The sequence below is a fragment of the Ornithodoros turicata genome, chromosome 3 (assembly GCF_037126465.1).
Source record: "Ornithodoros turicata isolate Travis chromosome 3, ASM3712646v1, whole genome shotgun sequence".
In the NCBI taxonomy this organism is placed as follows: domain Eukaryota; kingdom Metazoa; phylum Arthropoda; class Arachnida; order Ixodida; family Argasidae; genus Ornithodoros; species Ornithodoros turicata.
In genome coordinates this window covers 78,418,049-78,490,137 of record NC_088203.1, presented here as the reverse complement: position 1 = coordinate 78,490,137, position 72,089 = coordinate 78,418,049, and the positions used below count along the sequence as shown (strand labels likewise).

General features: G+C 46.5%; 1 protein-coding gene across 2 annotated transcripts; it reads right to left on the bottom strand.

The window, feature by feature from the left end:
• Positions 1-27,067: 27,067 nt before the first annotated feature.
• On the bottom strand, positions 27,068-44,796 carry LOC135387377 (endothelin-converting enzyme 2-like). Of its 2 annotated transcripts, none has more exons than XM_064616599.1 (4): positions 44,720-44,796; positions 37,331-37,405; positions 32,437-33,812; positions 27,068-27,907 (listed from the first exon to the last, which is right to left on the bottom strand). In XM_064616599.1, exons 1-4 carry the CDS (start codon positions 44,744-44,746, stop codon positions 27,247-27,249), a joined length of 2,139 nt encoding a protein of 712 aa, XP_064472669.1. In that variant the 5' UTR covers positions 44,747-44,796; the 3' UTR covers positions 27,068-27,246. The 2 variants fall into 2 exon arrangements, with proteins under 2 accessions (XP_064472669.1, XP_064472670.1); XM_064616600.1 differs by lacking the exon at positions 44,720-44,796 and adding an exon at positions 42,900-43,008.
• Between the last annotated feature and the right edge of the window lie 27,293 nt (positions 44,797-72,089).

Genomic DNA, 72,089 nt, shown 5'->3' with positions numbered 1-72,089 from the left:
GCTGCCTGAACTGAGAGGGTGCAGCTGAGAAAAAGTGGACTGGCACTTGTTGCATCTGTAGTAACAGAGCGGCCAATTTTACAATTTTGTGCAGACGCCCTCACCTTTTGAACCGCGAGCATGAAACTCGCAGGCGTTGCTGAAACGTTCCCTTACCTTGTTGAACATCGACGGACGAGCGGGACATCCAGCGAGGAACTTGAATGGAATATTTGGCAAAGTTGCTTCACCGCCACCGCTACCACAAACCACAAATCTCATCCTCAAGCAAACAAACCAAAACAAACCCCTGTGTGCTAGCGCATGCGCAGGCGAAGCGAGCAGACGGCACGGCGGCGGCAAAGAGAGACACGTGACATCACTTCTAGCGCATGCGCAGCGCAACTAATTTTCCTCTCCCGAAGGCCAAGTAGGGAGAAGGAATGCAGGCTTGAAAGCAGACGACAATGCTGGGTGACGTCACGGAATCCTCCTACGGACGAACCGCCGTAGTATGGAGCCGTTTTCTGCTCTTCGCATTTCGGTTTCCTATTATCATTTACGAATTAATTACTCGCTCCAAATTAATGCGAATGTTGGATTCGGTATCGAGGGGGTGGCTCGCGTTCAGTATGATGCTCACCTAATTTTTCTCAAATCCTTGCGAAGTCTTCCTTTGAAGAACCCTCAGGTTCGCAAAATTAATCCGCATATACCCGACCACTCTGGCGTCGCTCATGATCGCAGTTGTTAACCAGTCGGGCTAAGGTGACCTGGGGTTACTGCCACTGCTGCTGATGTAATTTTCGTTGTTCCTATATTTCTCTTTGGGTTTCCTACACAAGCCTTTCAGTTTCATTTTTTTCTGCTAGCTCCGCAGTAGAGAAATGGCTTTCGTGAAGTTGCGATTGTGCAATTCTTCCTAGTCTGGAGCTTTTGTCTAAGCGTTCCCTAGCACTACATAACGTGTGCACGAGTAATCTCGCTTTGGTGAGACCGTTTATCTCCCGAGATCCAGAAGGAAATGTCGAAAAACCTCCCGACGCCTTGCGTGATTCCTTGCTGATATCCTCAGTGTGCTCAAGTGCTTTTCCTTCTTTGTCCTCTTTGCTATACCATATTGCTGTAAAAAATATGTTCTCGCCATCACTGCCATGTGATATTGCGGACCACATGTGTTCTCAAGCTACAGAAATGTAGCTTTTTTCCTGGGGCCAGCGCCATCTTGTAGGTGGGAAACGGACAATAAAGAAAAAAAAAATCACTCAAGGCGTTGCATTGCAGTAGAAGTCACCTACCCTACCGGGTCAAAACCACTGGACCATTTTCGTTCGCGGTGCTGCTCACGGCAATGCAGGAAGCTCGTATGCGTTTCGGTTCCCGGTATCACCTCTGGCTTTGTTTCCAAATAGTTCCCCGTCTGTAAGACGAAAACTGTTCGACAGTGTTCTGGTTCAGCTGTAACTTTGACGCGGAGAGATCGGGCGAATGTAAAAGAACAACACGTGTTCGAAGTTATCCGCAGCCCTACCCGACAGCACGCGCAGCATGCCCCTCTTACACACAGACGTACACATACACACACACACACACACACACACATATATATATATATACTCATGGAACTGTGGCATTGAGGAGTGCTCAGTCACCCTCCCAGGTGTATATGGCTCGCTGAGCGACCCCTGGTTTGCCAATTCCGAACGATGCGCGGCTACCCAGAGCTGCTGAGCCGCAAACACGGCGAAACACATGTCCTCTGGTGCTGTCGCATCGTTCCATGAGTATCTGTTTCTCTGCGTGCAGGCATAGAAGCCATCTTAATCTGTAATTTTGAATTTCAAACACGTCTAGTGTCATTTACTTGTTTCTTTAATGGCTTTTTCCCCTCATTATGTATCTCCCAGGTGTATATCGCTCGCTGAGTGACCCCTGGTTTGCCAATCCCGAACGATGCGCAGCTACCCAGGGCCGACGAGCCGCAAACACGGCGAAACACGTGTCCTCTGGTGCTGTCGCATCGTTCAATGAGTATCTGTTTCTCTACGTGCAGCCATAGAAGCCATCTTAACTGTAAGTTTGAATTTCAAACACGTCTAGCATCATTTACCTATTTTTTTAATGGCTTTTCCCCCCTCTTTATAATTCACTGGCTTGCACTGTGGCATTGAGGAGTGCTCGGTCACCCTCCCAGGTGTATATCGCTCGCTGAGTGACCCCTGGTTTGCCAATCCCGAACGATGCGCAGCTACCCAGGGCCGACGAGCCGCAAACACGGCGAAACACGTGTCCTCTGGTGCTGTCGCATCGTTCAATGAGTATCTGTTTCTCTACGTGCAGCCATAGAAGCCATCTTAACTGTAAGTTTGAATTTCAAACACGTCTAGCATCATTTACCTATTTTTTTAATGGCTTTTCCCCCCTCTTTATATATATATATATATATATATATACAATTAAAAGGCTTAGGAGGGCGGTTGACCAAGTGAATGAAATAAGCAAAAAAAATCAGAAGACGACAAAGAGCTTACAGGAGAACACAAAGGGGAGTTTATTAACACATATAGGGATAGGGGTCGACGTTTCGGCAGTCAGCGCTGCCTTCGACAGGACTGGGGTTTCGTGACAAGAACGTGCTTTATATATGGCCGAGCTAGACAGTCATCTTCAACGACTGGAACAAACTTTCATGGATCGTAGATACCCGGACAAACTTGTAAAAGACGCCATAGCCAGAGCACGATCCACAGATCGTCAGCAAGTGCTCCAAAGATCTCCTCGAGACAACAGAAATCCTACAGTAAATCTGACTATCACGTTCAATAGCAGCATTCCTAACGTTAACAGTATACTTACCCGCCACTACCCAATTCTCTCACAATCTGATAGGATGAAGGAAATATTTTCCGAGCCATCGCGATTAACTTATCGCCGAGCAAGGAACATACAAGACAGGCTAGTAAATGCCAAAGTTAATGAACGCCCAGAAGATAACATTGGTTGTCACCCTTGTAATGCAAGTAGATGCCAAATCTGCAAATCAATACAAGACGCTAAATCTGCAGAGAGTACCAATTCTAATTATCGGGTCAGAATCAATGGCGATTTTAACTGCAATTCTTGAAATGCTGTGTACCTTCTTCAATGCAATGCATGTAGCGCCCAATATATCGGCCAGAACGCGGTTCAATAACCATAAATCTGACGTCGCCAAAAAACGTAATCTGCCAGTATCACGTAACTTCAGTAAACCAGGTCGCTCTATCACCAACAGTAGTAATCATTCAACCCAAGATTTACACAGAAAATCCACGGCAAGTATTGCACTTTTTACTTTAAATTATTTTAAAATTACTTTGAATTTTTTTAAATTACATTTTTAAAATTGTGCAAAATCTAACTCAATGAATTTGAATTGAATTTATTTTTTCTTTTCTGCTCCTGTACATAGGTTCTTAGCTGGATTGCAGGGACTAGCCTGTGGGTGCAATCCTTAGCAAATGCATCCTTAGCAATGCAATACATGTCGTGGATTCTCTATGTAAAACTCCGGTTGTAGAAAAAAAAACTACATAGAAAGGAAGCAGACAGTGGGAAATAATTTATTTGAAAATCAACGACGCAATCTTGAAGAAATCACGCGTGCAGGCGACTGGGGCACGACAGTTCCAGAGGCAGGTGGCCACCTAGTTGCAAGGCATCACACCAGAGGGCGCCAGCACCGTAGCTCTATGCGAGAAAGAGAGAGAACAACAAAGTACTAGCGACACGTAAAAATGGCAGCACTGCTCAACAAGTCTAGGTATGCGAGAGAAAACGCCTGACCACAGCGTCACAACACTACGCGGCCAACACAAGGTGGGAACCACTGGCCACACGACGGTAAACGTGCGTCAACAGGCTTGGTACGGGACACCGCTAAACAAGTCTAAACATGCGCGTACGGCGAGAAAAGGCTTAACACGAGCACGGTAAAACAACGTGCAAACATCCGTGAATCACTCACCTTTCTCCCCTGCGATTGTTCCATCCGAGAGCCAGGCAGAAACTGAGCGGGCGCGGGGACTGCGGAGCAACCGAGCGCACGTCTGCTCTCCGCGAAGCCAGCGAGCAACTGACTATGACGCCGCGCCAGGCGCCCACAGCTCCCCATAGAGCCCATAGTTTGAGATAATTCAGGCAACACTGGACATACGACCAATGAAAATGCGTCGTGATGCCTAGTAGCCAACCAATCAGCAACCTCTCCGTTTGGCTCGGCTTTCGGCCGGCCCTGGCTGCCATTGACTTCTACTGGTTTTCATACCTGGCGCCCGTTATTCCGAAATAACTAAGACATTTTTGATAGGCTAAATACATATTTATTGATGCAACGTATAAACTCAAATGTTTGACTCATATATTCACCATGCGTACATGACGTTTCGTTCCTTGAATAGACAGCAACCAAACCAAGTTCGAACTTGCAAAGCACACACACAGTCTACTTCTGGAGGCGAGCAAGTCCACGAGCGCGTGCGTTTCACAGATGAGCATCTTCTTCTCATTCTGGCGATGCACCGTAGGTCACACAGCCACGGGAAATACTTTTGTCGTTACGAACACTCTCTTCTTAGTCACTGTATTTGAAAATGCGACAGCTCTCGAAAGTGTTCCTCAGGCGTCAGCTCACCAAGCATTCCAGTTCCGACCCGGCAAGGATGTTCGTAGGTTGACACTTTATCGGAGATCAGTACATGGCCAGAGTCACTATAACAAACCCGCGCATACACTTCTTCTTTGGTCGTTGTGGTCAATCGACATCGGCGAGCCGAGGAGACGCAGCGACCTTGCTTGGAGCTGCCCGCCTGGCCGACTGCCCGCGAAAAGTGAGCTGTCAGATATTTCGAAACTTCATCAACCAATCCCGGAGCGCGCATCCTCCTTCAGCCAATGGGCATCCGTCATGATGCCTGACGAAATGCCACGTGACTGTGATATGATTTTATTTTTCTTGATTTGCGGCAGTAGGAAAATAAATTCACGTCACAGTCACGTGGCATTTCGTCAGGCATCATGACGGATGCCCATTGGCCAAAGGAGGATGCGCGCTTCGGGATTGGTTGATAAAATTTCGAAATATCTGACAGCTCACTTTTCGCGGGCAGTCGTCCAGGCAGGCAGCTCCAAGCAAGGTCGCTGCGTCTCCGCGGCTCGCCGATGTCGGTAGACCACAACGACCAAAGAGGAAGTGTACGCGCGGGTTTGTTCGTGAGCTATAGTGACTCTGGCCATGTACTGATCTCCGATAAAGTGTCAACCTACGGACATTCTTGCCGGGTCAGAACTGGAATGCTTGGTGAGCTGACGCCTGAGGAACACTTTCGAGCGCTGTCGCATTTTCAAGTACAGTGACTACGAAGAGAGTGTTCGTACGACAAAAGTATTTCCCGCGACTGTGTGACCTACGGTGCATCGCCAGAATGAGAAGATGATGCTCATCTGTGAAACGCACGCACTCGTGGACTTCGCTCGCCTCCAGAAGTAGACTGTATGTGTGCTTTGCAAGTTCGAACTTGGTTTGGTTGCTGTCTATTCAAGGAACGAAACGTTCTGTACGCACGGTGAATATACGAGTCAAACATTTGAGTTTATACGTTGCATCAATAAATATGTATTTCGCCTATCAAAAATGTCTTAGTTATTTTGGAATAACGGGCGCCAGGTATGAAAACCAGTAGAAGTCAATGGCAGCCAAGGCCGGCCGAAAGCCGGGCCAAACTGAGACGTTGCTGATTGGTTGGCTGCTCGGCATCACGACGCATTTTCATTGGTCGTATGTCCAGTGTTGCCTGAATTATCTCAAACTATGGGGAGCTGTGGGCGCCTGGCCTGGCCGCGGCAGCTACGCATACGCGCGCTCCTAGCGCCCTCTGCGGCGACCACCTGCGAGAGGCTAAGAGGGAAGAGCATTCCTGCTCCCTCTTCTTGCGTTGCTCATTGGTCGTGACGTCATCCCATTGTCCCAAGGCTACACGGCTTTTTTTTTCACACGGTCGACACAACTGGACAAGGTCAATCTGCAATGAAGCCATGGCATGACGTCATCATGCACCTGCGTGGCCCAAGGACGTGTACGCTCTAGACAGGGGACCTGTTATTTATTGAATCACTATCCCAAGATTATTTCCTTTATTTTTCTATACCGAATGCATAGGAAACTATTGCAGAAGAGCACCATGCATGAAAACTGATCGTAGGAATTCCAAAGTCTTACTAAATGAGACTTGCAAAAGAACAAAATATCCTAACTCCATCAATGGCTAATAAGAGGACTAGGCACTCAACAAATCTACACAGAGTATGGGTAACAAGGGGCGCAGAACGATGCGTCTACTCCATCCGACAGCCAGCCACGGAACTGAATCGTAATGCTTATTCTCCTTGATAAAGTCATGCATCTGTCCCTCTTGCGGTTGATTTCTGAACTAATTTAATCGCAAAATTATTAAGAATTGTTCTAGCACTATTCCCATTCAGGGCAGCACTATCAACATCGTCAAGAAAAGAATGTTCCTTGTCAAAAAAGAAAAAATACAAAGCATCAACAAAGGAAAGCATGCATGTCGGGGCATGTCAGGACACGTCAGGACAAATCGCACGACTGCTGGGCAACAGAGGAAAACAAACACAGAGACACTTGAACAGAGTGAAAAAGACACTGACCATCATTTTTCACGTTCGCTACATTCCCTCATTGGAAATCCGTTCGTCACACACCATTCACCAATGACGAACCACACATCCGCACCCCATCAGAGGCAGACGGAACCCCACCGAAGCTACGCTCTTCCACTAACGGCCAACGCAATTGCTAGGAACAGAATTACTGCGTCCACACCCGTCAGTGTCCAAGAGAGAAGTGAATCCTTGCGCCCCCTGCAGGCCGTGCTCATTGATCGTGATGTCATCCTATTGTCACAGGGCTACACTGTTTTTTTCCACTAATGCTCCTCTGGACAAGGTCCATCTGAAACAATAATGTCGCGGTATTACGTCACCATGCAGCTGCGTGGCTCAAGGACGCGTGCGCTCTAGACAGGGGACCTGTTATTTATTGAATCGCTATCCCAAGATTATTTCCTTTATTCTACTATAATGATTGCATAGGGAACTATTGCAGAAAAACACCATACATCAGAGGTGATTGTAGGAATTCCAAAGTCTTACTAAATTAGACTTGCAAAAGAACAAAATATCCTAACACCTTCAATGCCTACATACAACAGGCTAATCGAGACATGTCCATCCCTTCCGAGAGCCAGGCAGGTAACTGAATAATGTCGCTTTGTTCCTCGACTGGATAAAGCCATGCACCTGTCCCCCTCGCGGTTACTCTCTGAACTAAATGAATCGCAAAATAATTAAGAATACCACTACACCCATTCAAGGCAGCACTATCGACATCGTCAAGAATGTTCCTTGTCAAAAGAAAAAAATTACATGTAGAAGGAAAACATGACAGAACCGGTCAGGGCATGTCAGCGCATGTTTGTTAGACAACAAGGGGGGGAAAGCAGAGAAACACTTGAACAAAGCAGAAAACCAACATCAAACTATTTCTAAGCACACGCACTCCTCTTATTCAAGAACAGTGCTCATCATAAATCCGTCCAGGGCAATACACACCAGTTTTCTATTGCTCACTTTTTTCCAGTAACGGTCAATGCATTGCTACAGACTGCGTGACGTCATCACATCCTATTTGAAGAAGACGGCGGCAAAGGCAAAGACTCCTATTATTTATTAAATCGCAAGATTATTTCCTTTGTCCGACTCTTAATGACGTTCACTTTTACAATAAAATTCAACAAAAAAAGCACCGTGCATATTAGCGATTTTCACTCCAAAGGCTCATCATGGTCATTAGAATCACAACACCAGTAAACTACCACTGCTCTTTTAAAGTAATAAATGAGACCACTCAACATCATCACCAGGCCTTTGTAATACATGACCCTTTCTATGCTCGTATACTTGTTGTCTGAGGCTACACCTGCGAACAAAAAGGCGCGGAAGTCGGGGGGCAAAGTTCCATTCGCGCTAACAAAAAACAAACAAATTCCATTCTCATGAACTCTTCTCTGCCGAGCGGCTTTATCCTGCTCTACCTGGATGCCGACGTTTTCCCCTCACCTAGATTCTGAGTAAAAGCAGTGAAAGAAGAAAGGAACCGCGAAAAATTACACGCTTTTGTGTCCCAATAGCTGTAACTGCAATAAACCGCAGCGCACGCTAATAAACTGGGAAAAAGACACGCATTTCTGTCACCAGATAATTTTTGCATAATACCAAATACACAGTCCCATTGCCCTTGCGTAAAGAAAGCACAGGACAGAGATACACAGATTTCCTTAAGTGAGCAGGGAAAAGGCTTAAGTCGAACCGCTCAGGAATAATAAGCGACCGTAAGGACACATGCAAGAAAGGGAGTCTCTTTGGGATAACAAACCCTCATCACCTCATCAGGATACAATGGTTGATGAATGGTTCATGTTCTCAAGCACATGGAAACATAATTCATGAAAAAGCCAGTCAGTGCTAGCACCAGGAATGGAACGTGGACCGTCCTGCTACCGGTCAGGGATGTTGTATTTCAAGCACTCATTGACTTTTAGTGAATTACTTGTTGACTTTGTCGCCACAGCTCATTTGCCTATCTGTTAATGTTGCGGCGTGTGTTGTGTTTTTCTCTTTGTGTGTTCCAGACTCAGAACGGTTACTTTGGATCAGGTCAGGTACGTTTCATTTAGACATTGCAAACAGAAAGCGGTGTTTCTCAACACAACTTAGCAGTGGCCTTCATGCATTACTGCTGCGGCCATAAAGCGTGAATGGAAAGCTGCACATTATGTTCACTCTACTTTTATCTTGTGCTATGTAATCTTGTTCAAGTTCTGTCAAGCGAGCTTGTAATGCTATCATATAGTTCAGTACTTCCTTTAAGTAGGATGAATGGCAGCGCATGAATGCAGGAAGGAAACTGTCATGTCATGGCAAGTGTTTATGTATTGTACATTTAACTATTAATTTTATTTCTTAGCTTTCGCCGGCCTATTCTGTCAAGCCATGTTATATTAATTTGGAACATGTTCATCTTAGTAGCCAGAGCAGCTGTTACACAGTAAGAATATAGCTCGTGTATGTTTGTCTTTTCCAGCGCTGCCCTTGGTTTTCCTCCCTGATGCTGCACATGTCAGGGATAGGTTTCAGAACTGTTAGTTCCAGCCAAGTGAGAATTGCTTTCCAGAGGAGCATCGCGCTGGCAGATGAAAGGTATGGTTTAAATTATTTGCAGGACACGAATTGCGTAGCTTCACACAAATACTACTACTACGACGTAAGAGTGGTTTCAAATCTAGCTTTCTTGTGTTCCTGACATTATTGCACAAGATGTAGTATCCACTATGATCCTTTATATGGGGGGTTATGTACAGTGCAATCAACAGATGCTATTTACAAATCTGTGTTTCCTACTGTGTTGAAATGGGGTAGTTTGTCTCTGAGAGCCATAGTGAAACACAGGCAGCGAAGGACAGACTTTTGATGCCCTCGAGAAACTTGGCAACACATTTCAGGGACCCTGGATGCTGCCTAAATTTCCAGAACACAGAGATCAAGGCTGCGTTTAAACAAGTGGTTAGAGAATTCCAAGAGAGTTGCATGTGTAAGGAGTCCTCTATTGGATTTGCTTCTGTCCGAGATACGTTATCTCAACGGGGACGCATGGGCGCACTCAACGATACTAGGGCTGCCTGTGAAATAAAATGAGGAGAAGGGGAAGATATATAACCAATTTTTCTTGTCTGTTATTCTGTTGGTTAAATTGTAATTCGTTTAGCAGCATATATGTGTATATTCCAGAGTCTGCTAATAAACATATCAGTTGAGAGCTAGCAGTCGCATTGTAGCTGTATCATCCTGTCATTGGCTGCTTGTGTTTCACTATGGCTATGTTTCCTATTGCAAAAAAAAAAACACGAAAAGAGCATAGAAAAATACAAAATAAGCAACCTGGAAAGCTGCCTGTTCTATTACTCATATGGAGGCAATGCAATGAGGTAACATGTTCCATTCATGAACTGCACGTAGTAGTACACATCACAATGGCAACCGATTATTCAGATTTTTGTTTAACTACTTTGTCTTTTGGAAATTTGATCGCAGAGCCTAATATTGGAGCTTTATGTGATTCCCCTCTTGAGACACATATTGCTGATGCTGTGCAGTGTGTTGATTTTGAAACTCTACCGTGCTGAGGTAGAGAATTGTCATATCTGCATTTGAATACATAGGAGTAACTTCTAAGTACTTTCCTTTTTGACATTTATATTTACACCAGGTCCCAATATTGTTGATTGATGGAAAATGTAAATAAAGATATTTATTTACATTTTCCATCAATCGTAAAGATATTTATTTACTTGCCAAACAATACAGAAATGTTGTCCTTTCTAGTGGGATATTCCCTGTTCACCAGACATAAATGTGGAGAAGAGGGGCACAATGATGGTAGAGTCTAGCATTGTTTTTTGCCACTTCACATACATTCGCTGTTATTCGTGTGCACTAGGAAGGTACAGCATGCACATAAAAATAATTTTGTCTGCATCCACACATATGGTTCAGAAGATTAGATAGATTATAGATGTCCAAGCATATATAATTGTGCTTCATGTGCAATGGGTATGCTAACGCATAACTTCCACGAAGACAAGTTACATGGGCCCTGTAAGACTGCCCTTTGCGAATGGGTCGGTAACGTGTCTCTAACTACACAGGTAAGAGGCAGTCGAGAATGCTGCTGACAGGGTTGCAACTTACATATTGCTTATCATGTCCTACATGATTAATATTAAATACAAAGTGATTTGTGCAATAATTCCCGAGTACGGAATTAATTCTGGGGCTGGCCAGTGATGTACCCAGGATGACAAGTCACATAAATTGCTTCTAACACTTTTACACCCCATAGGCTGAGTTGTGAGTTGAAACAGCACTCTACAGAGGGATAAGGTGCACCCACTTATTTGATTTCTAGGATCTATGGTATGCCCTAACTCTTCCGACCCCACGTCTCTAAAAACACGATTTCTAAGGGGCAATATGTGCTCTGGTATTTCTTTTGGGTCTCCATAGGGTGCAACCACATGGCTTCTGGAGCTTTCGTGTGCATGTTTTTGTGCTACGGTGCTCATTACAAACAATATCTAGATGCTAGACATGGAATTCAGTAGTTTGTAGCGTGCGACACGACGCAGCATGACATGGGAGTGTGTGATTCAAAGAAAGCTTCTGGAAAATGCACAGAATCCCACAAAAAGTTTAAAATGTGATTTGTATTTCTTTTTACGTCGCTCGTCGTTCCATAACATCGTGGACGGTGTTGCACATTCGTAAATCGTACGTAAAACTTGGCTCATTGCAGTACGCGGTTTCTCAAATACATTGCACGATTTTTTCCTGCTAAAATAACACACTGTCGGCATTTTCTTGCTAAAACGGCTGTCGAAACGTCAGTTTATTTCCTAAGATAATTGACCCTACAATATGCAAGTGCTGTAAAGGGGCTAACGCAGACGCGACTTGATACAAATTCTACGTGCTCACAAAACACAAACGACGAATTCCAGTCACAACATCGCACAGAGCTTGGTTCACGAATGAGTTCGCAGCTGCTCAGCTGCTGCATTGTTTACTTATCGCGGAACTAGCGGAACCCGGCTGTTCGCCATCTTCAAACACAGATACGTGAAACCACGAAAAGCCGTAGCTGGGTTCCACTGACAAGTACAAAGGCGCGCATACGTCACAACGCCCGTTCGGGTGCATCTACGTCATAAAAATGGCTGCGCCCATGTGTGTTTCAGAATGAATTATCTGTGTTTTTGACATGGTACTGTACCGAACTGGGAGAATGAAGGTGCATTTTGGGGAGAGCTGGATGTGGGCTCTCAGAATATCACAACCGTTTCGACTATTTGGGATATCGGCAGAGCTGACCTTTAAGCCTTTTCCCTGCTCACTTAAGGAAATTTGTGTATCCCTGTCCTGTGCTTTCTTTACGCAAGGGCAATGCGACTGTGCATGTGGCATTATGCAAGAATTATCTGGTGACAGAATTGGGTGTCTTTTTCTCAGTTTATTAGCGTGCGCTTAGCTTATTAGGTTTCTTGCAGTTGCAGCTATTGGGACACAAGAGCGTGTAATTTTCGCGGTTCCTTTCTTCTTTCACTGCTTTTCCTCAGAATGTAGGTGAGGGGAAAAAGTCGGCATCCAGGTAGAGCAGGAGAAAGCCGCTCGGCAAAGGAGAGTTCATGAGAATGAAATTTGTTTTTTTGTTAGCACGCATGGAACTTTGCCCCCCGGCTTTCGCGCCTTTTTGCTCGCAGGTGTAGCCTCACACAACGAGTATACGAGCATAGAAAGGGTCATGTGTTACATAAGCCTGGTGATGATGTTGAGTGGTCTCATTTATTATTTTAAAAGAGCAGTGGTACTTTACTGGTGTTGTGATTCTAATGACCATGACGAGCCTTTGGCGTGAAAATCGCTAATATGCACGGTGCTTTTTTTGTTGAATTTTATTGTAAAAGTGAACGTCATTAAGAGTCGGACAAAGGAAATAATCTTGCGATTCAATAAATAATATGAGTCTTTGTCTTTGCCGCTGTCTTCTTCAGACAGGATGTGATGACGTCACGCAGTCTGTAGCAATGCATTGACCGTTACGGGAAAAAAGTGTAGCAATAGAAAACTGGTGTGTATTGTCCTGGACGGATTTATGATGAGCACTGTTTTTGAATAGTTTGATGTTGGTTTTCTGCTTTGTTCAAGTGTTTCTCTTTGCTTTCCCCCCCTTGTTGTCTGACAAACATGCGCTGACATGCCCTGACCTGTTCTGTCATGTTTTCCTTCTACATGTAGCTTTTTCTTTTGACAAGGAACATTCTTGACGATGTCGATAGTGCTGCCTTGAATAGGTGTAGTGCTATTCTTAATTATTTTGCGATTCATTTAGTTCAGAGAGTAACCGCGAGGGGGACAGGTGCATGGCTTTATCCAGTCGCGGAACAAAGCGACATTATTGAGTTACCTGCCTGGCTCTCGGAAGGGATGGACATGTCTCGATTAGCCTGTTGTATGTAGGCATTGAAGGTGTTAGGATATTTTGTTCTTTTGCAAGTCTAATTTAGTAAGACTTCGGAATTGCTACAATCACCTCTCATGTATGGTGTTTTTCTGCAATAGTTCCCTATGCAATCATTATAGTAGAATAAAGGAAATAATCTTGGGATAGTGATTCAATAAATAACATGTCCCCTGTCTAGAGCGTACGCGTCCTTGAGCCACGCAGCTGTATGATGACGTAATACCGCGACACTATTGTTTCAGGTGGACCTTGTCCAGAGGAGCATTAGTGGAAAAAACAGTGTAGCCCTGAGACAATAGGATGACGTCACGACCAATGAGCACGGCCGGCAGGGGGCGCAAGGATTCACTTCTCTCTTGGACACTGACGGGTGTGGACGCATTAATTCTGTTCCTAGCAATTGCGTTGGCCGTTAGTGGAAGAGCGTAGCTTCGGTGGGGTTCCGTCTGCCTCTGATGGGGTGCGGATGTGTGGTTGATTTTCCAATAAATTATTTCCCACTGTCTGCTTCCTTTCTCTCTAGTTTTTTTTTCTACAACCCGAGTTTTACATAGAAAATCCACGTCAAGTATTGCATTGAGTTAGATTTTGCACAATTTAATTTTTTTTTAATTTGAATTTTTAAAGAATTTAAAAGTAATTTTAAAATAATTTAAAGTAAAAAGTGCAATACCTGCCGTGGATTTTCTGTGTAAATCTTGGGTTGAATGATTACTGCTACCAACATATCTATTTTCGTCCTACAATCAGGCTTTCCATCCCAGCGGTGCACGGAACAGCGCGAATCTTATCTCATTCATAAATTCCAGTGTCAGATTAACGAAGACCCAGGAATCCTTTCAACGATTCGTTACCGACATTCTTAGTCCTTCCACAATGCATACGCTCTTTTGCCTCTTTCTAGGCTCACAGGTTAAGACCCTGCTGCACAGTTCCTGTCATTCACCTTTCACATGTCATTTCCCAGCCTATGTTGCTCATGACAAAAACGCATGCGCTGCACTCTTTCGCTTGTACATATCCCTCTCCCATATATAAAGCATGCTCTTGTCACCAAGCCCCAGTCCCGTCGACGACAGCGCTGACTGCCGAAACGTCGACCCCTATCCCTACATGTGTTAATAAACTCGGCTTTGTGTTTTCCTGTAAGCTCTTTGTCGTCTTCTGATTTTTCCGTCTTCAAAAAAAGACGCGGAAACAGATTTTAGGGAAGTTACAAGCACTAGTTTATTACATAGGGAGACGTTAAAAAGTAAAATGGGCAAGGGGTCGACGTTTCGACAGTGGCACTGTCTTCGTCAGGACAAAAGATGCTTAGCTGCTTACATATTACTTAAATAGGTTTGGTACATGACGTCATAATCGGTACGGGCACGCCACAGGCGTTTCTCAATGAGTCAGATTCGGGAATATTCCAGAAGGTCAAGTCCGTGTGGTGATGTCATTCGCCGTAGGTCACTGTCCGCTTTGGGGAAAATTCCGGGCAGGATGAGCGCGGCTTCAAACTTTGCTGAAAAAAAATAAAGAAAGAAAGGAAAGAGAAACAGAAAGGAAACGAAAAGGAAGAAAGTGTAGCTCATCTAGGCGGCCAGATTTCTTACCGTTGAAAGTGTTCCCAGATCTTCGCTAATGGTTGATTGGAATTTGTAAATGAGATAAGATTCGCGTTGTTCCCTGCACCGATCTGAGCTAAAATTTGACTGGAGAATGAAAAGTGACACATTATTTAGTGAATGACCTGGTTGTTTGAAATGGCGAGAGACCGTGAGGTTTGGCTTTTTTGTAACGTCAGACGTCGGTTGTTGAACCTGATCTGAAATGATGTTTTAGTCTGACCAACGTATTGTGCTTGGCACATGTCGCACTGAATGGCATAAATGACGTTAGATGAATTACAGTCGAAGTCACCATTAATTTTGACGGAAAAATTGGAATTAGTACTTTTAAGTACTTGGGTTCTTTGCATTAATTTGCATATTTGACACCTGCGACCATCGCATGCGTGATAGCCGTTTCCTGGATGTGCTGCTTTCCTAACCCTAGAGCTAACTATATTATCGTGCAGGTTGCGCGCGCGCCTGTAGGTTACCCGCGGTGGCTGAGGGAAAATTTGTCCCATGCGCTCGGATTGGAGAAGGATACTATGGTGACGGTTTAGTATATTGTTAACGCTTGGAATATTGCTGCTAAATGTTAAGATGAGGTTTACGGAACCATTATCTAACACGCCTTTGTGGTCTTGGAACAGGGCTTTGCGATCTGCTTTGTTTAGAGCGTCGTCAACTAGGCTAGGTGGAAATTGACGACCGATGAATGTTTCCCTAAGTTCAGCTAGATTTCTGTCCAAGTCATCGTCAGTGGAACAGATGCGCCTGTATCGAAGTGCTTGGCTGTATATATATATACATATATATAGATACTCATGGAACGATGCGACAGCACCAGAGGACACGTGTTTCGCCGAGTTTGCGGCTCGTCAGCCCTGGGTAGCTGCGCATCGTTCGGGATTGGCAAACCAGGGGTCACTCAGCGAGCGGTGTAGTGACCCCTGGTTTGCCAATCCCGAACGATGCGCAGCTACCCAGGGCTGACGAGCCGCAAACACGGCGAAACACGTGTCCTCTGGTGCTGTCGCATCGTTCCATGAGTATCTGTTTCTCTACGTGCAGCTATAGAAGCCATCTTAATCTGTAAGTTTGAATTTCAAACACGTCTAGCGTCATTTACTTATTTTTTTAATGGCTTTTTTCCACTCTTTATATATATATATCTTGAAAAGTTGGAGTTGGATGGACGGCTACGTAATTATAGTTGAAATAAATGGGAGACAGAAGACGAAAGTAGGAGAAGTAACAAAAAAGGGGTTTATTAAAACTTAAAAATCATAAAAGTTAGGGAGGATGTCTACGTTACGGCGGAAGCTCCGCCTTCTTCGGGACAAAAGAGCTAAATGTGGCCACGAGGCTGATAAGGGGCTTGAGAATGGCGTGGTCGGTTGGGGGAAATTCCCGCCACCTGGCGGTTGTCAATTGGGGAAATTCCAGAGCGTTTCTGTGTCAGGTCCAGGAGTGGGGTCATCGTCTTTGTGGGTCAGTGGGGACCTTGATCTGTCTGAAACGAGAAAAGGCAACAGGGTCTTATCTAGGTTGTTAGACTTCTTATTGTTGACAGCATGCCAGGGTCCTCGTTAATGGCCGATCGGACGAATTCCAAGTAAGAGTACAAATTCCAAGTACAAATTCCAGAAGTACGAATTCCAACTTTACCGTCAAGGTCAACGCAGACGTAGACTGTAACTCATGCAACGTTATCTATCTAATCCAATGCAACACATGCCGGGCCCAATACGTGGGTCAGACAAAAACTTCTTTCCGAATTAGATTCAACAATCACCGATCGGATGTTACCAAGAAACCTAATCTCCCAGTCTCACGCCATTTCAAACAACCAGAACATTCAATCAACGAAGCCTCGGTTTTTATTCTCCAGTCGAACTTTACCTCCGACCGCTCCCGGGAACAACGGGAATCTTACCTAATTTACAAATTCCGATCGGCCATTAACGAGGACCCTGGCATGCTGTCAACAATAAGAATGAAGAAATGGCTAAGAAAAAATGGCTAGGAAGCAAGCGAGCTGGTGAAAAACCCCGAGACTAGGGAACACGAAGGGACAGACACAAACACGAAGTCTCAAACACAGCTGAAAATTTTACTTCACAAAACAGAAATATATACAAACAGAAGGGAAAGGAACACCAGTTGAGAACAAAATAGAAGGTCATTTCGGGGAACGAGCAGTCTGGTCAAGGCCGGACCGAGGATTACGGAAGGTTTGCTGACACAGTTCCCACAAGAAGTTATAAAAAGTGTCTCTCTCAACAGTCTTCTGTGTGGGTCCACTTCGGATGCCTTTACAATTGTTTCATCCCATAGAGGGAAGCAATCTGAGCATTCTTCCAAATGTTTTGCAATATCAGAGTTTGAGGCTTTATTTTTTACTTTTAAAGAATGCTCTCTCAAACGATCATTTAAGCAACGTTTTGTCTGGCCAATATAACAGAAACCACAAGCTAAGGGGATCTGGTAAACAACGTTTGAAGAACAGGGGACAAATTTATTCCGGTGATTCTTGCAAAAAACTTCAGGTTTGGCGAAAGGCGTGAGGCGGTCAAGACGGAAGTTGTTCTTGAAAACGATGTTGATTTGAAACTTCTTCGCAACGGCTAACAAGTTGTGAGACACTTTGTGAAAGAAGGGTAAAACCACCCGTTTGGGGACACAGGGCTTAGTTTCGGGTGAACCAGGAAGCAAGGTGCTTAACAAAACATTTAAAGCACCAAGTAACATGTGATGAGGGTAACGGGCGTCATTCAAACGGAGAAGCTGACTTCCCACAGAGGGAATGATATGATGACAACAAGATTTTTTTACGGCATTTGATAGGATACCTGTGATCAAACCCCGTTTTACAGTTTTAGAATGACAACTTGAAGCGGGCAAAATGGGTTTAGCTTGAGATTTGCCGTAAGACCAACAAAGAGCGGGTTGTAACAAGAGTCTGATATCAAGAAACTGAAGCACACCAACAGTGGGGAACTCACTGGTAAATACAAGCTCTGGGGCTGCGGACACAACTACATTTTTACACTGATCAATAACACTCTCATTGGTGGAAATGAAAATCAGATCATCTACGAACCTTTTTACAATGACATCAATTGAAGACAGAGAGGATATAAAGGATAAAACAGCGTTGTCAATTACACTCAGGTAAATCTCGGAAAGAACAGGCGCGATGCTCGAGCCAATACAGATACCAGTTTTTTGGGTGTACAGATGCCCGTCAATACTTATGGCAGTTGATCTCAGATAAAGTTCTAGTAAGCGCAAAAATTCAGTTACAGATATACCAACTTTCGATTGAAAGCGCACCAAGTTATCTTCAAGAAATCTGCGTACTCTAATCAACAACACATTCTCCTGCAGTGAATAGTATAGACCCTTGATGTCTAAGGAAAAAGCAAAGCATTTCTTTCCATGAAACAACTGTAAATCCGAAATAAGTTGTTCAGAGTTTTTCAAAGTTAAACCGCTAGGGACAAAAATAGAGGAAAATCCATTTTGCAAAAAGATCGAAACAATTTTTTGCCATGTTTGATTCTCATTGATTACGATTCTAAGCGGCATGTCCACCTTGTGATCCTTGAGCAAATACTTTACAGCGAAAGTTCCACGAGAAGCAGAGCGTATAGAGTTACATAGGGCAGTCAGATCATTGTCAAGAAGAATAGAACAAATCGACTTCTTGATCTTGTCCAAAGCATGGTTATACGGTTTCAAAACGTTTCCAATAGCTGCCGACCTCTTAGATGCAAAAACACTTTCAGGTAGAACAGCGAATTTTGCAGACTTATCAGTTTGCAACAGACATAAGTTGTTTTCAGACATTTCATTACGAACTAACTTAACAGGAGAAAGATTACGATTTACGGGACGGTTGTTCGAACCCAGAGTGTGCGAAATGTGGTGTACTGCATGAGAAATGAAAGACGAGGATAAGGAGGGATCAGTTATGACAGACGAAACCTTATAAATGCAAGCGGCTACATCTAAACGGGAGGGAGTCAAGTTTAAACAAAACTTAGGGCCCTTTGATAAAATCGCAGTTGTGCGGGCAGACACGGGAGCACAAGTAGGGTTTACAAGGCACGAAGGCGGCGCTTTTTTCGGACTTGGCTGATGAGCAGGCGCACGAAGAATCTTCTCTTCGTGCGCCTGCTCATCAGCCAAGCTTGAGATTTGCCGTAAGACCAAACTCTTCTTGGTCTTACGGCAAATCTCAAGCTAAACCCATTTTGCCCGCTTCAAGTTGTCATTCTAAAACTGTAAAACGGGGTTTGATCACAGGTATCCTATCAAATGCCGTAAAAAAATCTTGTTGTCATCATATCATTCCCTCTGTGGGAAGTCAGCTTCTCCGTTTGAATGACGCCCGTTACCCTCATCACATGTTACTTGGTGCTTTAAATGTTTTGTTAAGCACCTTGCTTCCTGGTTCACCCGAAACTAAGCCCTGTGTCCCCAAACGGGTGGTTTTACCCTTCTTTCACAAAGTGTCTCACAACTTGTTAGCCGTTGCGAAGAAGTTTCAAATCAACATCGTTTTCAAGAACAACTTCCGTCTTGACCGCCTCACGCCTTTCGCCAAACCTGAAGTTTTTTGCAAGAATCACCGGAATAAATTTGTCCCCTGTTCTTCAAACGTTGTTTACCAGATCCCCTTAGCTTGTGGTTTCTGTTATATTGGCCAGACAAAACGTTGCTTAAATGATCGTTTGAGAGAGCATTCTTTAAAAGTAAAAAATAAAGCCTCAAACTCTGAAATTGCAAAACATTTGGAAGAATGCTCAGATTGCTTCCCTCTATGGGATGAAACAATTGTAAAGGCATCCGAAGTGGACCCACACAGAAGACTGTTGAGAGAGACACTTTTCATAACTTCTTGTGGGAACTGTGTCAGCAAACCTTCCGTAATCCTCGGTCCGGCCTTGAACAGACTGCTCGTTCCCCCGAAATGACCTTCTATTTTGTTTTCAACTGGTGTTCCTTTCCCTTCTGTTTGTATATATTTCTGTTTTGTGAAGTAAAATTTTCAGCTGTGTTTGAGACTTCGTGTTTGTGTCTGTCCCTTCGTGTTCCCTAGTCTCGGGGTTTTTTACATTATGCATCATCTTCACCAGCTCGCTTGCTTCCTAGCCATTTTTTCTTAGCCATTTTTTCATTCTTATTGTTGACAGCATGCCAGGGTCCTCGTTAATGGCCGATCGGAATTTGTAAATTAGGTAAGATTCCCGTTGTTCCCGGGAGCGGTCGGAGGTAAAGTTCGACTGGAGAATAAAAACCGAGGCTTCGTTGATTGAATGTTCTGGTTGTTTGAAATGGCGTGAGACTGGGAGATTAGGTTTCTTGGTAACATCCGATCGGTGATTGTTGAATCTAATTCGGAAAGAAGTTTTTGTCTGACCCACGTATTGGGCCCGGCATGTGTTGCATTGGATTAGATAGATAACGTTGCATGAGTTACAGTCTACGTCTGCGTTGACCTTGACGGTAAAGTTGGAATTCGTACTTCTGACCGTTTGTGCGGTCTGCATTAACTTGCAAATCTGGCATCTCCTGCCAATACATGGATGACAGCCCGCCGGAGGGCTAGTGGGTTCGCCTACTTTAGAGCGGACCAAGCTATCTTGTAAGTTACGTGTACGTCTGTAAGCGACACGTGGTGGATTAGGAAATATGCTTTTCGTGCGTTCTGACTGGAGAAGGATACTGTGGTGGCGGCTAAATATGTTGTTAATGTTTGGGATATTTCCGGCGAATGTTACAGTTAAGTTCACGGCATTACTTTCTGATTTGTTTTGTCTTTTCACCAGTAAGCTTAGACGATTTGCCTTGCGAGCTCTGTTGAGAGCATCTTGAACTAGATCGGGTGGATACTGACGACCGACAAAGGTTTGTTGCAGCTGTTCTAAATTTCTGTCCAGATCGTCGTCATTCGAGCAGATTCTCCTATACCGAAGGGCTTGACTATAGGGAAATGACAACTATGGAATGACAAGTACTGCTGAGAGTCTGTGGGTTTACGGAACAGATCAGACGTTAAAACTCCATTGGTTAGCTTAATTTGAACATCAAGAAAGTTAACAGTGACAGCAGAATAGGTGTGAGTGAAGTTAATAGAAGTATGGAACTCATTGAAATCGCGTATAAATTCCAATAGGCTGTCTTCCGAATGTGGCCAGATCATAAATATGTCATCAAGGTAGCGCTTGTATAAGGTGGGTTTGTCCTCACGCGTGCTCAAGAATGCTTCTTCTAGTGAACCCATGAATAGATTTGCATAGTTTGGTGCCATTTTAGTGCCCATAGCGGTGCCGTTGACTTGTAAATAGTGGCCATCGTTAAATTCAAAGTTGTTGTTCTTTAGGATCAGTTCTAGTAGAGTAGATACGACAGATGGATCACAAGAAGAATCAGAGTACTTTGAAAAAGCCGCCTCGGCTGCAGCTATGCCATCATCGTGGGGAATATTGGTATACAGGGAAGAAACATCTAACGTAACGTAGAAACGTGTCCTTGATGTACGATGGTAGTCGCGGGGGTATGTCCTTAAGGACATACCCCCGCGACTACCATCGTACATCAAGGACACCAATCACTTCCTGCAAATACTAAATCAATGTCAGCCACCCCATCTAGTCTCCTAGTTACGTTAGATGTTTCTTCCCTGTATACCAATATTCCCCACGATGATGGCATAGCTGCAGCCGAGGCGGCTTTTTCAAAGTACTCTGATTCTTCTTGTGATCCATCTGTCGTATCTACTCTACTAGAACTGATCCTAAAGAAGAACAACTTTGAATTTAACGATGGCCACTATTTACAAGTCAACGGCACCGCTATGGGCACTAAAATGGCACAAAACTATGCAAATCTATTCATGGGTTCACTAGAAGAAGCATTCTTGAGCACGCGTGAGGACAAACCCACTTTATACAAGCGCTACCTTGATGACATATTTATGATCTGGCCACATTCGGAAGACAGCCTATTGGAATTTATACGCGATTTCAATGAGTTCCATACTTCTATTAACTTCACTCACACCTATTCTGCCATCACTGTTAGCTTTCTTGATGTTCAAATTAAGCTAACCAATGGAGTTTTAACGTCTGATCTGTTCCGTAAACCCACAGACTCTCAGCAGTACTTGTCATTCCATAGTTGTCATCCTCGCCACACGAAAGTGCCCATTCCCTATAGTCAAGCCCTTCGGTATAGGAGAATCTGCTCGAATGACGACGATCTGGACAGAAATTTAGAACAGCTGCAACAAACCTTTGTCGGTCGTCAGTATCCACCCGATCTAGTTCAAGATGCTCTCAACAGAGCTCGCAAGGCAAATCGTCTAAGCTTACTGGAGAAAAGACAAAACAAATCAGAAAGTAATGCCGTGAACTTAACTGTAACATTCGCCGGAAATATCCCAAACATTAACAACATACTTAGCCGCCACCACAGTATCCTTCTCCAGTCAGAACGCACGAAAAACATATTTCCTAATCCACCACGTGTCGCTTACAGACGTACACGTAACTTACAAGATAGCTTGGTCCGCTCTAAAGTAGGCGAACCCACTAGCCCTCCGGCGGGCTGTCATCCATGTAATGGCAGGAGATGCCAGATTTGCAAGTTAATGCAGACCGCACAAACGGTCAGAAGTACGAATTCCAACTTTACCGTCAAGATCAACGCAGACGTAGACTGTAACTCATGCAACGTTATCTATCTAATCCAATGCAACACATGCCGGGCCCAATACGTGGGTCAGACAAAAACTTCTTTCCGAATTAGATTCAACAATCACCGATCGGATGTTACCAAGAAACCTAATCTCCCAGTCTCACGCCATTTCAAACAACCAGAACATTCAATCAACGAAGCCTCAGTTTTTATTCTCCAGTCGAACTTTACCTCCGACCGCTCCCGGGAACAACGGGAATCTTACCTAATTTACAAATTCCGATCGGCCATTAACGAGGACCCTGGCATGCTGTCAACAATAAGAAGTCTAACAACCTAGATAAGACCCTGTTGCCTTTTCTCGTTTCAGACAGATCAAGATCCCCACTGACCCACAAGGACGATGACCCCACTCCTGGACCTGACACAGAAACGCTCTGGAATTTCCCCAATTGACAACCGCCAGGTGGCGGGAATTTCCCCCAACCGACCACGCCATTCTCAAGCCCCTTATCAGCCTCGTGGCCACATTTAGCTCTTTTGTCCTGAAGAAGGCGGAGCTTCCGCCGTAACGTAGACATCCTCCCTAACTTTTATGATTTTTAAGTTTTAATAAACCCCTTTTTTGTTACTTCCCCTACTTTCGTCTTCGGTCTCCCATTTATTTCAACTATATATATATATATGTATATACAGGGTGTATGCTGTAACGTGTCCAGAAATGTTATTTAAAGCGAGCGATAAAAGTGAAACGAGCACTACTTTTCAGCTACTTGACGAAGAAACAGGTGCTACTAGTGAAGCAGTACCTGTTTCTTACTCAAGTAACAGAAAAGTACCACTTGCTTTACTTTTATCGCTCGCTTTAAATATAACTTTTGGACAATGTTAGAGCAAACACCCTGTATATAGGCTAACTCACTTAAAGTGTAAATATACACCACATTGGCACTGCTGTTGCTTCCATGCAGTTCCTTGATGGAGGTTCCAGTGCCAATTGGCGCACGGCCTCCGGTCAGAACGTTCGTAACATTCGCACCGCGAGGGCCCGCACGTCGAAGTTAACATGGTGTAGCGGGCCGTGGACAACGACGAAGATGGCCACGCGCCTAGAGCACCGGCCTCAGTTCCACCGGCGCGGCCATGGAGATAGGTCACCGTCATCGCCTCTCCGTGGCATACCATCACCGTAGGTCGGGACTCATGTAGAGGAACTCCACCTCTACATTTGGTGACCCGAACTATGAACACCACGTTCGGCGCAATTAGGCCCTTGATCATCTGCGCATGACTATAGTGCGCGTCATCCACGGTCGCGCTTGCTCTCTGTGTCGACGTGATTCTTCGATCTTTCTTATCGCCGCTCCGCGTCTGAGGGGGGAGCACTGGGGCATGCCATGGACAATGACGAAGATGGCCACGCGCCTGGAGCACCTGCTTCAGTTCTACCGGCGCGGCCATGGAGACAGGCCACCGTCATCGCCTCTCCGTGGCATACCTCATCGCCGGTCGGGACTCATGTAGAGGAATACCATCGTCCTCTACAATGGATCAGCAGCAGACGACTGACGTGGAACACGAGCTGACGCGATGCCCCTATAGTCTGGTCGACAACTGTCGCGTGATCGTGCGCGTGCGATGGACTAGCAGTTTCCAAGCGCTATAGGCCACAGGGGCGTCGAAGGTTTTTCCTCGCCTGAACTTTCGCTCTTAGCGTCCCGCCACCCCATTAGTAGTATTATTCCATTACGCACACGAACGAATAGAAATCAATTCTAATCCAATTCTAATCCAACACCAGCCAATTTTAAGCACGCTTGCTCGTTTTCAGGTGTATCCTTACAGCCAAAGCATCGGCAGCTTCATTTCCGGGAACGCCTACGTGGGCTGGGACTGTTAGGTAGAAAGTTCCAATGACCACTGCTAAACTGATCTTAACCCTGGCTAAAGTTATCTTATCTTACCTAGAGATGAGTGTGAGAGACCAACGAGTTGCTCACAGTTCAATGGACCAATAGCAGTTGTGTCTAAAGAACAACAACTTTATTTTTGGCTTTGGAGAGTGGGGAGGTTCATCGCCATAGGCGATACTCTACCCCATTGCTGGAGGGAATGTGGGGAATAAGAGGCTCTTCACAATAACCATCGAAGTCCGATGGTGTCCAGAAATGCTTTAAGTGCAGAGCGTTGCTGGGCTGGATTAGGCCAGGGAACAAGCAATTTCGATAGGGAATAGGGAATAGGTGTAAAGATGAGTAGAAGTGACCAATGAAAGGCTTGCAGTCAGATGAACCAATAGCAGTTGGGGTCTATCAACCTGTAAAGGAGCTGAGTGACCAGGGAGCTGTTGTACCAAATAAAGGTTGAAATCAGATTCTCGTGTCTGGTCTGAAGCCGCTGCACAGCCGTTGTGGAGCATGCATAGATCGCATGCAACTTATGCAACTATTGCATGCAAGGCTATGCAACTTGCATAGCCAATTCAGGCTAGCCAATCACTGTTCAGTATGGTTAGGATGGACCAATCAGCTTGAAGAGGAAGAGCCAAGTAGCATAAAAGGGGCTGGAGCCAACGATCGTTAGGCTTTGAAGGGAGCTATCAGCGTCACGGGCCCATCAGTAGTCTTAGCATGCATGGACCAATCGGAGGGCTTAGAAGTCTAGAAAATGTGGAGTGCCACTCAGTGATCAGTATGCTTGGAATGGACCAATCAGCACAAAGTGAGCTGAGCTAGTAAAAAGGGGCGGAGCTACAACCAGCCAATCAGCGGTCAGTAGGCTTGGCGTAGACCAATCAGCAAGAAGGGGTGGAGACAACCACCTCATTAGCATGAAGGAGCAGAGCTACGGTCAACCAAGCAGCGATCAGTAGGCTTGGCATGGACCAATCAGCATGAGGGGACAGAGCTAAGGGAGACCTATCTGATGGCTTAGAATTGGCTTTTGTTGGATTAGAACTGGATTTTAGCATAGAACTGGATTGTGTTGGATTAGAATTGGCTTCTATTGGATTAGAAAAAGGAATGACATAATACAAATCCCATTTTTCAACTGTAAGTGTCATCCGAGACAGACTCGCTCTCAGCTCTGTTACCGCGCAGAGTGAAAACAAACACACACTTAAAAAGTAAAAGACGAAATTCAGCCGAGTGGGTACTATCCACCCGATTACGCTAAACGGTACGCTGCGTACTGTGTATGCGGAGCTGCTGCACAAAGAGAAGCGACACGCAATTCAGTAGGCTTGGCAACGCAGATTTTGCTCCACCAAAGGACGTCGACTTGTTTTTGATATTTGATTTCGAGCTTGATTTTTGATGAGGAAAATATTCGATGCCAGAACGGAGCCCTCTTACCATGCGGCAGGGAGCTTTTAAGCAGTTCGCAGGTGTGTTTGATGACACGTGTATCATATCTGCCTTTTTTGCCTTATCCATGGCCAGACCATTCGGCAGAACACTTAGTGCAACAATAATCACACCCATTGACACCACTGCGCTTCTGATGACAACAAACATCACAAATAAAGGAGCACGGCACCACCCGCTTACTTCTCCTTGTCTTATCACACTTAGTGAAACAATCAACCAGTTTGTGCTGCTCAAACGGCAATTTCCTTTTTGCCTCAACGTAATAACGAACGCGAGGTGGCCGTCCCATATGCGTTACGCCCTCCACAGTCATCGAATTGCACTGGACGAGTCATTTCTATGTAGTAAGCACATCAATGGCTCCTCTAGGCCGTGTTGCCATATTTTGACCACGTGAATTGGCCATTTCAACAAATCCGCTAAGAACCAAACTTTGCATTAATGCGTTTCATACGCTATTGGGCATAGTTGAGCTGTAAACCACGTTGGAATGTCAAGCAGTCCAACCCCCCAAAACACACGTGCACTGGTAATTCAGGACTCGTTCAGACGCCCCCTTTGCGTTCTTGCGTGCAACTCTCGTACCACAACGCAAGGAGGTGGACGACAGCTCATGGTACAATGCTACCTGAAATATCCAGCTGTTGCAAGATTATTCCTCCTGACCAGGGGCGTAGCCAGAATTTTTTTACGAGGGGAGGGGAGCTGGGACATCTATGGGGAGGAGGGCGACATTTCTTAAGCACATAAGTGCATCAACCTGAGACACCGTGAAGAAATGACGCCATGATACGGGTTAGCTTATATTTCGAGGGGGGGGCGAAGGCGACAAAACCTATTTCGGCTTGTTGAACCACTGATTTGAGATTTCGGACATGTATGTCCCAAGCAGTTCTTGTGAGGGAAGTGTCGCGATAGGTGACGCTTCGTAACACCTGAAAAGAAACGCCAATTCCACTCAACGTTGAAATATTGCAGTCGCCAAAAAAGTCAGACAGCGCTCGATGACTGCCGTATTTCATGTTATAAGGCATCGCGGCTTGTGTTTTGCTTGTCTGTTTGTGTGCTACGTACTTTCCACCGTGGTCAACTCATACAAAGAACAGAGTCATAAAACGCCTCACAGCGTCCTCATTAGATTGTGACTGTTTCACAGGGAGGTGTAATTTTCAGGTTTACATCAGATATTCGAAGCACCGAACACACAGACAAAGTTGGAAATGCGTACATTAATATTTCACCAAATCTTCGCTTATAAATTACAGGATATCAACAACGTACAACATCCATACGGAGTACCTGTTGTGCACGACGTAGTATTCAGCTGCCACGCCATCGTTCTGTACAGTAGATAAGGACTATCAGCCATACAATACCATCCACTGCAGTTTCGCTGCCGCTAAAAAAACGCGCACTTTTCTTTGGCATTCATGGGCGAATTCGCTGGACACGAAAACGCCTTCGAGAACGCCGAGTGGTGCCTCAGCGGTTCGTTACACCTGCGCACGAAACGTTTTTCATCACGTGGTTCGCCGCACATTAGGAGACAATAAGCAACGAAGAACAGCTGCGCATCCGACAGCTCCGGTAGCAGATCATCTGAATCTGGTACGGCCACTCCTTTGAAAGCTTCCCAGGCGAAGTACAATGCAAACGCGGAATGGACGATCTGCGTGTCGTCTTCACCACCGTCCCGAGAGTCATTCAAGCATGGCCAGTTCCTCCTTTTAGCAGATGGATAATACATGTGCAGGAGTTTTGTGGCAACGTCCGATATCAAGAATCCCAAAGCTCCGTACTTGACGGCATTGCTAACGTTCAGGTACAGTGGCACGATGGGCACGTACGGAGGCATCAAAAATGTCTGTTGTTGCGTGTTCCAGAAGGTGTAATGTGGCTCTGGCACCATCTGTTGCTGAAAGGCACTTATTATCGATTGCAACCGTGGTGCATCGATCCTGACAAGTCCTTTCGATGCGTTTTGCCAGTTGTGAAACACGTGATCCCCCATGTCGCCGATGCTGGAGAGTATAGGATCCATGTGTTTCGGGTTCTCGAACCTGGGTCATAAAGTGATATTATTAAAGGTCACGTCGTCTCGGCATTAAACCTTTCGGCCCTTATGTTCTAAAAAAATTACACAACAGAGTTGTGTTGTCACACTTCAATGAAATGGCCGAAATAGACAAAGAAGCAAAAATATTCCTAAGACATTCTAATCCGCATACGCATCGCAATTTGGGCTCCCGCGTGCTCTGGAACAGAGGAACACGACGACGAGAAGGTAAAGACGCCTGCGAGCGAGGGAAGCAGCGGGTTCTTTTCTTATTTTTATTATTTTTTTTTTGTGGACCAAGAATTGCGACCAGTGTTGTACGTATCGGCGTTACTGTAATCGATAAGTTTTCGGTATCGGAGTGCGTATCGCGATACTTTTTTAAATCTCTTTCGGAAAAGTATTTCCGTTACAAATTTATGGTAACACGATCTTCGTATCGTTACCGATACTTTTTAGTGCCCCACCATTTCTTCACCGACGATAATTCTCTTTAATTCATTGTGAATGGTCCGCCTAGCCCGACTAGAAGCTTGTGGACATGTCTACGTGCTTCGTAACCGGAATTATGGAATTATACCAAACACATGTTTACTGTTTTTCTTAGAAACTGGAGGAAATAACCACGCTGTGCTCAACAAAAGAAGTTGAGGTCAACGAACACAGGTCCAGTCATTGGCAGTGCGCTCTGGATTCCACTGCTAAGCTGCCGTGTCGTACGGAGTCCCGCTCAGATATACTGTGGTATTGTTAACTTCGGATAGGATTCCTTGGTCATGGGACTCCAGGGTATGTGTGGGCCTGACACTAACGTAATTGTCATACTGGCCTCTGACAGCTGCCGGAGAGACCACGACCTGAAAGGATGGTAGAAGACGACTTCCAGAACCAGCTATTGATAAAAGTCAAGCATAACGTGTCCGCGCTACATATGAAATATGCTGTATTTTTACTACAAAACTGTTCACGTAAACGATATTTCAATGTTGCATCATCTTCGTATTTCAAACAAAAGTATCGGGCAAAGTATCGCGTTACTTTTTTGAGTAACAGTAGTGGTACTCCGATACTTTAAAAAAGAAGTATCGATATCGGCATTTCGACACTCTTCACTCAAGTAACGAGTATCGGTATCGCGATACCATATTCCGGTAACGGGTACAACACTGAATTTGTAACGGGCGTGATGAGAATTTTGCATGGTACTTATGAAACATTGAAGACCTTATGGTCACCGAATAATTATTGCCTCAGTGCATGCATCGGATATGGCACGTCCAGGTACATATGTACCATACATATGCCCGTCACTCCTTGGAAGTTAAGCTCAGGAAATACTCCTTCGCTATTGTGTTCCCTCTGCTTCCTTTATTGGTAGGGTGCGCCTAGTAGGTTTTATTTTGAGAAGAGGGATTCTCCCTTCATATTCCCCCATTTTCTTACTTGGTAATTGAAAAGCATCTGACCAAGATGAGGACCGAGGTACGGAGGAAGACGGAGAACTTGTTTCACGAGGTGTAGCAGACGACGGACATCATGTATTACATGAGCTAACTGACGAGTTTGATGAAGAACAAATCACAACGAATATATAATGGCGAAATAAGCTAAAGAAGAAGCCGTACGGCAAATATTTCGAGCTAGAAAAAATCTTCCAGAAGGATTTCCACATGCGCTGGACTATTGCGCTGGAACACTGTTAGCTCAAGATGATCATCGTGTACATTTTGCCGTTGCTGTAGAGGGTCAAAAATAAATTATAGCGTCAAATATTTTTACCTTTTCACAACCACTGAGCCTAATGTACAATCTTTAGTACATGACGCCATCTTCAATAACCAAGAAATATTAACCTGGTGTTTTGTATTTTTTTTAGTTCCTTGGACGGTATAGAAACCAAACAAGGTCGGAAAAAATATTTGAAAAATACAGGCCCGAAAGGGCTAAGGCTGTCAAATACTAAAAGGGTTGTGACACAACAACTATAATGCACGGGAGCTATTGTCGGGCACTAAGGAACTTATAATTCAGCTGGTCGACGTAGTGCAGAAAAGAAAATGCACTGGCTCAAGTGTGCATGTCAGACGGCCGCTGTAGACCCAACCTCAGTTGCCGAGAAAGGAAAACATATATCGTGAACTTGCGAAGTCCAAAGCTCCTTCACGCGCGACGTAATCTATTGAACTTAGTTTAGCGTTGACGAGTCCAGCCAACACCTTCTAGATAACGAAGAAGGCCTCCTCTCTTTCAATTTACATCGCGCATCTGGCTCTGCTGTGGCTGTTGGCGGTGGATAGATGTGACTCATTGAAAATGTATGGCGGCCGGACCAGATGCAAGGTACAAGGTATATCTAAACTGGTAGCGAAAACTAGCGAAAATACCAAATCAGACCCACCGGCAAGGCTACCATCGTGAGGCGCGCGCGATCCTGGATGTTGGTAGTAGAGATACGATCGTAAACAGAAAAACTTTACAACATCGGCAATGCTTTTGTACGTACTAATAGGCTATTCATGATTTCAATATAGAAAAAAACTTTCTGCTGCCCCATGCGTGCACGTATACGAAATCATCTACCACCCGAGTACGTTTCCGTATCCTGTTCCTTTGCGCATGTGTCACAGTGGGGTTTTTTATCCGTGCATTGTAATACGGAGTTTGTACACTCTTTTGGTTAAACAGGAGCTGTAGACCAAGATTAACACGTGTGAACAGATGAATACAATGCATCCCCTGTTGCTGGGCCCGCGAAAAAAAAAAAGATTTCGTCATGGGACGAGCGGCCATGATAGTGTGAGTGTCAGCAGGAGCAAACTGTGCACCAACGATGTCATGTTTTGTTGCAATGGACCTATAATTGCCACTCATTGAATAAATGCAAACGTCTAATCACTACGTGTACGTATAGCTCTAGGTGAGAAATGGACCTTAAGTAAGCCTTCCTAATTTATGTGTGGTCGTCACCATGCCCTTCTGTTTGGAGTTGTCAAAATCTGTGCTAACTGTATGTATTTCGAATTGATATGATTCATTAAACATATGATTTATTTTTCTGTGTTCTCGTCTGGTATTGTTGCCTGGGCTACGAAAAGGGAATACAACGCAAACGAAGTGCGCGAATGTAAACCTGCGTGGCTAATTATGCACTACTAATTAATTCATACTGCTGACGTCATCTCTGACGTCATTTATTTGCAATCGTAGTAGTCCGCGCACCGGATGGATGGCGCTGACCGTCTCTATTATGGCGTCATTCTGAAGACACAGGGGCCTATGGTAGTTGCGCTACCTGTTTAGATATACCTTGCAAGGTATATCAAACTGGCACAAAACAAGCGCGAATATCAAATCAGACCCACGGCAAGGCTATCATCATGAGGCGCGAGATCCTGGGTGGTGGTAGAAGATGTACTATGATAAACAAAAAAAAACTTTACGAAATGGTCATGGCGTGTGTGTGTGTGTACTAAAAGGTTATTCATAATTTCAATGTAGAAAAGAACTCTGTTGCCCCACTCGGGCACACATATTTGGTATACCAAATCATTTACCACCCAAGTACATTTCCGTATCCTGCTCCCTTGCGCATGCGTCACAGTGGGTTCGTTTATCCGGGCATCTCTGTATCCGTGCCCTGTGTTCAGGCATTGTAATACGGAGTTCGTACGCTTTTTGGGTTAAATAGCAAGCGACGTTCACATCTCGCAGCTGTAGGCCAAGACATGTGTGAACAGATGAATACAATGCATCCCCTGTTGCTGGCCCCGCGCAAAAAAAAAAAAGATTTCTTCGGCTATGATGGCGTGTGTGCTAGCTGGGATCAGCTGCGCACAAACGATTCTTTTTTTTTTTTCATTTTTGCAATGGACACATTATGGCCACCCACTGAAGAAAGGCAAACGTCTAATCACTACGTGTACATATAGCTCTAGGTGAGAAATGGACCTTAAGTGAAGCTTCGTAATTTCTGTGTGGTCATCACGATGCCTTTCTGTTGTTGTTGAGTTGTGAAACTCTGTGATAACTGTATGTATTTGGAATTGATATGTGCCCTGTGTGATTAGTATGGTTCGGTCAGGAACGGGAATATAACGCACACTAAGTACGCGAATAAACGTGCCATGGCTAATTATGCACTGCTTATTATTCATACTGCTAACGTCATCTCTGACGTCATTATTTACAATCGTCCGCGCAACGGTTGGATGGCGCTGACCGTCTCTATCATGACGTCATTCTGAAGACACAGGGGCCTGTGGGAGTTATACGCTACCTGTTTAGATATATCTTGCCAGATGCGTGAAGTTTTTGAAAGAGTGCAGAGACCCTCTCCCTTATCTAGAAGGTGTTGGTCTAGCACACCTGGTCGACCAGTCAAATTTGCCATTCGGTTGATCACGTGCTCATCAATACGCTAGAATGTTCTGCATCTCCCACACGGCAGTATTTTCCAGATTCTGGGAAACGTTTGGTGTTTAAATGTGGTAGGGTTCGTTTATCTTTTTGGTGGATACACAACAACACGCTCACCTGTCAGCATAGACGAGGAGGCCTGCCAAACGTCTCATAATCTCGTAAGCTGTTTGAGGACGCTTCTGTTCGATCCATTCACTCCAGGTCACCATGCTGTGAACTATCTTGTAGATGGCGTTGATGATGCCGTGTATGTCCTTACGAGTGGCACTATCCAGATACCTAGTGGCGTATTTACTAAATACTGACCAACCCAGGTAAACTTCCGTCCGATGCAAACACACCTGCAGCCCAACGTCAGCTAGCTCTGATACTCCGTGGTAGACAGCACTAAATTGGCTATTTATATATGGTGCCATCTGCTGGACGCTTACCCAGCCCACGTAACGTTGTAGTTCCACCTCGCCAACACTTTTTAGCACTCTGTTAAATTCTCTGATATACTCTATGCTCGAAACGTCAACCGACATACTAGAACTCTGCAGTCCGAACTCAGTTTTGAAGACTTCCTGCCATCTTGTTCGCCCTATGCCATCCGTTAAGCCAGTCAGCTGCCACAGAGCAATGCGTGTACGATTGTACTGCATAAACTGGGGTTTTACAAGATTGCTGTAGACGACGTCTTCTATGCTGGAGAACGCTTCGTACGTTTGTACTTCGCCGTCTTTAATATCTGCTGTTTTCATGAGATCTCTGAAGCCCTCGTAGTACTCCTGGTATCTGCTTGCATTCTTGATGCTCTCGCTATAGTCATGTAGAAATTTGAGTGCTTTGCCAGGAAACAAATATGGTAGTTGAGTATCGTGTTGTTTCACAATGCCCAGGACGGTGTCCATGAAGAAACTGTCATAAATGCAAATCATCGTCCTCAGAATATCGCCGTTCCTGTTGACTCGCGGCCACAGAATGTCGCATTTCTTCCAGATGTCAACCAGATCCTGGTACCCCCCTTCGAATCGACCTTTGGCGTACGCAGCCATTTTACAGGATTGAAAGAATCGAACTGCTTTCTCAACGGCTGTCTGGTGTTCCGAAGGAACTTGCCCTCTCAGTGTCTTAAAGAGGGTCTTGAAGAATATCGCCAGATGGTGACGGTACGTTGGGACCTGATAGTTCGTGTTCCATTTGTCGCAGGTGTACTGGTAGAAATCGTCACAGGGTTTCAGGTCAAAATTAATCGATCCCTGGAGCATGTCTCTGTAGAGGTTGCAGGCAGCTGTCGTACACAGTGGGCGTTTCTTCTGTTTGAAGTACTTGTAAGCGAAGTACACGGAAGTTACGACACAGAGCAGGATGATGACCGTTACAAGAACACTGATGGTGAAGTAGCTGCTCTTGTTGTGGTGAAGAGATTCTTCGTGAGACCGCTCTGCCAGATGTGTTACCAACGTTTTATGCATGGCTGCTCCTGGCTGCTTTGTGCTGTCTTGATACTGCGCAACAGATAACACATTAGCACCAACGGGCAGTTTTTGTGAAGGAGCTCATTATTTCGTTCCCCACATCACTCCCAGCAATTGGATAGAGTATCGCCCCTGGCGATGAAACTCCCCATTCATGATCGCGAAATAAAGTTGCTGTTGTTGCACACACCGGAACTCAAATATCCCTATTTCGCATGATCCATGGTTCGAAGAAGTGACAGCTTTGAGATTTAAATTTAAAAAAAAACGTGTGGGGGGGGGGAGAGTTCTGACGTCACTACTCGAAACTGGAGCGCTCCTGATTTCCCGGTGGAAATGCTAGCCACCAGTTGCACCACATCAGCACGGCTGTGCGGTTACATGCGCTTAACCGCGCGGATATCCGCACTACATTCTGGTTTGCGGATAGGGTTATAACGTTTCGAAATTCGCGCCGATAATGAACGGATCAAACGAATAAAACGTGAAGGATTTAAAAGGCGCGCGGCTATCCGTGTTTTATCCGCAGATAAGCTATAGTGTCTCTGCTAACGTCCTCTAGAGGGAGTCATAATTGAACCTCTCTATGTAATAAGAGTACAAGTCGAAAAACCCCAAACCGAGAAAAGTTCAAGTGAATATTTGGTAAAGTAACTACAGTTGGGTTTCCTCGAATAAAGCAGAATGCAACATACAATGTGTGTAACATATACGTATGTGTCTAGTGTGTACGTTACATGCATGTCCTCTTGGCATCGCTTTTGGGTGCGTGACCAAGCAGACATTGAACGAAATACAGGAGCATGACAATTTGAATGTTTTCGTTCAGAAAAAAAAAAGAAATATCACGAGTCGGACTTTGATGGTGAACAATGTTGATGACTGGTAGGGTGAAGTCATCTTTGTGGGGGTAGTGTAGCAGTGAGGATCAGGACGAACACTATCTTGAAAATAATGTCCTAGATGACCAGATGGGGTAACTTCGCCAATAATCCCGGTGGTTACCGTGGTACACGGAGCATCCCAATGATGTCTACTGGGGGATGCTCGAATGTTTTCTTTGGTTCTCTTGGACTACCCAATCCCAGAGCAAAAGGGTTAGCACACCTCTCTCTCCTGCGCCACCATCATCTTTCCCTCCCTCTTTCTCCCTTCCCTCCCTTTCCTGGGTGCACCGAGCACCTCTACAGAGCAGGCTCCCCGCACCTTCCCCCTACATCCCCCCCCCCCAGAAGACCAGCATAACATGACTTATTAGATTGGTGCACACGTTTTTCCGACGACTACAATGCTCAGTAGCACTGCCGACGCGGTCACGTGAAGTAGGAAGAATATGTCCCTCGAACATGAGAGAACTGATGTTCTTAGGCTGGAACAACATAGAAGGGACAATCACATACAAGGCTGGCCCTGGACCGGTAATCCAGCTGGCTAAGCTTTTCAGTGACTTTCATCTTTCATGTCTCTCGAGTTGAGGTAACACCTCCTAGATAGTAGAAGGCCTGCGCGCTGCCCAACTCACGGAGGCCTGCGTGAGCTTTGCGAGCTGCTTCGAGCTTTTCTCTTATTCCTCTTTCATTGACATCATAGCAGCATCCACAGCAGGCCTTCGTGTGTGACGCTGTGTCACGTGGGGCTCGGGCCTGTTACTATCTAGGAGGTGCTGTTTGAAGTCCAAGTTCATGGCCGCGACGTAGCAAAATTTGAGTTCCACCATTTGTATGCATGTTTACAAAAGGAGCCCGGTCTGACTGTCGTGCTTAGATGGCGTGCACTTTTTTACGGATAGGCAACATGGTTTTTGCAAAGGATTATCAACGGTGACACAGTTACTTGACTTTGTTAATAGTTTAGCGATAACAATTAATAACAGAGGCCAAACCGATGTAATTTTTTTAGATTTTAGGAAGGCCTTTGACAAGGTGTCACATCCTAAACTCATTATGAAACTCCGAGGTGCTCTTAACAATCCGAAAACTGTATCCTGGTTAGAAGACTACTTAAGCTCTCGTCTTCAGTTTGTTACTTTCGGTCAGAACATGTCAGGTATGGCTTCAGTAGCGTCGGGGGTTCCACAAGGATCAGTATTAGGGCCTTTGTTGTTCCTTGCCTTTATAAATGATATCGTCTGCCACGTCCCTGTCAAAACCTCTATGTTTGCTGACGATTGTGTCATATTCAGTGAAATAACATGTACAAAAGACCAGGAGAACCTGAATATTGCTCTGCGCGCAATACACGATTGGTGCAAGGCGTGGCAAATGTGTCTTAATATTTCCAAATGCTCAGTTATGTCAATCACAAGGCAACAGTCACCTTTACGTTATGTTTATGAAATTGAAGGACATCCAGTTACTTACGTCCATGAATATGTGTATCTCGGTCTCACAATTTCTAATGACTTACGGTGGGATAGACATATTGACAGGGTCACCCGGAAGGCTTCCACAAAGTTATGGGCTTTAAAAAGGAATTTAAAGCACGCTACAGCAGAAATGAAACTTGCAGCTTATAAAACTTGCGTTCGCCCGCTTTTCGATTATGCATGTGCCGTTTGGCACCCTTTCAGGTCAACACACGTTAACAGACTTGAAAGTGTACAGAAAAGGGTTCTTCGTTTTATTTTTAATTGCTACGGCAGATACAGTTCTACAAGCCCTCTATATGAGCGAGCAGCGTTAGTAACATTGTCTGAAAGGCGAAAAATGAACAGATTAAAATTATTTTTCGACCTTATTAAGGAAAGTTATAGTGTTAAAATTAAAGACCACATTCAACCTATATCTGATTCTCGCACACGGAAGCCTCATGCAGTCCAATTCAGGGTTCCCGATGCTCGTTGTGACTGTTATAAATATAGTTTCTTCCCACGTACCTCCCAGTGGAATGAGCTCCCGGCGGGCGCTGTCAATGCGAGTTCCTCAACGGCATTCGTCAATTTATTGAAATATTCATAATTGACTTGCTTGTGACTCTTGTTTTCCGCACTTGTTTACTTTGTGTATATTGTGCGCTCCAGCATCCTTTGAATACTTTGTATACGGGTTTCTTGTGTACTGTTGATTGCCCACACCTGCTTTGGCCACCAAGAGGTGGCTGGCAATATTTCAAAATAAACGAATAATACCGGGTACTGAAGGCGCTAGACGGCAGCGGGTTACCTGTAGCCATCAAAAATAACACGGCCAGGACTCGGCCAGGAGGGAAGCATTTTGTTCCTGCAGTATCGTGTTGTAACCTATAACCTAACTGAGCCGAACTTACGTATCATCTGTCCTATCCTTGTTACACTCCCGCACCAACTGTATCGTTTATATTATTTCCTTTCTGTTTATGTCTACTACACTAACGGTACAACCTCATTCAAATATATTACTGAAGATTTAAAGGCATCTCCTCTCATTAACAATTTATGGTAATACAACCAAGCAGCACTTCGCTTCCTGTTTGTGAAATACTGTCGTCCCCTGTACCCGTGCTACATATGGGAGTCGCAGGAGTCGTTTTGGTTTCCTACGAATCAGTCCCGAAGCCTGTGCAAAACTCACCTCAGTGGAGCTCTCATCGGTTGCACCTTGGGTCGGAAGAGTCGAGGCCAACTTCACCCTCTTCCTTCCACTAACCTGCGTTATAATAATTATTTAGACGGATGTGTTACATAATCTCAGGAACATAATTTTTACGGATGGTCTCTAGAAGATAGGTGACGCGGTTAATGTATTTATTAGGTCATATATTTATTGCAGAGATAGCCATAGAAACAATGCTAACGCTGCAACCGCACATTCACTGCGTGAAACGGTCGTAGCCTAGTAAGTCATTGGTAAGGAATACCAGTTAAAGCTGAAGCGAGGAAATAGGTTTCGAAAGATTTAATCGATTTCGTGCCAATTTGGACCAGACCTTCTCCGTACAGAACTCGTCCTAATTTATTTCAGGTTTCTGGAGAGCAGTGCGGGACAAGGCAAATCAACGTGATCAACCTATCAGGCTAGTTGGATGGCGAATACTATCACGACGACCCGACACCCCAGCACGGTTGCTGAAATATTCGCCAATCACTTTGTCTCCGTTTACAACATTGCACCGCATAGCATCATATCGCTACCGCCTGGAGGCACGTGTGACAGTACCTTCTTCCGTAATGGAGTGTGTCTGTGTGGAAGACCCTATTTATAGTGCGTATTCATCTGACGAAGGAAAATAAATCTAGTCCGTCAACTACATACGCAGTTGGAGCCGCAATAGTGCGCCAGGAGAAATACTGCAGCGCCACCATGCGCCATCAGTAGGGGAGCGCACTTTCTGCTGCAGCGTAGTGTCATGCGGCCATTCTTGACAGCGAATATGGAAGCAGAGTGATTATGATGGATTACATTATCTGGCGCAGGGATAGAGCGTGACCTCTCTGCTTCCAGCCATACTATCTGCGGCGCGGATTTTGAGAGCTGACGGACTAGATTTCTTTTCCTTCTTCGGTTGAACACGACTATAGTTCGACCAACGACCTGAAGTCTAGTACCAGTTCTGGCACTGACTGGAAGTTCATCGTTAAAGGGTGTGGTTCGATTTTCGCGCCGCTTTTTACCAGTCTATCCAATTGGAATTTGCGTGTACGTCATTTTCCTGATTGTTGGAAGACATTATTGTCCCCATTCTTAAATCTGGATCATCTGTTGACATTAGAGACTGACACAGGCCGCTATTTTTTTCGGCCCGGCGCTGACATTCCGAAATGAGGAGCCGTTACCCGCCCGCCCGCTGGGAGCTACCGAAAAAATCACTCCGGACATCCAGCAAACACCGCCGCCATTATCGTAGGAAACAGAGCGCCATCAACCAGCCACCTTGTGCAATACGAGAGCCTCAGTGGCCGATAATGGTTCGCTCCACCAGCCTCTCAGTTTTGCTTTTCAATATTCACAGTGCTGAAAATGGTCTAACCGCTGGGGTTGGACATTCATTGTTCCTTAAACAAGAGGCACTCCGGCACCATAACAAATAAAAACAGTTCAAAACAGTTAAAATATTGTTACGCTCCAGAATGCTACGCCCTTCTCTTTAATAAATAAAGAACGGCTGATTGTCAGGTTTTGTCGTTCCCTGTGGGTCCCGATACGTCGTGTGTTTTTTAACTGTTTGAAAACTCTATTTGTTGTGCTGCTGGTGTGCCCCTTGTTTTCAGAAAGGATATTCACAATACCTAGAACAATCCAGGCCCGTCCCAGGTCCGAAGGCGAATATGTATGGGTGTCCCAAACCCGGCCCGTGTCAATCTCTAGTTGAAATTACCAACTATATAAGCCTCTACCACGCCTGCCTTGCTTTTCTAAAGTGTTTGAGAATGTGATCTTCAAGCAGCTCCATATGCTCTAAGTTTCGTTCCCCATTCATCATCTTAAAAATAAAGTTGTTGTTTCACTTTCGTTCTTAGCTGTCCGTCGCACACCACGGTTTTGTAACCGGCCCTCTGTTAGTTTAACTTACGTCCCTTCATTTTGTTAGCGAAGGCCCATCTAATCAACAACAAGTCGATACTGTCTATTTTGAGTTATCTTCGACCTTGTTAATCACTCACTGCTCCAGCAAAAGTTCTGTAACGATGAAAGATGAAAGTCACGTCAGTTCTTTCATGTTCAAAAGTTCTGTAACTTTGGGTTGTCTGAAGGTCCCTGTACACAGTAAATCATTTTGCACTCTTATTCGCTCAAAACCGGTGTATCATTATAAAAGCACCCTTTCCTATCCCGCAGACCGAAGCAAAGGGTGCAAGAAGAGCATTACTAAAGGTGTAATATCGACATACACCATATTTTATCCAACGTCGATCATTAAGGGTGTAAAGTGAGGTATTTAAAGAGTTATTTTACGTCCAATACACCTTTTTAGACCCCATTTGAACTGGTGTTAAAAGTGGTGTTTTAATTCGTTAAAGAAAAATTATGCTGGTTTCACAGATCCGCTCAGCAAGTAATCACATTATAGACAATAACCTGAGTTAAAAACACAGTATTTGACAGGGAAGAATGTTAGGGATTTAGCTGGTATCTTGAACTTGTTGCAGGCGTACGTGTTAATTGCAAAAACGCATTCCCGTCACCGTGACAAACGTTTTCCGCCCCACTTCACTTCACGAACGTGCCCCAACAAATTGTATTTCAGTATATGGTCTATCCGATATGCCAATATAGGCTACTTCGGCACACGCTAGTCCCACGGTGTTACCAGGCTAACCCAGGCGTGCCTGTGACGCATTGCACTCAGGTTTAGATTGTGCGATGGAACCACGGCTGGAAGTCTGCCGTGTTCCGGGTGGTGATTGCCATAGAAGCAAGAACGTCGAACTGTACGTATACGTCGGCATGCTGCCGCGGGAGCTTGTATTACACTAGCTATTTGCGAGGCAGTATTTGTCAGAAAACAACTCCATCCTAAAGGTGTTTTCAATAGAATACTCCCCTTTTAAGGGTGTTCTAGTTTTTAAACGCCCCTTATAAGAGTGGTTTATGAGGAATACACCTAATTAAAGTGCGTTTTAGAAAACACCCTTCATACGGGTGCAAAGGCAACACCAAAAAGGTTGCGCCATGAGTATTTACACAAAAAAATGTGTTAAAAAGTTTACTGCGTACCTGGAGTAATGAATTGTTTTCGGTTTACAAATTTCTTGAGCGGAGTAGCGCAACAAAGCGCTCTTTCGCTCTTTGTATCGCTGGATGGGTGTGACGGTGCCTTTTTATCACGATGATTACAAGCGCTTGCACCGAACTCGATGGAACGTACGCGTGTACCACCGTAGCAGGCCTTCGTCATTTACTCTTGTCCAAGGAGAGGAACAGCGCGCTCATTTAATGGTGTTCTTGTGCGACAACCTTGTCTCATAAAGCTGTGGAAACAAGAGACAAAGCATAACAAAGCAGACCGTCGTGTCGTGGCTCTCTGGTCCATAACATTATACCGTACGGTTGCACGCACAGCATACCAGACGAAAGTAACCTTTAGAAACTGGGCAGCTGCTCTTAATTTGTTCGAAGTGATGTTTTTTGATGGGGGTACACGTTATTCCTATGAGGATGGTGACACCATACTCGCGCAATATAAAACAGGATAGGACTTCGTCGTGTCCAAGCCGTACACTCTTAAAAATGAACTTCACCGCATAGCACGGTCTTATCACCATCATCTCGAATGATATCGTTATCTGCCCTGATTTGTTGGAAACGGGAGGCGTACGCCTTTTTTGTGACAATTATGAACAGCATAAGTGTCACAAAAAGGCGTACGCCTCCCGTTTTCAACAAATCAGGGCAGATAACGATATCATTCGAGATGATGGTTGGATAAGACCGTGCTATGCGGTGAAGTTCTTTTCTAAGAGTGTAGTGTTTTACATGAAAAGAGGGTAGAGGTAGGGGGTAAAGGCTTGCTGTGCGCGCCGGCAGTCGAATTTGAATCCGCCATTCTTCGGCGCTTTCGTAACTCTCTCGATCGCTCGGTGCTGGACCTTGCAGGCTTTTTGGGTTCCTTTCGAGCCGCCCTTTCTTCTGATTCTATTCTGGTCATATTTTAGTTTCATATATGCCGACATTTCGGCAAAATTCCGATATTTCAACTTTGCAAATTTCTAAAATTTTGGTTATTGTTGTTGAAGCCGATATCGGTAAGGTCCAGGTAGAACCTCTCCAGGGCTTTCCAACGACACCTCGATCGACGCCCTAGCTTATCGCGCGTTCGCGAGATAGACTGTCCGCAAAGGTCCGCAAAGTACGCGTACCCCTATACATGACATTCACGGGTAAACATAAACAAGACTTTCGGTGTCACGAAGACTTCCGGTCCTTCCGCGACTATAAGGACGCTCGGAACCAGCCTCCATGCAGAATGATAGCTTTCACTTTCCTGATTTGTTGAAAACGAGGGGCGTACGCCTCTCTGTGGCAATTTGAATTGCCATAAAAAGGCGTATACGGCCCTCTCTTTCCTCAAATCAGAAGCGATAGCAGTATCAGTCGCCATAGCGGTTGGCGCAGACCGTGTTTGCTGCGAAACCAGATGTCGTTTTGGCAACAAACCGGAAGCGGTGCAGAAGGGCATATATATTTCCATTTCTCTCGCAGGCGCCCGCCACACCCACAGATTGCGTCAGCCGCCGCAATGCCCTTGTTAGCTAGAATCTTACACGTGTAAGCTGTCTGGATTTGGGCACTTGGTTGCTATAGGGTTAGTACTCACCGAGTTATCGCGTCATGAAATTCGGCATAATTTCATTGCACCGTAAATGTTGACCTGGCTACCAAACCGAACTTAGACATTTTCACGTCAAAAGGAAACCTGGAGGGATGCGGTCCGCAGGAAAACACTCAGTAACGCGGAGCTTTCTTAATCCCCCATTTTTACTCTCCCAGGCTGTGTATAAATGAGCGTCCCTTGACTACTGGTGTTTTTAGACCGGCAGGCGATTCCGATAGCCACATTCCACTGGTAAAAACCGCGTTGATTTACAGCAGTGACGAAGGCCTGCTACAGTCGTACGCGCGTCCGTTCTACCGAGTTCGGTGCAAGCGCTTGTAATGATCGTGATAAAGGGGAACCGCCACACCCATCTAGCTATACAACACGCACGCGCTGTCAGCCAGGTAAAGAATACGCAGGACGGCGAAAGTTGACTCGTGGCTGTTCCTTAGGCAGCGTTCAAACTGGGCAACGTTTACCAGCAACTATGTGCAATTTTAGAGTTGCTGGCAGTCGGCCGACACCGGCAACCTCCAACAATTCGAGTTGCTCGGAATAGACCGAAATCTTGAGAAGTTGCTCGTGCACCGGCTAATCAGCGAGGGGAGCATTGCCACGTGACTCCCCATGGCGTGAGGTGATTTTGTTCGTGGGTTCATGGGTTCAAATCCTGCAGGTGCAGCTGAGAAATAGCTGACTTTTTTTTCTTACTAACGCCACACAAACACATCAATGGCCATTTTTAGAAAATAATGATGTTCTTTTTGCGCACCTGACTAAGGCTTGATAAACTGTAGCTAAAGAAAAGACACCATCAGTTGGATTCGAACCCACATTCTCAGATTGCCGTAAGATTGTTTGTAGTTGGAGCTACCGAGTTCCTACCTGTGAATGCGGTCTCGAAGTTGCTCATAAGACGTTGGGACGCTGGTTCGAGTTGCTTCGAGTTGTTGGAAAAAGTTGCCCCGTTTGAACGCAACCTTATCTTCCGGCACTCCCGCGTGCGAACCGAGCGGATGAAAACGTAATCTAGTGTCGGATAGTTGAGAGAAAGAGCGCATTGTTGCGCTACTCCGCGCAGGAAATTTGCAAGCCGAAACCAATTCATTACTAAAAAAAATCACTAATTGTTGAAGTGTTGTTTTTTTTTCTGGAATATTTTTCGCTGAAGGTCGCGTACATAAAATAGCGGTTCCTAGAGCGTCCGAAGTACAACTGAAGGCGTGCAAATGAGCCGCTCACTACTGAGTTATTGGCCGATGTCCCAAGGATCTTTACCAAAACGAAACTTCTTCGGTACCGCCACCACTTTGCGAATTATTCAACCGGGGGACCTTCGTGAAACACCCGGTATATCTCTCGAAGTTGGTCAGTTTCATTATTAAGCTCACTTGTCTGCATGATAGAAGAGGACACAGTCTCGAATCTAACCCCCGAATTCACAGATGTGACTCGACTTGAAGCCGCATCTGGACTTGTGCAAGCCTGCGTCAAGGCCCGTCTTCGATCAAGACGGTTTGAATGTTTCATGAACCCTCCCGCTGATTACTTCGTCGTCATGTTGCTGCCTGCAAAGTTTAACTGCGTCTGGGAGCGAGATTTTCGTACAATTTTGCACTTAGTAGAGAGTTTTAATTCCCACTACGATAACACGCCGATCGATACGATCTCCGAAAAACAGATACCACTCAAGAGTCGGTGGGAATTATTCGTAAAGCGCTTGTCTGCAGTTTTAGTTTGCAGACGAAAAGTCACCGAGAACGACCCACCGATACGGAAAATCAAGCGGGACGCCATCTGATCGCACAAATCTTAACTGCGTTTACTAGTATCCAGTTACATCATGCGCATGAAACGCGTGTTACAAGCATTTGTATCAATGCATGGTTGTGGTTGCTAAATGTTTCTCTGCGCATTTATGCGCCGGCAACAGCTTTTGGTCAAAAATAGTCCGCGAAACAATGCACATCTTCACTTAGGCTTAGGCGTCCAGACGGGGGAAGTCACACAAGCTGCGAAGTCCGCACACTACGCCTCGTCAACAGTCCACTGTCCTTTCTTCAGAACATTCGCTACTGTATCCGTGGTTGTCGCTCAGCCATGATTTCGCAGCTCACGCCGCGAGCGAACGATATTCTTTTTGTTGTTGTCAGCTATCTTGTTTGTAAGTGAACGCTCTGCGCATGCTCCAGCTGAGTTGGAGCACGAAAGCTCACACGAAAGAAGTCCGATAAATTCGGAATGAGTGGGATTCCGATATTTTCCGCAGCCGATAGAGATCTCCGACTCAGTATACGCATGCGCACTTTGCGGAAAGCTGAGTCGGAAAGTTATCGGATGAGCGGAAGTGGCCAACTAAAACTCCCTAAAATTTGATTTGCATTACGAAAACGCGACACTTCTTAGCGTCAGGACTCACAACATGTGTTACACCTGTCGTCTGGTACTAACACTTGTAAACAAATTGTGTGTAAACTCGTGTCAAGTCGAGCTCGCTGCGTAACAACGCTTGAAGCCGAGGAGGGTTTCTGAAGTGCATTGACACTCTTTCAAGGCAGCTGTAAGTCAAGTCAAGATCACTTCACATCTATGAATTCGGGGGCAAACCTGCATCCATTCCATCCATCCTGTCATTACAGAATACACTGCACGCGAGAATTTCACTTCTCCTGAAAAGTGACGGATTGGCAACAGTTTTAACTTACCTTCGATGCGGATGAAATCTCCTTCATGGAGAGGGGTGCTGAAACGTCTATGAAAAGTCTTATGTTGAGTAGAACAAAACAAGCTTCTTCTTCTTCTTCTACCTCAGGGGCAATGGCCGTTAGCCACTGAGCTAATGTTCTCGACCTTCTTCTTCTTCTTCTTCTACCTCAGGGCAATGGCCGTTAGCCACTGAGGGCGATTGGCCAGGGCTAGTCATGATGTAACGCGTGCAGCGACCTTAGATATCAGGTACGATCAGATACCGACCTTGCCTGGACGAGGACTAGTTCTTCTTCCTCTTCTTCGACCTCAGATGCTGGCCGTTATCTACCAAGGGAGATTGGCCAAGGCTAAGCTAAATGGTTACAAGCTATGATTGATGAGGATGATGAATTTGAGTTGAAAACACTCTAGAGACTTAGTCTTTCTATAGTCTAAAAGGCATTAGAGGCTCTAGTCTCTCTAGCCTAAGGAATACAAAACAAAAAAGGAAAGAAAAGGTCACAGCGAAAATTAGAAAAAAAAAGGAAAAAAGGAAGTGCATGAGCTATGTACATGTACTATGCTACATAGAAACGTTGAGAGCGATGGACATATGATGCGATACAAGATGCCACGGACGGTTCCACCTTCCCGTGTGGACAGCCCCAAATGATAAAAGAGAAGTTCGCGTAAAAGGAACACACATCATGGAGAGAGGTACGACTAGACAGCTTTGACGGACGCGATTAAAAATGCGACAGTGTAAGAGGAAGTTGTCCACTGTTTCAGTCTGCCCGCAGTGGGTGCACGTTGGGGAATAGCAAACTCCTCGGTGCGTGGTCGTCCGTGAGTTACAAGAGTGCACGAACACAGTAAATCATCTCACACCTTTATTCGCTCAAAGCAGGTGTATTATTATAAAAACACCCTTTTCTATCCCGCTGACCGAAGTAAAGGGTGCAAGAGCATTAACTAAAGGTGTAATATCCACATACACCATATTTTGAAAAAACACCGAAAGAGGTGTTTTACGTCCAATACACTTTTTACACCCCATTTGAACTGCGAATGTGGTGTCAAAGGGGGTTTTTAATTCGCGAAAGAAAAATTATACTGGTTTCAGAGCTCCGGTCAGCAAGTAATCACATTATAGACGATAACCTCAGTTAAAAACATGGTATTTGACAGGGAAGAATGTTAGGGATTTGGCTGGTATCTTTTACTCGTTGCAGGCGTATACGTGTTAGTTGAAAAGACGCATTTTCGTCACCGTGACAAACTGCTTCCGCCCCGCTACCCTTAGCGAGCGTGCCCCAACAAATTGTATTTCGGCACACGCTGGTCACACAGTGTTACCAGGCTAACCAGGCGTGCCTGTGACGCACTGCACTCCGGTTTAGGTTGTACGATGCAACCACGGCTAGAAGTCTGCCGTGTTCCGGGTGGTGCTTGCAATATAGAAGCAAGAGAACGTCGAACTGTATGTATATCTCGGCATGCTGCCGCGGGAGCTTGTATTACACTAGCTATTTGAGAGGCAGTATTTGTCAGAAAACAACTCCATCCTAGAAGGTGTTTTCAATAGAATACTCCCCTTTTAATGGTGTTTTCGTTCTGAAACGCCCCTTAAGGGAGGAATACACCTAATTAAAGGGTGTTTTAGAAAACACTCTGGATTCGGGTGCAAAGGCAACATCAAAAGGGTGTGCGCCATGAGACAAGCCATTTACACCAAAAAGGTGTTAAAAAGTTTACTGTGAAGCGACGTACGGCTCACGTAGACGTTTTCAGCTGCTAAAACGCCGTCAACGCGTTGAGCGCGCACTACAAGAAAGCGCTGCAACGTAGCCAAAGAACGAAAACCGGGTTATATATCGGAAATCTATGGAGTCTAGTTATGGAGTACCAACAAGCTAAAATACATTTCCAGTACAACGGACTATTTCAAAGTCGTCCCACTTGACTGCTTTAATTAACAGTCTAGTTATGGAGTGCCAACAAGCCCAAACGTCTTCTTTGCTAAAATACATTTCTAGTACAACGGGACATTTCAAAGTCGCGTTAGCGCCTGTCTTCCTCTCGTCTGTCCGTCGTTAGGGAGCATCGTCGGAGCATGCCTGTTGCCTGAATACTATACCGGGCGACACCGCTGAGAGAAAAAGGGACTCAGGCCCTTTTGCTCTTATTTCCCGTGTACCTTGATGGCCATAATTATGTCAGCACGCCATGTATCGTTTTTACGTTTTCACAATCCCAGAACGAGCTGCGAAGTAGATTGGACACAAAGTCAGAGAATGCGAAGTAGTTTTAGCGCACCGTAACCTAAGTACTGTAGTTAACTACATAAAAATGTAGTTTGAGTACCAGTTATCATTACATTCCCAGCCATAGTTTCTAACTACTTTTATCTACCATGCAGTAGTTTAACTACTAGGTTCACTACATGTAGTTAACTACTTGCCATCGCTACAGTAATTAGGATAATAAAAAAATAAAAACGACGATAAACCAGAGACACGGAACAGAAAAAAGACAACACGACACGTTCTCAATGCACTTCTACCATAATAAAAAATATCGCTTCCATGTAATATCAAGTTTAGGCATTTATGAAGCCACTTCATTCGTTCCATGACACTCAGTAGAGATTTCAGCCTTGGGGAAAGCATCGGTTGGGGATGTTTCCACCCCTCCACCGCTCGTTTCAAGGGAAGTGGGAAAAGGTATGAACAGTATATGAAAGAGCGGGAAATGAGATGTGCTTGTCCCTACGTGAAGCTCGCCTCGGCTCGTTTGCCATTCTACAGTGTATATTTTCTGTGTGTTACTTTGGATTGTGTGCCTCCAATGAATTCATAAAAAGTAAGCTCTGTAGCATCTGTTAGTTGGAATGAAAATTGGCCTGATATTGTAGTTCATGTTCCTAACTGTTCGCCTAGCTTAGGTCGCGAGGATGATATGCTTAGAAGTGTCTCTTCTTAAAATTTGTATTCCGCATTAAAAGCATTGACTATCACTAGTTTTAATTAACGTTATGTTGGTTTGTGTGCTTTGTCCCTCCATTCCTCTGACAGTGTAAATATTTCGGTGCTTGAACTGATAGATTTCAAATAATATGATTGTTTCCTTACATATGTATCTGTTGTTTGCATGTTGGTTGAATTATGATAATGTAGAGTGTCTAATGAAGGAAGTGTCGGTTGGGAGTGGAGGGAGAGAGACTTCCCGGTCGTTTTGAGGAAATTAATGTATGAAAGATGGAGAAACCGGTTCCAATCTCGTTCGCTCTTCCCTCTGATATCATTGACTATTGTTAGCTATTGCTATCATTCTATTCATCTAGTGGTGCTTTGATATTGCTCTCTATTAGTGCCGGCTAGTGCTCGTTTTGATAGATTGCTTGTTGTGCTTTGTTCACGTGTTCCTCTGTTCTGCTCTTCAGATGATAGATTCGAATAATTCAAGCAGATAATAATTATCTTCTTACATCTATTTGCGACATATTGAATAATTAGGGTAATGTCTATTCTTTGCATGTCTAGGCTGTGGAAATTGTCGGTGTGTATTGGGGCATCGACTGTTTGATATCATGATAGCTTTGATATTGGTCGCTATGATTCCAATTATAACATAATTAGTTTGCATATTGCTACATGTATCTGTAGCATATTGGTTGAATTAAGATAATGTCTACTCTTTGCTTGTGTTGGCTGGGGAAATTGTCAGTGCTGTGATTTCTGTCGTAATGATGGCGGTCACATACAGGAAGGTCAGACGTGTTATAATAAAAATTGTAATTTTGATTGTCATCGTATTGATTAAGATAATTAAAGTCGTGTCCTTCGATATAGAATAATGATTGCCAGTTTTCATTTTATTCTCCGCATATTAACATAGTGTTTTGGTAGTTGTGATATAGCCGTATAGGACAGTGAATTAGGATAATGAATTTAGAGCGCGGATAAATATGCACTAACAACACCGGAAATATGCATGCAAATATGAACTAAAAGTTCTAAAGATGTGCACTATGTCTTGCGTACCCTATGCATCAAAAAACCACCAAAAAGCATGTATTACAAATTTAGGGCGTATTAAAAGGGGTAATAACATACAACTATGCAAAACAGCATCGCCTTTCGTGCCAGGCGCTGACATAACAAGAGAGAAGATCCTATACGTAGCTGGGTAGAGGAACTGAATTATATCGATTTATTCGCCTTGTACTGGCATATATACAGACACACCGATACTGATTCGTCGGTTAACTGAATAGTGGCACTCAAAACTTGCGTTCATCTATAATGGTCAGTCATGTCGCACTGGTGTTAAGGAAACTGCTCAAGACGATATAGCGCTCACTGTTCTCAGAGGTGAAGTGTGTTGCCTGTCACTCAGGGTTTTCTTGTAGTTCAAACATGAGCACTCAACGTCACATGTCGTCAGTGGAGCGTACTTTAAGCGGTGACGAGGGGCGGTGGTATACAGTCCGGTAGGTTTGTTCCCGGCACGGAAACCAGGAAAGCGTCGAAGACCGTGTTCTCCTTGAGAACGTAGCACATTTTCTTCTTGATCTTCTTACCGACGGATGGGGGAACCCGCGCAACTTCATCGCGTGCACTATTAACTGCATCAAGGGATTCAGTCAGTGCACGCGTCTCCAGCTTTCGAATGGAGGAGCAAGAAAGGCGAAGTACGTTGTCACTATACCTGGACCGTCCGTAGCCAGCTTTCGGTCCTTCAGCACTGTTTGCGCTGCCGCCACAGCCACACTTTACTCGAGATCAAACATGCTCACGACCAGTGCTATGCCGTCGTCTAAGTGGGCACCGTAGAACTCCACTGCTTCGAGCCAGGTCCCCCATCGAGTACCTATGGGCTCTGGTAGCGAAGGAACATTGGGCATATCTTCCCTGTATATTGCTCTTTGTGCTGCTGCTTTCAAGAAGACGTCCGTTATGGCAGGTATAATGCCGTTGACCAGTAGGTACAAATTTCGTACCTCTTCCGCGACACGATTTTGTCCATGAGCAAGGCACGTAACATGCAGAAGGTTCGGATAAAATTCCGAAACTTCAGTACCACAATATTTCTCGGTGGTCTCTGATAAGGGTAGCGAAAACCCCAAGTGGATACGTTGCGTATATGCTGAGCAACCTAATGAAATACATCGAAAGAGCAGACGACGGACAAGGTAGTCCCTCTGCACCAGCTCTCCACAAAGTCTTGAGAACGTCACGCCCAACGGGGCCAATGAGAGCGCGCCTTCCCGCACAGCTGATCGGTGGAGTCGCCGAGCATCTGAAATGCGTGGCGGCGAGCAGACGGCCAGCGTCATGACGGAATCGCCGTAATACGAAAGTGACGTCGCGTCGCTTTCAAGCGATTCTGGGGATTACAGCGTCGAAGAAATTGTGCTAGATGACGACCCTTACGACACAGACTATCTGCCACTTGATCCTGCCGCAGGTGAAGGTCCAGGCAGTGAAAAGAAACAGTCCGACGGCGACGACACTTTCAGGTAAGCCTATCATATCCGATCGCTCATGGTGATTGTGCACTGTCGGGCATTTTGACATTTGTCCACTTGGAACGACAGACGCCCCTGCACTCGTAGTATTCCAGTGGAGCCTCATGAACACCGGGTGTCGGTTATCTCTGAAAGCGCAGGGACAGTTGCATCGCCATCACCTGCTCTTGAATGACGTTTGTCTGCGGAGGGAGCTGGCTGGTTTACGCACCCATCTTTTGCCGCGATGGCCGCCGCATGCGTTATCTCGAGCCACATGACAACAGGTGCAGTGTCAAAAAAAACTTCTCACACGTCGTAAATCTCGTAATTTCATTCCAATTTGATTTCGAGCACATGGATAACGCTTTACTAAAGGTTTGCTGCTCTTAGTCAAAGAAATAAATACTTTTCTTCTTTATTATTCTTCCACACGGGCGCCTCCGTATTGCTCCTGCACAAGCTGGATTTATGGTTACTTTGGCATAAGAAACCGAAGGCAGATACCAGGATGTGCTGTGCACTGGATCAGGATGCTGTGCTCATCAACTTCATATAGTGGATAATACGAGTAACATAAGTGTCAAGTAGGCCACTGTACAATGCAAACCAGGCATATCTTGCATTGTAGGAATCATCGTTATTGTCATTGTTGTTTTTGCATGTTCATGAAAGCTGGTTTGCTATTGAGAAGACGTAACTGTGTACACAATCAAAACAATATCAATGGTTCCTGCTTTTCGTAACCATATGTGGTGACGACACGTTGCAGTGTGAAGTCACAAATTATTGAACGGTAATACCTTTAGTCCTATGTGTTCGCAATGACAGTTTTGACAGGTTTAACCCTTTGTATCAATTCAAGAAACATGCCTCACAAGCAGTGTAGACTTGTAGTCAGATATTGCAAGTACAGTGAAGTGTGTAAATAATTTACATTGCAAATCACTCTGAAGTACACACCAAGGTTCTCACACGACGAGGACAAGCACTAGTACTTGTGTAATACAGTCGATCCCCGTTTATCCGGACGGTGCCGTTCCCGGCGAAATCGTCCGGATACCGGGGCATCCAGATAAATGACACGACCGAATAGAAACGTCCTACAGAGCAAGGTTTAATTAAAACACAGAAATCTCGACAATGACAGCTGTTACATAGTAGTGTAAGCACTCGATTCCTGCAAACTTTTGCTAATTACATAGAGTTGAGACACGCTGTTGCGCTGCTCGAACAGTGCGGACGCAAAGTGTCAATGTCGGAGCCTTGTTTCTCACTGGCGTCATCGCCACCGTCTTCCTGCACATCATCGGAGTTGATGCATCTGCAGGATTGCTTCCTGCAGCAGCAATCACATCGTCATCAGTCATAGCTGCACACGCGTCATCATCCTTATCAACGTCAACGTAGTCAGAAACCGCAGCATCATCTACGGCAGTCGCAGTTAGCCTCTGCATCAGGGATCGCAGCTCAGCTACCAGCAGCCATACTGCGGTGCTCAAAAGAGCGATTGCACGCTGTAGGAATGCATGTAAAGCTGTGACATGTTTTGCTGTTTGTGAGTGCTTCCCTTGCTGCTTCGCTAAAATTTTGCCACGGGTCGCCGCAGAAATCCCTCGTGATGGGGTTCCTTACGTCTTTTGTGTAAAATCTCATCACGTACATGTTATTTCCTGAAAAAACGGCTAGGAAGCAAGCGAGCTGGTGAAGATGATGCATAATGTAAAACCCCGACACTAGGGAGCACGAAACACTTTTTGAGACTTCGTGTTTGTGTCTGTCCTTTCGTGTTCCCTAGTCTCGGGGTTTTACATTATGCATGTGTTATTTCCTGTCTATTTTGTACTCGTGTGAGCGCGTGTCGTTCCAATTTTGTACTTTGAACTTCTATTATGTGATTTGCTGGTTTTGTGTGGTGTTGTATTTGTTGTGTTACGTTTCCTTTGTGGTCTGCCAGCGTGTGCGCGTGTTGCTTTTCGTGTTTCTCCCATTTCCTTTCTGCTCGGGGGTCTGGAATGCTAGGGAGCAGTATTCTTAGAATTGAGTCGTGGCATTCAGCAATGTTTGGCACGTTTGTTTTTGAAACTACCTTAATATACTTAGGCATAAACATTATGCTTTGCACAGGAAGTTTAGGTATGACATGAAAGGTAGAACGGCAGTAAAGCACTTCCAAAGGACTAGGATAAGATTAAGTATGTGATATAAAGACTATATGACGGTAAAAATATATCGACTAGAAAAATGTGCACTAGGAAGGTAAATGGCGGTAAAGACAGTTCAAAATGACTAGGGGTAGAGTGAATATGTCATAAAAAGGCTAAGTAGGAAGGTCTTGTGGTGGGAGCTCCAACACCAAAGTATCACAAATCCAGTTGCAAAGGCAAGTTATGCCATGAATTGCGGCAGGGATGAAAAGTCTGATCCAGGCAAGAAATCGGCGATACCGTGATCGCCAAACTCAGCGGTAGATCCCACACCTGATATGCGCAGTTCAACACCTGCTGCGTGCTGAGACCATACCAGTGAACTGCAGGAAGTCTGGACTATCACAGTGACTCTATTCAGATAACGTACTGCTTAAAGTTTAACGTTTAGATCTTGAGATACGAGTCACAAACAGGGGCGGATCTAGGATTTTCCCGAGGGGGTTCCGCTATGGACAAGTGCCACGTGCATGCTGGGATTGGTCCACTGAATCCTATGTTCAAGCCTGGAATTGAGGGGAGTCCGGACCCTTGACCCCCCCTCCCCTAGATCCGCGACTGGTCACTAAGTGCCGCGCACATGCTTCAACTAGAGTCACTAAATAAGATACGCTTCAGCTTATTTAGTGACTCTAGCTTCAACAGCAACGTTTTGTCGCCCCGCTCGTGGACTAATAAATCACATTTCTTTGTAAAACCAAGTCACTTACTTGTGAAATATCGTTCCCGGTGCCTTGCCACTACGGGCAGTACACCTACAACCACAGCAGGCGGGCATGCCACCATAAAAATGCTACACAAAGGCGCATGCAGAATATGCAGCAACAGTCGCGGACGGCAATGTTTTGAGCTTCCCGAGATGGCGGCCGGTGACCGTACGGTTGCACCCTCAGTCCGCTATCCAGCCTATTACCACGGTCCCTTGATAGCTTTCAAGCTGGAAGGCACCGTGCTATTACTATAGAGATCAGTGGTGGGCACATGCATGCAATTCTTTGGATAGGCCGCTCAGCGCACCACTCATTCTAGTCCACTGTAAATGAGTCAAACGAACGAATCAATTGAATCGGTATGCGCCTTTTGATTCAGTTTGAGTGATTTGAGTCGTATGAATCACGGCTGGCTGCCGCGCTGCTCTCCTCGAGTCGAGGTGACTCGTTTGCTGTGCGTCTTAGATTGTAGCGGCATCACCATCATCATCCCCGCGCACCAATGATCAAGGCGCGCGGTTAATAACACACCACTGCACGGCCAGCTCGGGCTGTTGTTCGGCTGGCCGGTCTTCCCTCACTTCTGTGTACTGCCTTGTGCCTCTGGCACTACATCACGTTCGGGTAACCAATGTAGTGCTAGAGGCACAAGACAGTACACAGAAGTGAGGGAAGACCGGCCAGCCGAACAACAGCACGAGCTGGCCGTGCAGTCGTGTTTTATTAACCGCGCGCCTTGATCATTGGTGCGCGGGGATGATGATGGCGATGCCGCTACAGAGCTCCCCCCCTAGCGAGTGGCAGGAAGGCAATGAGCGGTGTGGAGGTGTGGTGCCCAGGAAACTCGGGGGCGAGGGTCCATTTGTGGTTGCGGAGGACAGGACACTGGACGGGGGGTCGATGTGGAGGGATAGTTGGAGCCAAGGTCCAGCTCCGGGGGAACACCGAGGGAACAAGCGCTGGATGTTTCTTGAGGGGCCTCGAGAAAAGCTGGCTTGAGGCGTTCCAGCGCGACAGTTTGTTCTCGGGCTCTAACCAGGATGGTGTAGTGGGTGGAGGCTCTGTGCTGTACGGCGTGAGGACCAGAGTAGGGTTGTTGCAAGGGTTTCCTCACGGCGTCATACCGAAGGAAAACATGCGAGCATGTTTCGAGGGCGGGGTGCTGGAAACCGGTGGCAGGGCGAGGTGTGCGGATGGGACTGGGGTGAAGAGCATTCATCGTGTCTCGTAGCGGGACACGTAGCCGGCTAGTGGTACGGCTGCCGGGTCCGCTGCGGTAGAGATGAGGTCGCCTGGGAGTCGCAATGAGGTGCCATAGACCAACTCGGCTGTTGAGCAACCCAAGTCGGGTTTGAAAGCCGATCGGATCCCTAGAAGGACAATGGGGAAGACTTCGGTCCACGGGACTTGAGGCGACGCCCGGAGGGTGACTTTTAGCTGACGGTGAAGTCGCTCCACCCGGGGCCCGAGGCCGGGTGGTACGCGGTAGTACGAATCCGTCTGGCGCCCAGGATGTTGGTGAGACTGGTGAAGAGGGCGGACTCAAATTGGGCGCCCTGGTCCGTCGTGATGATGGAAGCAACGCCGTACCGCGACACCCATGTTGTTATGTTGTTAGGAGGGCCGAAGCGACGCTGGCCGCGGTGGCATCGGGGACCGGGGTTGCTACTGGCCAACGGGTGAAGCGGTCAACGATAGTGAGCATGTAGCGGTGACCGTCGCAGATTCGGAGTGGTCCCACGAGTTCCAGATGTATATGCGCGAAGCGGTCGTCGGGGGGAAGGAACTGGGATAGGGGTAGATGGGTCTGTATCTTGCAACGCTGACAAGAAAGGCAGGTCTGCACGCAGTGCTTGATTTGCTTGCGCATGTTGGGCCAGACGTATCGTTGTGTAAGCAGGCTTTGCGAGGCGCGTATGCCGGGACGGGAAAGATCGTGGTAGGCTTAGAAGAGTTGACGTCGGAGTGATGCGGGAACGAAAGGCCGTGACCGACCTTGTGACGTATCGCAGGCGACAGGCCGGACCGAGCCAGGCAAGGCGACGTCGTCAATTGTTAAGCCGGATGTGGGGTTGGCGCGGTACTATGCTAGCTCATCGTCGGTGAGTTGGGCTTGCGCCAAATCGTCGAGAGCGAGAGACGGTGGGGAGGTCGGAATGCCGATCGTGTTGACACGACTGAGGGGGTCAGCTACCAAATTGTCGGCACCACTGATGTGCTGGATGTCGGTGCTGAACTCTGCTACGAATGCAAGATGTCGAATTTCCTGGGGACTATATGTGGTGCTGGCGGAGGAGAACGCGGAGAGGAGGGGTTTGTGGTCAGTGAATACCGTAAATGTGCGACCTTCCAAGAAGTGACGAAAGTGCTTGATTTACAGGTACACGGCGGGAAGCTCTCTGCCAAACGTGCTGCAACGCGTCTCCTGGAGCTTAAGTTTACGGGAGAAGAAGGCCAGCGGTCGCCAGGCCCCGCACACGTGTTGTTGAAGAACGACGCCAACGGCTGCACTGGACGCGTCCACCATGAGCGAGGTTGGAACGTCGTGACGTGGGTGGAACAGGAGCGACACGGATGCAATTTCCTGCTTGATGGTCTCAAATGCAGCGGTAGTTTCTTGTGTTCACAGTAAATGAGAAGATCTGCCGCGTTTGGTAGTGAGCACTGAGCAGGGCTTCGAGAGGGCGGAGCTTGGAGGCACAGGATGGGATGAAGCGCTGATAGAAATTTATGAAGCCCAAGAACTGGCGCAGCTTGGTCACTGAAGTGGGCAGAGGAAAATATGTAATGGCGGCGAATCTGGTTGGTATTGACCTGATTCTTTCGCAGTCGATGCGGTGGCCGAGAAAATCGAGCTCCGAAACGCCGAATTCGCTCTTGGCTGCGTTAATGATAACACCGCTGTCTTGAAGGCAGGAGAAAAGCGCGCGTAGATGTTGCTCACGTTCTGCAGGAGAGCGGCTTGCGACGAGGATGTCGTCAATGTAGGCATAAACAAAAGAAAGCCCGCGGATGATGTTGTCGACGAACCTCTGAAAGGTCTGGGCGGCATTCCTGAATCCGAAGGGCATCCTGAGAAATTAAAACAGGCCAAAGGGGTGGTAATGGCTGTTTTAAGGATGTCCTCTTCGGCCATGGGAACCTGGTGATAGGCACGTACGAGGTCCACTTGAAAAAAGGTATTGACGCCTTCCAGCTGTACAGCGAAGTCTATAATATGGGGGCTGGGGTATCGGTCTGGAGGCGTCTCTCGGTTCAGGGCACGGTAGTCACCTCACGGGCGCCAGTCGCCGGTCTTTTTCGGCACCATATGTAATGGAGAGGCCCACGTGCTGGTTGATGGTCGAATTATGCCGAGCTCCAGCATATGATAAAACTCGGCCTTCGCTACTTGGAACTTTTCGGGTGCCAGGCGACGCGGGCGGAAATGGACTGGTGGGCCACGGGTGGTGACGTAGTGAAGAACATCATGCTGCGCAGGCTTGGTCCAGTCCAGCGGTTGGGTAAGAGCCGGGTACTCCTTCAATATGGAGGCGAAGGGCAAGTCTGGAGCAGAGCAGGACAAGACGCGCAATGGAGAAATCGGCAGTTTGAGGCCGTGAACAGATAAGGAAGTAGTACGGTCTATCAGGCGCTTCCCATTGACATCGACGAGCAGCTTAACAGAGAAAAGCCAGAAAAAAAGCCAGAAAAAAAGCAGAAAAGCCACGGGAAATCTCTTCGCAGCCCAATGTTCAGGGTGAGAGATTTCTGGTCGTAGACGGGGATAGTAGAAGCGCCGGCGGCCTTGAGAGAAAAGCAGGGTTGTCGAGATCGGGAAAAGCGGCTGCTGGCAGGAATGATGCTGACATCAGCACCCGTGTCGACTAGGAACCATTCCATCCCAGTTCCTTCCCCTCGACGACCGCTTCGCGCACATCCATGTGGACCTCATGGGACCACTCCCAATCTGCGACGGTCACCGCTACATGCTCACTATCGTTGACCGCTTCACCCGTTGGCCAGAAGCAACCCCGCTCCCCGATGCCACCGCGGCCAGCGTCGCTTCGGCCTCCTAACAACATGCGTGTCGTGGTACGGCGTTCCTTCCATCATCACGACGGACCGGGGCGCCCAATTTGAGTTCGCCCTCTTCACCAGCCTCACCAACATACTGGGCGCCAGACGGATTCGTACTCCCGCGTACCACCCGACGTCCAATGGCATGGTGGAGCGGCTTCACCGTGAGCTAAAAGCCACCCTCCGGGCGCCGCCTCAAGTCCCGTGGACCGAAGTCCTCCCCATTGTCCTTATAGGGATCCGATCGGCTTTCAAACCCGACTTGGGTTGCTCAACAGCCGAGTTGGTCTATGGCACCTCATTGCGACTCCCCGGCGACCTCATCTCTGCCGCAGCGGACCCGGCAGCCGTACCACCAGCCGGCTACGTGTCCCGCCTACGAGACACGATGAATGCTCTTCGCCCCAGTCCACCCGCACACCTCGCCCTGCCACCGGTTCCCAGCACCCCGCCCCCGAAACATGCTCGCATGTTTTCCTTCGGTATGACGCCGTGAGGAAACCCTTGCAACAACCCTACTCTGGTCCTCACGCCGTACAGCACAGAGCCTCCACCCACTACACCATCCTGGTTAGAGCCCGAGAACAAACTGTCGCGCTGGAACGCCTTAAGCCACCTTTTCTCGAGGCCCCTCGAAACATCCAACGCTTGTTCCCTCGGTGTTCCCCCGGAGCTGGACCTTGGCACTCCCAATATCCCTCCCCATCGACCCCCCGTCCGGTCCTCCTGCCCTCCGCAACAACCGCAAATGGACCCTCGCCACCGACTTTCCTGGGCACCACACCTCCACACCGCTCATTGCCTTCCTGTGACTCGCTAGGGGGGAGCCCTGTAGCGGCATCGCCATCATCATCCCCGCGCACCAATGATCAAGGCGCGCGGTTAATAAAACACCACAGCACGGCCAGCTCGGGCTGTTGTTCGGCTGGCCGGTCTTCCCTCACTTCTGTGTACTGTCTTGTGCCTCTGGCACTACATGATCGTCGATTCATGTAGCAGTCCGTTCGCTCCGGACAGTTCGAGTTCTTTGAGGAGGGAGAATCTTTGTATGGTTGTGCTTGTGCAGCTCACCGATTCATTGAGTGATCCATTTGCGATGGGAGTCGGTTTGGTGGTTCGGTTGCGCGCTGTGCTCGTGGGGCTCATTGAATATCCGATCCGTTCGCTTCGCGCCGGTCGCTGGGGAATAATTTTGTCTGCGCTGCTGATTCATGACGTGATTCGTTCTCTTCGGGCTATTCTGGCACTGTTCGTTCGCGCTTCCTGGCGTGATCCACGGAATGGTCTGGCCGCTCCTGATCGTGTGAGTGGAGACGGGGCTTGAATTGGTTAGCTGATGTTTGGTGCTTTTGGCTGATCCTTCACTGGGGATTGATCCGTTCGGCACCTAACAAGTTAACTATCTCATTGAGCCGTCTTAATTAGGTAGGAGCCCTTGCGCGTCCGCTCAAAAGTGGGTGCAACCGTTGCCGTGCTCGTTGTGAAGGACTTGGTGTTGGCTAGTCCCAGGCTGAAGTTCGAGGTTGGGGTATGTTCATCGACGTGTGCTATCTTCTGTGAGTTGCCGGGCTCTCAGGGACGCGTTTGTGCCGGTGGGCGGACTTAATTTTCATGCATATCTTTGGAAGGCAGGGTGGTCGTGCAAGCTGTGAACGCTACTAGGCATATGTCGATTTTCGGAATTACTACAGTGATACAATACTGGTATATATGACAAGGGCGTTAAAGAAGTGTAGCTGAGCCGATGAAAGCTTAATGTGCGCCTGGGAATGCAAAACTAAACTGTTCTCTGCAGGTCCGCTTTTTTATTTCGTTTGTCTTCATTTGTTTTGAGTACCGTGCTGGTTGTGAGTATGTAATAAGAAACAGAGTTAGGCACAGCAACGCGAGACTGCCGGAGGCGCGCCTCTTCTCTTGACTCTTTCTTTATAACAAATGTGAGGTCACCGGTCACATGACTTGATGACGTCATCGCGTCACGTGGTGTCGTGACGTCACTGAATCACTGAACGAATCCTTTGAACGAATCACTAAAACGAACTGAATCAAATGAATCGATTCACTAAAAAGAGTCATTTTGCCCATCACTACCTGCTACTCTCGCCTCTCGCCGTTTGAATTTGAATTGAAAGCCCCCAGCAGCACCGTGGCGCCCACATAGTTATTGCATCTGCATTGCATCAGCCTCTGCAATTACCTTTTCTTCTTTGTTTTTTCTTCTTCTAGTTATTGAGCGTAGTTTTTGTCATCTTTTGAATGTTTCTTTTGACATTTTGGTGATACTTTATGAGAATATGAGCATGAATTGAAGCTACAGTATATATTTTATCGCAGACGCAGCTGGATAAAAAGCAATAAAAAGGGATCATGCACGTGCTAAAATATATCAAAATAATCCCCCTCTTCCAAACTCTCCCCATAAGATCTCAAAGGGGCCAGGAAGCTGCCCAGCTTTGGATCTCAAGTGGGTTAATTGACCAATCTGGGAACAAAATGTTACTTGTAAGGCTCCAGTTGGAACTTCTGGTACCATCTGAGGCCAGAGTGGTACCACTGATTTCACCGAAGTGGAACCAGTCGCTCCACTTGGGAATCGAGCTGGGACGATTCACATTTAACTGGAACCACTCCGGAACCATTCCAGATATTGGTCTGGGGAGGAAAAGTATGGTACCATCCATTTCCTTCCTCTTATCATTCCCACACCGAAACAACAGCAACATTTTCAGAATAGTTATCTCATGTCATGCATATCCCCTTTTAACATCATGCGCGGCGTTTTCTTTCTACATATAGGTTTTGTCACAACGGAGCTACCTTCATTCTACCATCAAACATTTACCACTGCTCCGTGACGCACTCAACAGTAGGAAGTTCAAATTAACTTGTAGCAAACATTTATGAAAACAAGCTTTACCCAACATTTAGCCACACGTCTAATTTTCAGGACAAGCGAACGCTGCTCACGAGTGTCTGGGGCGGCTTACCTTCTTATTGCAAACCTTGCAAAATATTATCTTCTCACCTGTAGAGAAATCTGGCATCTCCCGGACTAATCTTGTGAGCTGGTTAGCGGTGGAAGGCTCCGTTTTCGGCATCACACTGCGATTCGCATTCAGAGTCCAGCAGTGTACGTCTTTCTTCGATGAGAACAATGGACAAAGCAACAAGGGGGGATGGGGGGATGTAGAGGGAAGGTGCCGTCAGCCTGCTCTGAAGTGGCGGCTCGGTGCACCCAGGGGAGAGTGAAAGAAGGAGGGAGAGATGATGGTGGCACAGGAGAGGGAGGGGTGCGCTATCCACCACAGAAAACATGCGAGCATCCCTCAGTAGTCTTCATTGGGATGCTCCCAGTGTTGCGGAAGCAGCTAGCAGAGAACTCGCTAGAGAAGCCTCAAAAAGGTCGCCAGATGTCGCTAGGTGAATTTGTAGTGTCGCTAGAAAAAGTCGCCAGAAATAAAATTGCCTTGAACCTATTTTTAACAGCAAGCTTTTCTTTTACAATCCGTCAACATTGGTTTGGAACAACATTGGAAGTTTCTGCTTGAAAGAATAGCATATACGCAGGCGAGCTGGTGGCAGAAATTCATCGTAAGAAAAAACAGAACGGAACTCAAAATTTGAGTTTTGTGTGTCGTCTCTGTTTCTTCCGCTCAAACTCAAATTTTCTTACGATGGATTTCTGCTAGGTCTCAGCTTCCGACATCAAGTGCGGCTTCTGCGTGCGCTCCTTTTTCTTTATACAGAGTGTTTCACGAAAAATGAGCCAAAGTTTAAAAATAATGGTTCTGTCAGGGGTAGCGTCATCGCCATTGCTCCGCTAGACGTATGGTCATCGTCACCTCTATGTTGCCCTTCCTGATTCGTCTGCTTTTCAGTTCCTTCATCATCAGCTGGTTTGGCAAGTCGGGAACACCGTCACCAACCAACGCAGCCACGTCGCCCCCCTTCTCTTTCCCGTTTTATGCCTGACAGTTCATCGCACAGCAAAAAGACTGACCGCATAGTGTTGCCAGTGGTTTGAAGATACTCAAACTATTGTTACAACTTGTGTTCTTATACAGGTATCAATAGAGATTGATTATTCTCCTTGGTATACGTACGCATCTCTCCGAGGAGTGGCACCTGCACGAAACAACTCAGGCCTAGAAGATGCGCCCAGCCAGAAGTCCGCAAAAATATGGTACTATTTTAAAATATTTTCACGAGAAATGGCTGTTTCCCAGCGACTGTAAAAGCTTCCAGATGCCGCATCCAGAGACGCCCAAGTCGCTAGATTAGTCGGTAGGCGCTAGACCCCTGCTGGAAAAAGTAGACCTGATCTCATTATGCGCCCGCATCAATTTCAATGAGTTTCAATGAGTTTCAATGAGAATTTATGCATCCAATTCATTTAATGTGAATATAGCAAGTATTTATCATTGAAGTAATGAGAAGTGCTGCGGGAAAGCTGACTTTATGTCTGAGCGCTCTAACGTATGTTGTGGAGAAGGAGTCTTCCAGGGAACCAGGATCTAATTTGTTTAATGAGAACCAATGACTTTCAATGAGAACTGGGATACCCAATTCATTTAATGTGAATAACGCAGGTATTTCTCATTGAAGTAATGAGAAGTGTTGAGGGAAAGATAGCTTCATGTTTTAGCGCTCTAACAGGTGTTGTGATGAAGAGATTAATAGGAAATCAAAAACCAAATCAAGTAATTAGTTCACTGGGTGCCAATGAGAAGCAACGATTTCCAATTGGAGCAATCTGAACCGACGTGTTGTGCAATCAAGATCCCCTTCACAGAAGAAGAACGGATTGGACAATTGGTTTAGCATCGAACCATCATGATCACTGTGTCAATTGAACTAATGTGAGCAAACATGTTGTGCGGATAGGACTGCTCCATGCATAGATGAAAGGATGAAGATCATGAAAGACACATTCGAGCGATAGAGCAAGTTGGTGTACACTGAATACAGAAGTCAATCATTCTAATTTAAAATATCTTTTATTCGAAACGTGTTTGAATTCCTACACACTTCAGTTGGCACAAACTACGCAACTGACGAGTTTTAAATTGCTTACATTTAAATCCATATCCATATTTTTTTGCACTGCACGATAGTGAAAGGGAATATTCTTTTCCCCAGGAGCATGCATATAGAAATACGCAGGAGTGCCTCAAGTGAAGTATGCTCTCTACCCATAGTTTTGCACATTGTGTTTGTAAGTGGTGAAGAAACTTGTGTAAACAATATATAGCAAAACATATACAAATAATGTACGCTTGTATGTGACAGCTGTAAGTATATACTTCAAACAAGAAAATCTCAAAAACGCGGTACATGACATCGTGTAATAAATATTATTGGTTATAGCTTACGTTATCTCAGAAAAAAAGGAACTGCTAGAAAAGACATCAATGGTTATCTTAAGATTGTCGCATTACTAATACAATTAGAGAGGTCCGCACTAGACTCCGACAGAAAGGGAAAAAACAGTCTTTACTGCGTGGTGCCACTTCGACACTGCCCGAAAAGAACTGTCAGCTCGAGAGGGAAGAAGCAGACCTCGAGGACCGTGACCATCGTTAGATGGCGGTGGCGCTACAGGCTCCCCCCTCTAGAAGCTCGAAGAGCGAGCACACAAAAAGAGTCTAAGGCCGAAGGCAGGTAGGCGGTTTCGAGTCCCAGTGCACCCGGCGAGACGAGGAGGAAACCGGGGTCACGGAGGAGGGGACCGAAGAGACGGGGGCTGACAACGCTGAGCAAGACGGAATGTCCATGTATGCGGGCTTAATGCGATCCGTGGAAACCACCTCGGAGCGCCCATTGATGATGAGTGTGAAGGATTTCGGACGGCGACTTTCGACGAGGTAGGGGCCGTCGTATGGGTTCTGCAGGGGCTACCGATGGCCGTCGTGGCGAACGAAGATATGTGTCGTGGTTGCCAGGTCGTGGTGCACAAAGACGCGACGATCGGATGAGGGTCGGTAAGCTGCCGCCCGCAAGGTGGTACAGAATGAGGACAGCCGGGTGGCAAAATCTTGCGGATCGGGCAGGGACTGAGTTGCGCCGGGAGCGAAGAATTAACCGAGAAGGCGAAGGGGAACTCCGTACAGCAGATCTGCTGCGGAAACACCGTGGTCTTTGATGGCGCTGCGGATACCGAGCAGAACCAGGGGCACGTGCTCGAACCAACGTTCCGGAAACTCGGAGGTCTTCAGGGCTGCCTTGAGCTGTCTATGGAGCCTCTCCACGAGGCCGATAGAGCAGGGATGATATCCAGTAGTGAGACGATGCTGGGCTCCCAGGAATCGGGATACCGCGGCGAACAGGCGGGAAGTAAATTGGCGACCGCGGTCAGTGTAGTGATAGTCGCTGGCGCACCGAAGCGGGATACCCATGTGGTGAGAAATGCACCACAGACAGTAGCGGCGGTAATGTCGGGAATGGGGTACGCTTCGGGCCATCGGGAAAACCGGTCAACACATGTTAGAAGGTAGGTGTTACCCGAAGAAGGTGGAAGGGGACCGACGAGGTCGATGTGGATGTGCCGGAAACGGGCTTCGTGTACGGGGAACGCAGCGGAGGGGCCGATGTTCTGAAGAAGGAACGCGACTCTGTTCAGCTGATTGCCGAGGCAAGGCTCAATAAGCGCTGGACGAAGCGGCGGAATTCTTCAGCTCCGCTGCGGGACTCTGGGAAGAGCAAGATCGCACATCACGCAGTCGGCGCGGATAGAAACTGCAGGTACTGCGGCAGGCAGGCACATCCCCGCACAGAGTGCCCAGCAAGACCAGACTAGCGAAGTGCAACTTTTGCCATAGAACAGGGCACTTCGAGAAAGTCTGCGAAAAAAAAGCGGTGAACTCCGTCGAGCTCCATGCGATTTCGTCAAATAGCCGGGCGAAGTTTGTTCGAGTTGATGTCAATGGCTACAACGTGAACTTCAAGATTGACTCCGGAGCGGAAGTAACCGTAGTGACAAGTACGTTCCCGGGAGTACCAAGGAAGCTTCAGAGGCCTGAAGGGGAGCTCACGGGCCCAGGACGTTGTCCGCTTAAGGTTCTTGGGACATTTCAAGCAACATTAACTTGGAAAGGCAACAGAACGGTACAAACAGTCTACGTCATGCCGTCGCAAGATCCTCCTCTTCTCGGGTTCCCTGCTATCCAAGCATTGGGTGTTGTACGGTTCATCGACAGCGTCGCGGACAAGGCACCGCTAACGGACAAGCTTTTTGAAGGCTTGGGAAAAATGAAGGAAGAATACGTGATCCGTCTACAGCCAGGTTCAAAACCATTCTCGCTGAGCGTACCAAGGAGGGTCCCGATTCCGCTCTACGACGTCGTCCGTGACGAACTACAAAGACTGGAAACCGAAGGCGTCATCCGCAAAGTAGATCGGCCCACGGATTGGTGCGCGGGCATTGTTGTAGTCCCGAAGTCTGGTGGCGGTCACCGAATATGTGTAGACCTCACACGTCTCAACCAAGTTGTCAAGAGGGAACGTCATATTCTTCCCTCAGTGGAGAACATCCTGGGGCGCATCGGAAGCGCAAAAGCGTTTTCGAAGCTTGACGCTACTGCAGGGTTTCATCAGGTGAAGCTGTCCGAAGAGAGCCAGGAGCTCACAACATTTATTACCCCGATGGGGAGGTACTGCTTCAAAAGACTTCCCTTTGGGATTTGTTCTGCGCCCGAGTTTTTCGAGCGACAGATGAGCCGGGTGCTAGAAGGTCTTGAAGGCGTCGTTAGCATGATTGACGATATTCTCGTCTTCGGTTCGTCACAGGAAGAACACGACCGTCGTCTTCGTCAAGTCCTGAACCGCCTGTCAGAAGCAGGAGTAAAGCTGAACAAGAAGAAATGCATCTTTTCAGCGTCAAAAGTAAACTTCCTGGGGGTCGTTGTCGGCTCGCAAGGCATCAGCCCGGACCCGGCGGAAGTAGAAGCACTCCGGAAGCTTCCAGAACCTCAGGACGTCGGCGGAGTAAGACGACTCCTAGGAATGGCCAATCACGTTGGACGCTTCCTCCCGCACCTTTCGGACCTCACAGCCCCAATCAGAGCCCTACTCCAGCAAAGGAATTCGTGGGAATGGGGACCAAGTCAGCAAGCTGCCTTCGACAAGCTCAAGTCCATGCTGAGCTCAGAAATCTGTTTGGCAAGGTACGACCCGTCGTACCCTACAGCCGTTTCGACCGACGCGAGCTCATACGGACTGGGGACAGTGTTGCTCCAAGATCAGCCGACGGGGGAACGGTGGGCGGTGGCCTACGCGTCCAGATCGCTCACAATCACGGAGGAACGTTACAGTCAAACCGAAAAGGAGGCCCTCGCCGTCACGTGGGCAGTCGAGCGCTTTGACCAATTCTTCAGAGGGATTCACTTCCAAGTGGAGACGGATCATCGTCCACTCGTAATACTCCTCGGATCGGTGGAGTTGGACATGATCCCGCCACGCATCCAACGGTTCAGAATACGTCTAATGCGGTACCAGTTCGGCGTGCTGTACGTTCCCGGAAAATTGTTGGCGACGGCTGATACATTTTCGAGAGCGCCACTGGAAGAAGACGGCGACACCAGAAAAGCCCATTCAGTGGAACTCTTCGTGGGCGAAATTGTGTCATCGGCAAGCGAACTGATGTCACGCCATATAGCGGTCATTCGCAAATGTCAAGCAGAAGATGGCATCTGCGCGGGTCTACTGCGCCTCTGTGAGAGGGGGTGGCCCGAGAAAGCCTGCAAGGTTCCCGTTCACTTGAGGGAATTCTGGAAGCACCGGAACAGTCTCACAGTCTGCGACGGGTTGTTGCTTAGGGACCACCGCATCGTTGTCCCCACCGCCATGCGCCGGGAGGTACTCCAACGGATTCACGAAGGCCATCAGGGCATCGTACGGTGTAAAGCCAGGGCGAGGGACGCTGTATGGTGGCCGAACGTAAATCGACACATCGAGAAGCTTGTCACAGCCTGCGAGAAGTGCGTAGAGACAAGGGTTGTGCGTTCGGAACCTCTCATCAGCACGCCTACGCCGAACCGACCATGGCAACGAGTGGCGGCCGACTTATTTGAGCTGCAAGGAAGGCATTACGTCCTTGTTGTGGACTACTACTCCCGTTTTCCAGAGGTGGTCCAGCTGACGTCGACCATCGCTGCATCAGTCATCAACGCCGTCAAGAGCATGTTTGCGAGACATGGAATTCCGGACATCTTGGTGTCCGATAATGGGCCCCAATTTTCTTCAACGTTGTTCGCAGATTTTGCAAGGACCTACGGATTCCAGCATGTGACGAGCAGCCCTGGATACCCGCAAGCGAACGGCCAGGTCGAGCGCACAGGTCGCACGATCAAGGACCTCATCCAGAAGTCAAGGGACACTCCAGGTGTAACTGGCTACAGCCCGGCTCAACTGCTCATGGGCAGGCGACTTCAAACAAACGTTCCAAAAATGCAAGACGCACTACTGCCTCAATTGCCGTCAACGGTCACGTTCAAGAAGAGGCACAGCGTCGTTAAAACACGTCAGCGCAAGGATTTCGACCGAAGGCATGACGCACGGGTGCTTCGTCCGTTATCGGAGGGAGAAAATGTATGGGTACAGGATATCCCGTGCATGGCGAAGGTCCTCAGCCCTGCAAGACGGCCGCGCCCGTACGTGGTCGAAACTCCCACCGGCGTCATCCAGCGGAATCGTAGGCACTTGGTGCCGTTCAGCAGACCGGAGAACAACGAGAACATGAATGGCACTGAGAGCGAGACTTTGGAAATGGGAACGCCATTAGAGCAGGAGCGGACCTGCGTTTCACCAGGAGACTCAACTTATGCAGGTGGCACCGACGGCGCATCGTCAGCGGAAAGGGACAGCTGCGAAAGGGAACCGTCCACACAGACGGCATCAGAGGCGCCAGTCGTTGTGACACGGTTTGGCCGCCGCGTAAGGCCACCAAACAGACTGATGATGTGACAGTCTCATGAGAAGGGGGAATGTAGTGGACATGGTTTTGGTTTCGGTTTGAGCAGCTGTTCATGCGGATGATCAGCGGCATCAATGTATGCGCACGCTGCGCGTGCGGGGAGATGGCTGGGTTTGATTGGATGGAATAAACTTAACTTGTGTGCTGGAGGCCAAGTTGTTCGGATCTCTCTTCTCTTGGGCCTCACACGACACCTATATTGCTTTTCTCCAATTCACAGTTCTGTATTGTGTCGCCTTTTATGTGCTGCGCCCTGTACTGGAGCTTTTTAGCGACTTCAATGCAGGACCAAACCAACATCGTTCAACAGGGCCACATGTGACTTACTTGTTAATATGGTCGCTCATACGTTCGCGCTGCTCACGAAATTCAAAATATGCCACCTTCAGGACAGTCATATCGAGGCATAGAAGTTGGAAATCTTCGTGGGTTGTAATGCACTCATATTGCTGTCATTCGGCTGCGCTTTCGAGCTCCTTGGAGCACAAGCATTCGATCTCCTTCGGCATTATGACACACCAGCCGCACCGGCATCTTAAACAGCAAGTACGCATTAAATATGAGGACACGAAATTTCAGAGAACGTTTACATGTTCAATCACAGTGTCCGTTAAAAAGCTAATCGCTCACCTGTCTGTCGAAAACAGGCGACTGATCATGTTTGCTTCATCTGTGACCGATGTTCATAGAGCTTTGGCTTCGGCTCGCATTTGCGGCATCGGCTACGTTTCGAAAGCGAGACTCCCGAACTGTTCAGCACACAGCATTTCCTTCTCGATCGCAGAATGGTCAGAAAAAGATCCCGGGCTCGAAGTCTCCGCTTTTCTTGCTTCGACGTCCATATTGAAGATCGCTTTCCGGATGCCGCCGCTCTCACAAACTCACTAACAACTTCCGGTCCGGGCACCCAATGAAACATGAACCTCATGTTTTCGTCACGCACACGGAAATTGGCGGATTTCTACTACAAAGAGGCATGTTTTGGCGCCGATTGCGCGAGTTGAGGAGGAAAAGCTGGTTTTCAGCTCCCCGTTTGGCAAACTTTGCCGTCGCGAACAGCCAAAGTATTTCGCGTGTGGCTTGGAGGCATATTATACCTTCGTAATAGATGCAAACGAAATATTTGTTGAACTTCTGGTCAGGGTCCCTTTAAGATAGCATTCACCAAAGAGGAGGCCGAAAGATATAGCTCCTCAAATGACTGCATTCGATTTGAAATTTTGTCAGAGAATTGTGTGTTGTATGAGATGAAGAAAAGGAAGGTAAAATGTAGCTTTCCATTGCAGATTGGTTTTTGTATTTTAGATTATAGTAAGATGATAATGTATGAATTTGTCTATTACACTCTCTTGGAAAAGTTGAATTGTCCCATTGCCATCACGTATTCAGATACTGATTCTATCATTGTGGTGTTTCATACGTCAAAGTATGAAGAGGAAATCAAAAAGATTGCAGATGATCACCTCGATCTTTCATCCTATCCCACTGATCATCCACTTTATAGCAATAAAAATAAAGGGTCACTGTTCCGCTTCAAGGATGAGATAGGGGGTAGGATAATTGAAGAGGTGGTTGGGGCTCTGAAAGCAAAAATGTATTCTATCCGATTGAGTGATGATAGTCAAATTGCTAGAGCAAAAGGTGTTAAGAAAAGCATTGCTCGTAAGGAATTGCATCATGATGTATATCAAGATGTTTCGTTTAATAGTGTGAAGGTAAGTCATCCACAAAGGACCATATGTAGTAAGCGCCAATGCATGTATACAGTGGAAACAACTAAGCCTGCACTCATCCCCTATGATGATAAGAGATACCTCTTTAATGCCATTGAGTCATACCCATATCGAAGCTGTGAAATTGGTACTGAGTAAGTACATTATATTATCAGTACTGTCTTGCGTTTTGTTTCTTGTGTTTCAGGTGGTGAAAGTTTTTCGGCTGGGTGTTTCTCCTTCACCTGATTGGCATCACAATTGGCACAATTCCCAGCACTATTGGCTTTAATAAATATATTTCAACTTGTACTTTTTGTGTATGACTCCTCTTTGCATGTCCATGCATGTTATAAGCGCGCGGACAACCCTCCGCACACGCGGCGCCCGCCACGCGCGGGAAAAACTACGCGAGTGAAGTCGGCCCAGACGCGACGGTGGCGCTGCCCTGGTGGCAATGTCTGTGAATCTCATCCTATCTATACTACTCTAGTTATCAGCCTGTGAGAACTTCGCGTTCTCGGCGATCTGGCGGCAGCCATTTTTCTTGTGGCACATGTTTGAGGACAATTTGTTTAATGTTGGAAGAACTTGCAGGAGGTGTTTATAAATAAAAGAAAACATTCTGAGGAAGGTATTGTGGCGCACGCCTAAAACTTTTGCCGCCGTTCATTTTTATCTATCGTAATTGCCATCATTGCTTAGGTGGCACTTGCTTAAGTCGTGTAGCAAGCACATAGTGAAAGTGACGTTCGCTAGGTTGGAGTGCACCACACGAAAATTGCACTAAATTGGCTCGTGTGACAGAGGTATGAGATAACATGCCACTGCAAAGCATGAAGCATGAAACAAATTTAAAATTTCTGTGATAAGACATAACATAGTGAATAGAACACTCAGAGCAAACATGGGTGAGCCTACAGCGTTTCCATACGCCTCAGACTTATTCATAATATTGTGCTCCTCAAGCTCGCCCTTCCGCAAACCCGCATGTAGATAAAGCATGGTAGATAACACACACGCGCGGTTGTGTGAATGTTGGGCGAGAGCGTTAGATGACACTACACAGCAAGTGGTCCACTCTAGTGCTACGCGCTTAGCTGTTTTCCCCTGGGGCGCCACCCTCTCCTGCGGCGGCTCCGCTGTCACTGCAACCTGGCGGCGGTACATCGATTTCGAAACTCACTGAAATCGATGAATTTCCTGGAAAAATGAGAAAAATCTCATGCTCACGCTCCTGGGTAGAGCGGATCGCCCCCGAGACAACAAAAAAAAAATGGTTCCTGGCCTCAAAAGCAAATTTTCTCTGACTACACTTATTGGCTGTGTGCTCGAGAATGCTTGCACAAGAATCACGAAAGTTGGGACGTACTTCTAGGTTCTTCTTTTGTAGTCTTAACTTCCCAAACTCTGGGCCAGTTCTCACTTGGCGACGCCCGACGCGGCGTCGTGAGCGGGCGGAAGTACGAAATAGAGGCGTATTTCCGCTGCCCGGTCAGCGCGCACGATTTTCATGTTCCCACCACTGTGGCATTTCGTCGTCCAAAGCAGACGAAAAATCAGGAGGCGTGGCCTTTTTGTGTCATCTAATTGGTCGCCAGCTGTCGTTCTCGGCAGCTCTCGCCGACGTCGTGAAAGAAGGTCGGCATGGCAGTTTTTTTTTTTTTTTTTTTTGGCTCGACGTTTCTCCTGTCCCGACTCCGGAAATGCGCGTCTATTTCCGACGCCCACTCACGACGTCGCGTCGGGCGTCGCCAAGTGAGAACTGGCCATCTGATAACTTATGGTGTCTCCCTCGGCGGCAAAATGGCGTTTACTGACGTCATGTCGCTATGGGGCAAATTGCAACAAGTGCTTCAACTTGGAAACGTAAAGGTGGTATGTACATCACAGGGAAAAGCAACGCACAGCAAACATTGAGCAGAGCAAAGCCTAGGACGCCCAGGAATGAACGGCGCCCAAATACTGTTGTGGATGACTTGATGGAATATTACTGTCTGGTGTGACATGAGAAGTACGAAGCGAGCCGGTAGTGGATTCAATGCAAGGTTTGCAAAGGCTCGTCACATTGGGATCGTAGTAACAAACACCTATTATGCGTTTGCCATGGCTTGACGCAAACCCTAGCAAACCCGTCTTCTTTTTTTCTTTCTTTCCTTTCCTTTGTTTCCTTATCCGTCTTTTTCTTATGTGTTTCCGTTTTTCTTTTTCTAATGGTTTTTTTCTTTGCCTGGCTAACATTTCCTTTCTTTTTTTTTCTTAATAAACATACCCCCCCCCCCCCAAGTAAAACAAAACAGCCTGGACCCATTGTGGAACCAGCTTGGGAAAGACATTCCGGGCTGGAGCTGGGCTGCCCAAGGCTGTAGTATCCATGCTAGGTCCAGTGCAGTTTGAATTTCTATTCTGAAACCACCCAACTTCCATTCGAAAACTAGGATATGGTTCCATGCTGGAGTCCGGCTGAAAATGGGATGTTCCAGTGATGACGCTGGATTGTGCGAGATTCCTGGTTGTGAAGATAATCTGGGCGTATATAAAGCAAAAAAATGCAGTGATTAATTTCATAAATGTGTGCAAATAATTTATGATCAATAAATATAATGAAATAAAAATGATAAAATAAATAAATAAAATAATACAATAAGATAATAAAATAAGTAAACTCCACTTACCTGAACTCCACTTACCTGAGTAGGTTGCAAAAATGATTATGCAGTGAGATAGCTCCTGGCTTTACGCTTGCGAAACGTGAGCTTTCCCGATCTCTCACACCGAAACTATAGCCGTAATGCCATGACGACGCTTGGTCGCACCGTCATATGCGACCAAGCGCCATCGGCATCAACTCAGAATATGTTTGTAACTTGGAAACCGGGAGTCGGACTTGCTCAAGGAAACGTGACCACAAGGGAGCTGCCATCCGTTGGTCATGGAAGGCTTCCGTTGGCTGCTTCATTCCGCTAAATTTGACGAGCTCGTTTTCCTAAATTCATCACTTACTATCTAAACTCGGCGTACTATGTGCGTATCTCATTACGTATTTGTTAAAGGGTCTCTGACCAGAAGCTGGAGGGATTTTTCCGCAGGCTACCGATAGAATAGACAAAAGCAACTTCACATACGAAAATGCATGCCTCAATACCTCGTAGTTTTCGTAAACTCGAATTTTAAACATCGCGGTTCACTCCGACGCTGGCACACCTAGCGTCAAACCAAG

Excerpts from the sequence above, each read along its gene's own strand:
- LOC135387377 (XM_064616599.1), bottom strand. The coding sequence starts at position 44,746 with ATGAAGGAGATTTCATCCGCATCGAAG. Across the intron at positions 37,406-44,719 it reads AGATTTCATCCGCATCGAAG|GTTAGTGGAAGGAAGAGGGT; the intron begins GTAAGTTAAAAC and ends ATTATAACGCAG. Across the intron at positions 33,813-37,330 it reads CCGATGAGAGCTCCACTGAG|TATCAAGACAGCACAAAGCA; the intron begins GTGAGTTTTGCA and ends TCTGTTGCGCAG.